The sequence below is a fragment of the Felis catus genome, chromosome A3 (genome assembly GCF_018350175.1).
Source record: "Felis catus isolate Fca126 chromosome A3, F.catus_Fca126_mat1.0, whole genome shotgun sequence".
NCBI lineage: Eukaryota > Metazoa > Chordata > Mammalia > Carnivora > Felidae > Felis > Felis catus.
In genome coordinates, this window is record NC_058370.1 from 109,272,046 (window position 1) to 109,344,134 (window position 72,089).

Here is a 72,089-nt window from a genome sequence, read left to right on the forward strand (position 1 = left end):
TACCTGATGGTTTAAATTCCCAGCTATCAGGTAGCTGTCAGCCTCTGAATCTTTCCAGCTGAAGTTCCAGCATTGTGCAGCAGAGATAAGGCACTGCTACTGTGTCCTGATTAAATATACATGACCCACAAGATATCTGAACATAATAACATGGATGATTGTCATCTTAAGCCATTATGTTGAGAGGGTAGTTTGTTTCATAGTAAGTGACCAGAACAAATAGTTATTAAATTCACCAGTATTGCTAAGTCAGACCTTGAGAGAAAGGAAAACAGGACAAGCATATTTTTTTAAAAGTTTATTTATTCTTGAGAGAGAGAGAGACAGAGTGTGAGCAGGGGAGGGGCAGAGAGAGAGGGAGACACAGAACTCGAAGGGGGCTCCAGGCTCCGCGCTGTCAGCACAGAGCCCAATGTGGGGCTCAAATTCACGATTCATGCGATCATGACCTGAGCCAAAGTTGGAGGCCTAACTGACTGAACCACCCAGGCACCCCAGGAAAAGCATATTTTGATTGAGGAGATAGTTTGGCATACTTCCTTCTTCAAAAGTCAAACAACTACTGGAACCATTCAAGTTGATGCAAGGTGGCTCTTTTCTCTGACTTCCAGCATCCATCAACATTTGTTTAATACATTTTTATTGCATACCTACTGCAGGACACTTTTAAGGGACAGGATTTAGAGTAATGACAAAATGAATAACAGTTTTATGGAAAAAGAATATTATAAACAAGTGAGCTAAAAAACAAAAAGACCTTGTCATGTTAAAACCATTGAAACTGGCAGAAGGGAATGTGGGCATGAGACAAGGCAAAAGATAAACAAAAGCAACATCTTGGAGTATTTAGGCCACAGGAAGGAAGTATTTAGACTCTCCTGAATTCAGTGGGAATATACTGAAAGAGAATGACACAATCCTCCATCTTTTGATGGATGAAGTAACTCTGGACGAATTTGAAGGAGCAAGAGTGGATATAAGGAGACTGGTTATTAATTTAGGCAAAAGATTATGGTGACTTGTACTAGGAAAGTGCCAGCGAGGATGGGATGAAATGGATAATTTTGAGACCTATTTTGGAAGTAGAATTGACTGAACTTGGGTTGAATGTGATCCCATTTCTGGGTTGAGAAATGGATGAGTGGGCATGCCATTTATTGAGCTGGGGCATATAGGAAGAGGACAAAGATATTTTAGAAGGAAGCAAGTGAAAGATTTGTGCATTTCATGTTAACAGTGTCCATGGGACATCCAAGTGGTGATGGATAGTGGATACTGGAAACAATGATTCTGGAGCTCAGACCTGAGGCTTGAGATTTGAGATGCTATTTAAAGCCATCAGAATGATCTAGGTAGGAAGGGTAGAAAGAGAAGAGATAAAAAGAGAAGCCAAACCCAAGAATTCTAACACTTAGGAGGAGTCTGCCAAGGGTACTATAAATGACAGCTTTACCAAACAAATCATGTCTATACAGCAGATTGTACAGAAGGAGGGCAGAGGGAACCAGCCCCCATACTTGGATCAGAATTATAACTTTGCTGTATCACTAGTTCAGACCTGCCTATCTATGTTAGGATGCCATTGATGTGTTTGGTCTGACAGTCACTGCCCACCATTCTTTCCTGATTTGTCTGGGTCTTATGATATCAACTCATCTTTTTGTTTAGAATTTTGTACCTGTCTGTTACCTTCAGTTTTGCTGGATTCTTTAGAATCCAATGGTTAAGAAGGCCTTTTTTCCGGCCAGGTCATACATTTGTCCCCAAAGCAGTAGTTTTTTAAAAAAGATTTTTAATGTTTATTTTATTTTTGAGAGAGAGAGAGAGAGAGAGAGAGAGAGAGAGAGAGAGAGAGAGAGATCAGGGGAGGGGCAGAGAGAGAGAGAGAGAGAGAGAGAGAGAGCAAGGGAGACACAGAATCCAAAACAGGCTCCAGGCTTCGAGCTGTCAATACAGGGCCTGACGTAAGACTCTAACTCATGAACTGCGAGATCATGACCTGAGCATGACCTGGTGCTTAACCAACGGAGCCACCCAGGCACCCCAGAAAGCAGTTGTTTTTTTTTAAACTACATCTTTTTGGGGCGCCTGGGTGGCGCAGTCAGTTAAGCGTCCGACTTCAGCCAGGTCACGATCTCGCGGTCCGTGAGTTCGAGCCCTGCATCGGGCTCTGGGCTGATGGCTCAGAGCCTGGAGCCTGTTTCTGATTCTGTGTCTCCCTCTCTCTCTCTGCCCCTCCCCCGTTCATGCTCTGTCTCTCTCTGTCCCAAAAATAAATAAACGTTGAAAAAAAAAAAAAACTACATCTTTTTGTCTGTAGTATGTCTTGAGAACTGCTGAACTTCCTGACTAGTTCAACTCCTGGGTCTCTCCTAGGTGGGCCATAGAAAAGGAAAGTGAAAAATTGAGGGCAGCCATTTGCTCACCTGAAGCCTTTCTTGGAAGTGAGACTGGGTGTCTAATCTATAACAAAGTAGACAATGTATTTAATAATCACCCAGGAAACTATGAAAATATGGCTTCTCTCAGTTGTTCAATCTGCTTATCCAGTTTTTAATAATTCGGAATTTGGGTAGTTTGTTTCCATTTGCTCTGCATGCTGTGGTTAGGAAACCACAGATCAGGAGCAAGAATGGGAGATGAAGCTCAAGCAACTATTTCAACAACTATTTATTGTTCAGTTTGTCTACTTTGCAACTTAAAAGCCAATTTTTGTTGTTGTCTTCTTGAACAAGAAGACCCAATTCAGGGACTTTTGGATGATTGGACCTTTCATTCATCAATTCCATTGCTAACAAGGATGACAAACTATCTGTGTTCCGTTTTATTTCCTGAATTTAAGTTTGCATGATTATAGTACTGTGTGGGCAGCCTTCAAGAAAAACAGCCTGGCTGCAGCTTGTGACATCACCCTTCATCCATCAACTTTCTCCCACAAATAGTCTCACTGCACTGAGAGATGGCTGTGGAAGGACAAGGACTTTCTGGGAAACTCCCAGGATAGTGAGTCTAGCTGAGAAAAACTCCAGGCCGAAGCCACCTGGCACTGGTTCTAGGTCAATGTTGGGGGTTTGTGTCAGGGACAAGGGCCTGCACAGATCAGGGAGGACTTGCTGGTCATGCAGGACCTCCAAAAAGCCAAGGCCAGGCATGGCTTACCTAGGGGAGCCCAGGTTTTTTTTGGCATCTCAGAGGGAATCACCATTTGCCGCCTCAGCTTAGACCTGTATACTGATCCACTGGGTCAACTCTGGATTTGACAGGCCCTTCTAATTAAAGGGCAGGAAGTAATTAGAACCCCATCCAGGCCCATATCTCCGCAGATGAGTCCACTTCAGGGAGGTAAGTTGGGAAATTTTTACTTTTTTGGTCATTTGCCTTGATGTGACATGTTATTAGGCCAAAGGCCTTCTGATATATACATATATATATATGTATATATGATACATATGTATATATCCACATATGCCATCTCACTTTTTAATTGTTTTCTTTTTAAATTCTCTTTTCTATAACTTTTAATGGTGTCTTGGGTACAGAGAAAGATGGTCTACTCTGCAGTACCAAAGGTGGGCAAGAGAAGAGGTTTGGAATCCAGCACAAGACTGAAAATCACTGTGGCAGCTGGGGTTGGCTCTGTGTAGCAGACAGGAGTCAGTGGGGTTCCCATCAACTGACATTGGGAAAGTGTTTCAGGTAGCACAGGCTGCTGCTAGGCTGGGATGGGGACAACGGAGGAGGGCAGACTTCTGTAAGGCAAGGCAGAAGGGTCTCCAGCCATCAGACTGAGGATCAGGGCAGGGCTACCTTTCTGAAAGGGCTTGGGACTAGTTAGGGTTAACATGGCAGAGCAAAAGAATAGGCACTAACACAGAGGCTAACATGGGTTTGGGGGATGGAAGACAATAATATGACCAATAGTTCATTTAACATGAAGTCAAGATATTTCTTTACCACTCAGAATGGATTATCCCAGGCACAGGGAATGGATGAAGTAGGAATGTTTCTTTGGGTGCCTCCCATGTCTACTTTCAGAGACCCCATTTAGCTCTCTGTTCACCGCTCATCTCATCCCCTTCTTCCTCCTCTCTCCCAACTCCCTCCATTCTTCTGTTTCCCCCTCCCATCCCTCCCTCCCTCCCTCCCTCCCTCCCTCCCTCCCTTCCTTATTTCCTTCCTTCCTTCCTTCCTTCCTTCCTTCCTTCCTTCCTTCCTTCCTTCCTTCCTTCCTCAAATATTTACTGAGTACCCAATGTGTGCTGTGGGTATAGCAGATAGGTCTCTTCTCTATGGATCTTAGTCAAGTGAGCTGTATTACAAACAAACATGACCATAAAATGCATCAAGTGGTAAAAAATAGTGCCATGAAAGAAAATAAAATAGAATAAGGGTATGAGCAGGATGGCCAGGAAAGATGTGTCTGCCAGAATGACATTTGAGCAGAGCCCTGGATGAAGTGAGAGAGCAGGCCATACAGATCTGTGGGAGCAAGACCAGGGTGGGCAGAGGCCGTGAGTGAGGAGCATGTTTAGCTGTTTGAGAATCAGCAAGGAGGCCTGAGTGGCTGCAGCCCAGTCCAGCACAGAGGGGAGTGGGAAGACACAAAGTCAGAGGTAACTAAATGCCAGATCATGTGGTAACAGTTATCTGTGCCTAACTCAGCTTCAGGAATTTTTCTTCCCAGGGTAAATTTTCTTAGTGGCTTCTTACATACTGAGAAAGATCAGAACTAAGATGAGTGACTCTGAAGTGTCCTTTCAAGTCTAGAGGAGAAATCCTTGAACAAGGGGCCTCTCTCTTCAGACTCCACCAGGGATATTTGCCTTTTTCAGCTTTGCTCCCCTTCTCCTCTCTAAAAGTTGTTTCCAGTCTGAGGATGTGGGGGTGGCAGGGGAAGGGGGACTTCCTGGATCAGGAACGGAAAACATCAGACTGTGTTCTCTGGCAACAGACTTCCCACCCAGTGGATATCTCTGGGGAGAGCTGCAAGGCAGGAGGGAGGTGGGATGCGGGTAACATGCCAACTGTGGCCTGGGCTCAGCTGACCCTGCCCTCCTCATGATGGGCCATATCTTCTAGTGGCCTGAAACTTCTCTGGTAGTTATTCTTCCTAAAACAAGGGCAAGCCTTGGGATTTTTCAAGCCTTAAAAAGAATGTGTTCACAGAGTTTTGGTAAACTCATGACTCCCACTTGCTCTCTGGAACCTTTTACCTACATCTGTGGGGTTGAATCACCAAAAGCTTTTCAGCTAAATGTGGATGTTGAAATGAGCTATTGACCATTTTGTTTTTCTATCAAGAACTCAGGAATCAAGGGGCCAAATGGCTTTTTTTTTAAGAAAAAATATGCATTTAACATGTATAAAGAGAGAAAGTTTCTACTTAGAAATAGACAAGTTGGTTCTCAGTATTTAATCAAAAAAGGGACGGAGTTCATGCTTTCTTTTCTTTCTTTTAAGGACCAACTACTTGACTGAAAGTTCTATTTTATTGAGGGATAAATGTCTTTGTGAAAGGAAGGATCAATTTGTCCCAGTACTAATAAGCCACCTAAGAGCTTCTGTCTTGCTCCTGGTGTGTTTCTGAGATAACAAAAGTGATGCCAGAATCAGGGGAAGAAAATATCACACGAAGAGCAAGAACAGATAAAAATGCCTCAAATCCATCTAGTTTACTAGTCAACAAAACCAACTTAACCAGTAATATTTTGTCTTGTGTTCCAGACCAGCACATCCATGGCCTTACTTGTCCCATGATACCTTTCTGCCCCTGACATGCACCCTATCTACTCTAATTTCTGGATCATTCCTTGTATTTTCTCTCATGTTTAGTTTGTTTCTTTTTTTATCCCCAGACAATGTATTACATTACCACTTCAGAAGCTATAACTCTCTCTGTAGAAATTTTTGATATGAACTCACTTTTGGCTACCAGGCATTGTTTCATACTTGGTCTTAATAATTGCCTTCACTTCCCCAGGATTACCCTTTTCAATACCATCCCAAACTATATCTTACCCTTAAAAACACTGTCCCTCTTACCTCAAGGCAACTATAGCCCAGCCTAGTCAGAGGCTTGACAATGTAGCAGGAGATCTCTTGAAAAGGTAGCTTCCCATGTTAGAAGTGAAGCATTAAAAAAGTGGGTAAAGACCTGGGCTTTGTGATCCCGTTGATGACACAATCATTTGGGTGGCTCCTTGAGGCTTACAGGTAAGAAGGACAAAGTGTACCACCAGTCTCAACAGTAGACATGTTTTAATTATGGTTTTTAAGTTTATCATTCTGGGACCAAAATATCAATTTTAATATTCCAGTTTCATCTTTAAGGAAGAAACAAAGAATTCTTCTGAGAAGCCTAATTGCAAGGGACCAACTTATTTTGTTTCCATGTTACTTGATTTTCCTGCTGTTTGACCAGTCCCTCAGCATCCTCCCCTGCTTAGAACATTTCTTAAAAAGGCAGAGACAGATCTAAGCATGATTCTAAAAAAAGAACAATGGAAGAGCATTTTGATTCATTTATTCGCTTGTCCCATAAATATTTATTTAACATCTATACTATGCTTGATGCTTAACATATAAGAGTGAGTAAACACCGACAACTTTCAATTTCATGGGGTCCAAAATTCAGTAGAGGTGTCACACATGAATGAAGTAGTCATGAACACCAGTATAAAATTACAACTGTTATAAGCAATACACAATGCATGAGCATACACAATATACGAGAAGTACATTGTGCCAATGTGAACCTAGAAGAGTGGGTTAGATTTCGTCAAGGGGGGTCAGGCAAGGTTTCCTCCAGAAAAGGACAGTTGAGTTCTAATCTGGTGTAGGAGAGGGTGTTAACCATATGATGAAGAGAGGAAAGCATTTCATACAGAAGGAAGAGTATAGACAAAGACCAGAGGCAGGATGAAAGCTAACAGGCAGACACAGGACTAGGATGACAGAGAGGCATAGGGAGAAGAAGCCGTATTAAGAGGAGTCAAACGGGAGCCAGTCCATCTTAATAATTTTTATTTTTATCCTAAAAAAGCAATGAAAAACAATCAAAGCCTTCTTTTATTTTTTTTTATTTTTTTATGAATATAATTTATCGTCAAATTGGCTTGCATACAACACCTGGTGCTCATCCCAGCAAGTGCCTTCCTCAATGCCCATCACCCATTTTCCCTCTCCCCCAGCCTCCCATCCACCCTTAGTTTGTTCTCTGTATTTCATAGTCTCTTGTGGTTTGCTTCCCTCTCTTTCTGTTTGTATCTATTTTTTCCCCCTCCTTCCCCCATGGTCTTCTGTTCAGTTTCTCAAGATCCACATATGAGTGAAAACATATGATATCTGCCCTTCTCTGACTGACTTGTCCCACTCAGCATAATACCTTCTAGTTCCATCCACGTTACTACAAATGGCATGATTTCATTCTTTCTCATTGCCAAGTAGTATTCCATTAAGTATATAAACTGCATCTTTATCCATTTATCAGTTGATGGACATTTAGGCCCTTTCCGTAACTTGGCTATTGTTGAGAGTGCTGCTGTAAACATTAGGGTACAGTGCCCCTACGCATCAGCACTCCTGTATCCCTTGGGTAAATTCCTATTACTGCTATTGCTGGGTCATAGGGTAGCTCTATTTTTAATTTTCTTGAGGAACCTCCACACTGTTTTCCAGAGTGGCTGCACCAGTTTGCACTCCCACCAACAGTGCAAGAGGGTTCCCATTTCTCAACATCCTCACCAGCATCTGTAGTTTCCTGATTTGTTCATTTTAGCCACTCTGACCAGTGTGAGGTGGTATCTCAGTCTGGCTTTGATTTGTATTTCCCTGATGATGAGTGACATTGAGCATATTTTCATGCGTCTGTTGGCCATCTGGATGTCTTCTTTGGAAAAGTGTCTATTCATGTCTTCTGCCCATTTCTTCACTGGATTATTGCTTTTTCAGGTATTGAGTTTGGTAAGTTCTTTATAGATTTTGGATACTAGCCTTTTATCCGATATGCCATTTGCAAATATCTTTTCCCATTCCATCCATTGCCTTTTAGTTTTGCTGAGTGTTTCCTTTGCAGTGCAGAAGTTCTTATCTTGATGAGGTCCCAGTAGTTCATTTTTGCTTTTGATTCCCTTGCCTTTGGAGATGTGTTGAGTAAGAAATTGCTGCAACTGAGGTCAAAGAGATTGTTGCCTGCTTTCTCCTCTAGAGTTTTCATGGTTTCCTTTCTCACATTTAGGTCTTTCATCCATTTTGAGTTTATTTTTGTGAATGGTGTAAGAAGGTGGTCTAGTTTCATTCTTCTGCATGTTGCTGTCCAGTTCTCCCAGCACCATTTTCTTTTTTTTTTTTTTTTTGACTTTTATTTTTTTTTATTTTATATGAATATTATTGACAAATTGGTTTCCATACAACACCCAGTGTTCATCCCAAAAGGTGCCCTCCTCAATACCCATCACCCACCCTCTCCTCCCTCCCACCCCCCCATCAACCCTCAGTTTGTTCTCAGTTTTTAAGAGTCTCTTATGCTTTGGCTCTCTCCCACTCTAACCTCTTTTTTTTTTCCCTTCCCCTCCCCCATGGGTTCCTGTTAAGTTTCTCAGGGTCCACATGAGTGAAACCATATGGTATCTGTCTTTCTCTGTATGGCTTATTTCACTTAGCATCACACTCTCCAGTTCCATCCACGTTGCTACAAAAGGCCATATTTCATTTTTTCTCATTGCCACGTAATATTCCATTGTGTATATAAACCACAGTTTCTTTATCCATTCATCAGTTGATGGACATTTAGGCTCTTTCCATAATTTGGCTATTGTTGAGAGTCCCAGCACCATTTTCTAAAGAGACTGTCTTTTTTTTCCATTGGATGCTCTTTCCTGCTTTGTCAAAGATTGGTTGGCCATACATTTGTGGGTCCAATTCTGGGTTCTCTATTCTATTCCATTGGTCTGTGTGTCTGTTTTTTGTGCTAATACTATACTGTCTTGATGATTACAGTGAAGTCTTCTTTTAAACTGTGTGTGTGTGTGTGTGTGTGTGTGTGTGTGTGTGTGTACAGGCAGGCTAGAGAGATCATGAGATTGGTTCTGGACATATTGAGGTTTTTTTTAAATGTCTATTTTTGAGAGGGAGGAAGACAGAGTGTTAGTGGGGAAGGGGCAGAGAGAGAGACACACACACAGAATCCAAAGCAGGCTCCAGAGTCTGAGCTGTCAGCACAGAGCTGGACACAGGGCTTGAACCCACAAACTGCAGGATCATGACCTAAGCCAAGGTTCAGTGCTTAACTGACTGAGCCACCTGGGCTCCCCTGCACATAATGAGTTTGATGTACCATTAAAACAAGTAGCAGTTAGCTTGGAGCTCAGAGGAGAGGTCTCAACTGAATTTATATGCTTTTGAATCATCAGTGTATAGGTGGTAATTACAGCAGAAGATGCAGATGAGATTGCCTAGGGAGAAAATGTAGTGTGATAAAAGACAATATATAAGATTCAGACATGAGGATTTCTAACATTAAAAGGTTAGGAAGAGGACAGACTTAAAGAAGATGGACAGAATACCAGAGAAGTGGGAGAAAAACCCTAAGATTAAATTTCAAGTATCTACAATGATTAGCACACAATAAAAAATTACTAGATACATAAAGCAGTAAGAAAATGTGGCCTATACATAGGAAAAAAAATAACAGAAAATAGGACAGATTCAGACATGTTGGAATTAACAAAGACTTTAAAACAGCCATTATATGTTTACAGGTTTAAAGGAAAAGATAGACATAATAAGTTGACAGATTGGAGACTGCTATAGAGAAATAGAAATTATTTTAAAAAGAACTTAATGAATTGAAAAATAAAGTATCTGAAATGAAAATTTTCACTGAATGGACTTAACAGAAGAATGAATACTGCAAAAGATAGGGCCAGTGAATTTAAAGACAGAGCAATAGAAAGCATCTGACCTGAAAAGAAGAGGATACAAAGGCTGGAGAAAATGAAAAGAACATAGACTCTATTCTTTGTAAAACACTATTAAATGCTCAGGCGTAAATGTAGTTGGAGTTCCAGAAAAAGAGAAGAGAGATTGAGATTTAAAAAAATCTTGGGGCGCCTAGGTGGCGCAGTCGGTTAAGCATCCGACTTCAGCCAGGTCACGATCTCGTGGTCCATGAGTTCGAGCCCCGCGTCAGGCTCTGGGCTGATGGCTCAGAGCCTGGAGCCTGCTTCACATTCTGTGTCTCCCTCTCTCTCTGCCCCTCCCCCGTTCATGCTCTGTCTCTCTCTCTCCCAAAAATAAATAAACGTTGAAAAAAAATAAATAAAATAAAAAAATCTTAAAGAAATAATAATCCGTTTTTTTCCAAATTTGATGAAAAATATCACCTCAGTGATTTAAGAAGTTCATTGAATGAACAACAGACTGGAAAAACAACAACAACAAAGAAAACCACATCTAGGAAATCATAATCGAATAGTTGTACAGCAAAGGTTTTTAAATATCTTAAAAGAAGCCAGAGAATAAAAGACATATGAAACATAGAGTGATATTTCTTCTCTAATTGCCTGGTTGACCCATTCATTCTTTAGTAGGGTGTTCTTTAACCTCCATGCTTTTGGAGGTTTTCCAGACTTTTTCCTGTGGTTGATTTCAAGTTTCAAAGCATTGTGGTCTGAAAGTGTGCATGGTATGATCTCAGTTCTTTTATTTTTATTTTTATTTATTTTTTTTAACGTTTATTTATTTTTGAGACAGAGACACAGCATGAATGGGGGAGGGTCAGAGAGAGAGGGAGACACAGAATCTGAAACAGGCTCCAGGGTCTGAGATGTCAGCACAGAGCCTGACGCGGGGCTCAAACTCACAGACTGTGAGATCATGACCTGAGCTGAAGTCGGATGCCCAACCAACTGAGCCACCCAGGGGCCCCTGATCTCAATTCTTTTATACTTATTAAGGGCTGTTTTGTGACCCAGTATGTGATCTATCTTGGAGAATGTTCCATGTGCACTCGAGAAGAAAGTATATTCTGTTGCTTTGGGATGCAGAGTTCTAAATTATCTGTCAAGTCCATCTGATCCAATGTATCATTCAGGGCCCTTGTTTCTTTATTGATCCTGTGTCTAGATGATCTATCCATTGTTGTAAGTGGGGTATTAAAGTCCCCTGCAATTACCACATTCTTATCAATAAGGATGCTTATGTTTGTGATTGTTTCATATATTTGGGGGCTCCCATATTTAGCACATAGACATTTATAATTGTTATCTCTTCCTGATGGATAGACCCTGTAATTATTATATAATGCCCTCTTCATCTCTTGTTACAGCCTTTAATGTAAAGTCTAGTTTGTCTGATATAAGTATGGCTATTCCAGCTTTCTTTTGACTTCCAGTAGCATGATAGATGGTTCTCCATCCCCTCACTTTCAGTTTGAAGGTGTCCTCAGGTCTAAAATGAGGCTCTGGTAGACAGCAAATAGATGGGTCTTGGTTTTTTTATCCATTCTGATACCCTATGGCTTTTGGTTGGAGCATTTAGTCCATTTACATTCAGTGTTATTATTGAAAGATACAGGTTTAGAGTTATTGTGATGTCTGTAGGTTTTGTGCTTGTAGTGATGTCTCTGGTACTTTGTAGTCCTTGCAACATTTCACTCACAGAATCCCCCTTAGGATCTCTTGTAGGGCTGGTTTAGTGGTGATGAATTCCTTCAGTTTTTGTTTGTTTGGGAAAACCTTTATCTCTCCTTCTATTCTGAATGACAGACTTGCTGGATAAAGGATTCTCGGCTGCATATTTTTTCTGCTCATCACATTGGAAATTTCCTGCCATTCCTTTCTGGCCTGCCAAGTTTCAGTAGATAGGTCTGCCACTAGTCTTATGGGTCTCCATTTGTAAGTTAGAGCCTGTTTATCCCTAGCTGCTTTCAGAATTTTCTCTTTTTCCTTGTATTTTGCCAGTTTCACTATGATATGTCATGCAGAAGATCGATTCAAGTTACGTCTGAAGGGAGTTCTCTGTGCCTCTTGGATTTCAGTGCCTTTTTCCTTCCCCAGATCAGGGAAATTCTCAGCTATGATTTGTTCAAGTACACCTTCAGCCCCTCTCTCTCTGTCTTCTTCTGCAATTCCTATGATATGGATATTGTTTCATTTGATTGCATCATTTAGTTCTCTAATTCTCCTCTCATACTCCTGGATTTTTTTATCTCTCTTTTTCTCAGCTTCCTCTTTTTCCATAATTTTACCTTCTAATTCACCTATTCTCTCCTCTGCCTCTTCAATCTGTGCTATGGCCGCCTCCACTTTATTTTGCACCTCATTTACAGCATTTTTTAGCTCCTCATGACTATTTCTTAGTCCCTTGATCTCTGTAGCAGTAGATTCTCTGCTGTCCTCTATGCTAGTTTCAAGCCCAGCGATTAATTTTATGACTATTATTCTAAATCCTTGTTCCTTTATGTTGCTTAAATCGTTTTTGATCAATTCATTAGCTGTTGCGACTTCCTGGAGTTTCTTTTGAGGAGAATTCTTCCGTTTCATCATTTTGGGTAGTCCCTGTGGTGGCTCCAAACTGCAGGGCACTTCCCTTGTGCTGTCCAGAGTAACTCGTGTTGGTGGGCGGGGCTGCAGTCAGACCGGTGTCTGCCCCCAGCCCACCGCTGGGGCCACAGTCAGACTAGTGTGTACCTTATCTTCGCCTCTCCCAGGGGCAGGACTCACTGTGGAGTGATGTGGCCCCTGTCTGGGATACTTGCACACTGCCAGGCTTGTGGTGCTCTTCAGTGGGGTCTGGCATATTAGCCAGGGTGGATCCACAAGGGAGGGGCAGGCTTAGCTCGCTTTGCCATTGGTGGTCCCCTCTGGGAGGGGCCCTGCAGCACTGGGAGGGAGGCAGACCCATTGGAGGGATGGATCCACAGAAGCACAGCGTTGGGTATTTGCGTGGTGCGAGCAAGTTTGGTGATGGGAATTGTTCCCTTTGAAATTTCGGCTGGGGGATGGGAGAGGGAGATGGTGCTTACCCTCACCTTTGATCCCCCGTGGAGCTGAGCTCTGCCTTCCCGGGCTCAACAACTCTCCTTCCTGGCGTCCTTTCACTCTCCCCGCTGAGAGCAGAGCTGTTGACTTTTAAAATTTGTATTATATCTTTAAAGTGCTAAAAGAAAAACTCTCAACTCTGCATTTTACACCCAGGAAAAAAATATTTTGGAGTGCCTGGGTGGCTCAGTCAGTTGAGTGTCTGATTCTTGATTTTGGCTCAGGTCATGATCCTAGGGTTGTGGATTGAGCCCCACCTTGGGCTCTGTGCTAAGCGTGCAACCTGTTAAGATTCTCCCTCTCTCTCTTTCCCCCCGCCCTCTCTCTCTCTCTCCCTCTCCCCCTGCTCTCTCTCTCCTTCCCCTGCTTTTCCCCTGTGCCTCTCTCCCCGCCTCTCTCTTTCTAAAATAAAAAAAAAAAATGTAGTCATTAAAAAAGAAGGGTGAAATAATGACTTTTCAGGCAAACCAAACCTGAGAGATTTCCTTACCCATAGATATCCACTAAAAGAAATGTTGACACAAAAAAGTTCTTGAAGCTGAAAAAAAATTATGTCAAATATAAACTCATGTTTACACAAATTTAAAAAACACTATAAAAGGAAATATACCTGTAAATACAGAAGTTTTTAATTTCTTGCTTCTTAACTTCAAACTTACAGACTTCCAGGTATGAAAAACAATGGTGGCTGCCTCACTTTGAATCTCCCCACACAACTTCAAAAACAAAAACAAAAAACAAAATCAAAACCCACGAAATAAATAAGGAGAGAAAATTAAAAATAGCACACGATGCCTTCAGCATTACTAAGGAATCCGAGAATAATTATAAGCTTCAAATCATCAGCAAGTACAAAAATGAGCCAGATGCCAACAGAGTTCTCTTGTGTCCATTGCTTCAAGCCTGTGGCCATGAGGAGTTGAGTAGTGGGGATTAAAGGGCTATCTGAAAAGAGCAGAGAGGCATCAAGGACTTTCCTGAAGCACAGACAATCTCAGGCCCAGAAAGAGAAAATCCAACTAAGTTAAAGAATACTGGACGTGATTTGGAAGTTGGTAGTTCACAACACCAGCTCCAGGGAAAGGAAATGACCATGAGTGAGACCAGAAGCATCAGCACTGGAGGGCATTGCTTCTTGGGGGGGATAAGAGATGAGAGGCTGTGGGTATCTTTGAGGGACAAGCAGTAAAAGGAAAGAAGGAAATAAGATAAAATGAATGATCCTGAAGGAAAAAGAGACACATTAAACCCTTTCCTTCTTCCCATCCTCACCATCAACACCGTGCATTAAAGAGCCTAAACAGAAAAGGGCAGAACCCATAAGAGACGCTGCCTTCACTCTAGAAACCCCCTCCACAAAATGACCAGAAACAGGAAAAAAGAGATGATATCCAAACTGTTGTTTTTTTAAAAAAATGCAAACCAAAGTAATTCAGCTGAAGAAAATATCACTCCAAAGCCTCCATGAAACCGAGGAAAACTTTAGCAGAACAGTCTAGTAAAAATTAATTATCTTCAAAGAGGAGTTATTAAATGTTTTTGAATAAAAAATATAAAACCTAACAACACAAATGGACCAAAAAAGAAAAGCAGAAGAAATGAAATTACAGTTGTTGAAATAGGAAAGATATAAAAGAAAAAGAAAAAACAAATCTTACCAGAATTGAAAACTAAACCATAAAGCCTAAGGAAGAGTACATTTAAAGAGATTTAATAAAAGACATTACTGAGAAGCACGAAAACAACCAAGAGAGTAAAAGTGAGATAAAGAAATAAGTAAAAAGGGTCAGAGGAAAACAAATGAAATGAAAGACTGGCAAGGCATGTCCTATTGGAGTTCCTGAACAAGAATATCAAAGCAATGGAACAGATCAGCCCAGAGAGGTATTCTAGCAAAGTTTCTTAGGTTTAAGGAGACAGAAAATAATCCATAGAGGGTCCTGACAAGCACAGAAATAGCTGCAAGGGGGAGAGAATTAGACTGGTCAAAAACAACATATCAAGCAAAACAAAAATGGCGTAGCATTTCCAAGAAACTTGATAACCAGCCACGCTGTTCTTCAAGTATCAAGGATGTAGACAAATGGGTCAAACATGCCAGAACTCAGGAAAACTGAATACAAATGCCCCTCCTGAGCAGTCCACAAGAGAGTGAGCTGCCTTTAGCCAAGAGATTACTGGGGACATTTCAGCAAAAGGACCGAGGGTGAGCTGTTCACATGTTGTAGAGTGAGGACCAATACAAGATTGAAGACATAGGTATAAAAATGTTATATAAACACTGTATCTTTGTTTAGAATAGAATGTATTTTTTTTAAAGATTCTATTTTTAAGTAATCTTCACACTCATGATGGTAGGCTCAAACTCACAACCCCAAGATCAAGAGTCTCAGGCTCTTCAGACTGAGCCAGCTGGTGCCCCAAGAATGTAATTTTAAAAAAAAAATTTTTAACGTTTATTCATTTTTTAGAGAGAGACAGAGTGCAAGTGGGGGAGGGGCAGAGAGAGAGGGAAACACAGAATCCAAAGCAGGCTCCAGGCTCTGAGCCATCAGCACAGAGCCCGACGTGGGGCTCGAACTCACAGACTGTGAGATCATGACCTGAGCCGAAATCGGACGCTCAACTGACTGAGCCACCCAGGTGCCCCGAGAATGTAATTTTTAAAAATGAGAGAAGGGAGTGAGAAAAGAAAGTAGAACAAGATTATTGACTTTACACCTAAAAGTAATAGGTGGGAGTCAGAAGACACCATTTAAAATTGACAGACTAGAGGGGCGCCTGGGTGGCGCAGTCAGTTAAGCGTCAGACTTCAGCCGGGTCACGATCTCGTGGTCTGTGAGTTCGAGCCCCACGTCAGGCTCTGCGCTGATGGCTCAGAGCCTGGAGCCTGTTTCCGATTCTGTGTCTCCCTCTCTCTCTGCCCCTCCCCCGTTCATGCTCTGTCTCTCTCTGTCCCAAAAATAAATAAAAAACGTTGAAAAAAAAATTTTTTTTAATTGACAGACTAGATAGTAAAAGTTTTTTAATTTTTAAAAATTGCTTTCATTTTTTAATAAAATAAAAATTTTTAATATTTAAAAATAGAATAAATTTAAAATAAAAGCAATTAACACTACAGAGGTAATCATTAGAGAAAAAATTAAAAATTTTTCTTAATCCCAAAAGAAATTTTCCAAAAAGTAAATAAGTACACCAAATAGAATAATGAACTCAGTAAATATGACACAATCTCATAGCAATGACGATGTAAGATGATATGACAAAATTGGGTCCAAAAATACCAGTCACATCAATAAATATGAAAATGCTTAATTTACCTGTTAAGGGAAAAACAGAGATGTTCACTCCCAGCCTTTAGTTATTAGAATATGGGAGGAGTATACAAAATACATGAAACAAAGTTCAAACATTGGACAGAAAGCACAATTTGCAGTGATTAATTTTTTTAATGTTTATTTATTTATTTATTTATTTTAATGTTTATTTATTTTTGAGACAGAGAGAGACAGAGCATGAACGGGGGAGGGGCAGAGAGAGAGGGAGACACAGAATCGGAAACAGGCTCCAGGCTCTGAGCCATCAGCCCAGAGCCCGACGCGGGGCTCGAACTCCCGGACCGCGAGATCGTGACCTGGCCGAAGTCGGATGCTTAACCGACTGCGCCACCCAGGCGCCCCATTAATGTTTATTTATTTTTGAGAGAGAGACAGAGCAAGGGAGGGGCAGAGAAGGAGGGAGACACAGAATCTGAAGCAGGCTCCAGGCTCTGAGCTGTCAGCACAGAGCCTGATGCAGGGCTTGAACCCACGAACCACGCTATCATGACCTGAGCTGAAGTCGGACGCTTAACCAAGTGAGCCACACATCAGGCGCCCCATGATTTGTAGTGATTAAGAGGAGGAGAACAAACAAAGTGAACCCTGATTGCCCCCGCTAATGTCTGGAGGCAGTCTGCAGTTTGCAGTAAAGGGAGGGACAGCTCAAACAGAGCTCTGCCATCTTACTGAGATGAGGTTTGGTAAAACCAAGGAGTATTATCAGATCGTGTTAAAGAGCATTTTATATTGATAAAAGAACCAATTAATCAAGAAGATATAACAGCTCTATAGGTACATGCTTCTGATAGCAGAGCTTCAAAATACATGAAGCTGATCTGTTAGAACTTAAATAAGAAATAGGCCAGATGCAAGGGTAGTGACCAAATAGCCAGGAAGATGGGAGATCCGGGGAGGACAAAAGAATCGTGCAGGCTCCAGGGCCCAGGAGGGCCTGCAATGAGGCAGTTGCAGACGTCCTAGTCTTTTGTCTCTGATTGCTCTCTCTGCTGTGTAGATGGTGAATTGGCCACTGCCTAGAGCCAAGTGGCAGTAAATTTGGAGAACTGAAAATGCATATCATCACCTTCCATAAGAGTAAACTGAGGGAGTCTAAAGGCTTGTCACCCAGATGAGCATGCCCTGTGACATAGGGGTCCCCATGTCCAAGGACCTCATGCTTCTTTTGGCCGAAAGCACCATAAACATAGATAGGTCTTGTGGGAAAAGACCACACTTTCCCCACAGTCCTCAAAGCCCCGTATAGAAGAAGAGGAATTAAAGATTATAGACAATTATAGACAATAGGAGTGTTATGGGCTGAATGTCTGTTTCCCCCTGAAATGCATATGTGGAAACCCTTTCCCCCACCCATGTGATGGTATTAGGAAGTGGGGCCCTAAGGAGGTTAGGATTAGATGAGGCCAATGAGGGTTAAGCCTTGATGAATAGGACCAGAGCCCTTAGGAGTCGGGACAGAGCTTGCTTCTTCTCCCTGCTCTCTGCCATGCGAGGTCAGAAGTCAACAGTTAGTTACAGCCTACCTGAGAGAGCGCCCTCACCAGAACCTGACGGGGCTGGCATCCTGGCTTCAGACTTTCAGCCTACAGAATTGTGAGAAATAAATGTCCGTTGTCGATAAGCCACGCAGTTTATGGAATTTTTTATTACAGCCCAAGCTAAGACAGAGAGTTTTGCTGCAAAGAGGGGTAGAGATAGGGGACAAAACCCAAACACTTTCTCTCATAATGTGTGTTTAGTGTGCAAGAAAAGGGCAGATAGGCTGGTATCTATGGCCATAATTTTGTAAAAAGAAAGCAAGAAAGGAAAGAGGAAGGGGAGAGGAGGGGGGTGAGGAGAAGGGAGGGGAGAGGATGGAAAAGGAAGGGAAGGGAAGGAAGGAAAGAAAGAAGAAGGAAGGGAGGGAGGGAAAGAAGGAAGGAAGGGAGGGAGGGAGGAAGGGAGTCCAGAATCCTAGTAAAGAATAATTTAGGATGACTCCCTCCTGTGAATCACAAAAGCTAAGAAGAGATAAGTCAGTGAGTTACTGAGCCACCAACATGCCGGGAACCACCAGGGGACAAATAGATTTTCACTGAGCCCTTTTTTTCCCTTCCTTTCTCCCACCCTAAAGCCACATTTCTGAAAAAACAACTTACATTCCCCAAAGTTCCAGTGTGATTCGTCTCAAACCCAAAAGGGGGTTTTTATTTTTTATTCATTTTTAAGAAAAAAAAAAACAAGGAAAACTATTTAGCCATCTCCATGTTACAAAGAGCATTTTAAAAACAAATTTGGAAATGAAATTCTGCCACAAACAAAGGGAGCTGATTTTTTAGTTTTTAGCTTCGTCCCAAACAAGAAAATTAAACCCAAGTGGTAGGCTCCCACACACCAAGTGTTTCATTTAGAAAATTAAACGATCCTGAAAAACAACTTATCTTTTGCTCACGGAACAGCTGAATAGACCCGCTAATGTGCTTAAATCGAATGAAAACTTAAGAAAATGGACAGCAGCTGCCTTGCACTGATCACCTCCTATGTCAGTGCCTGCTGGGCCACATTATAGTAAGACGTCATGCTTCACTTCAGAAAGAGGCGTTATTTGTATCCATGAGCAAACTGAGAAGCAGAGATGTCCATTAGTACTAGTTGACTTCCAAAGAAACGGTACCAAGCTTGAAGTATAAATGTGTTTGACCCCAAGGCAGAGTCTCTTTGCTACTTTATGGTAGGTAGTCCATTGTTTGTCTTCATCACCTCTGTCCTTCAACAGCCTATAGCCCAGAGGAGTGGCTACTTTTGCGCTACTTGCCTGTACAGGCATTCACAACAGTGAGTGCAATGGTGAATTTGCCTGTAACTAACTCTGAAGAAATGAAGATTCCCGAAAGAAGACACCTGCTTCTCAGACCCACCAAGTAAGGGATCTCGTTGGAGAATCGGAAAGGCCAGCAGAGGAGCTCTCTGGAATCCCTGCCAGTAACAACAGTCTGCAAAAGTCTGCAGCATGATGAGAGAGAAGCATATCCTGGGCTTCTGATAGCCCCACTGCATGTCATCGCACTGTGGCTAATCGCAAATTACATTAGGACCGGGGCAATGCAGGGGGGACTCTTGTACCACAACTTGGGGAGTAGAAGGAGGAAAGGATATAGGACTTCTAGTAAGAAGACCGCATAGCCTGAGCTATGGAATCTAGATCCCTTCTGCCTCCCAAATGTTTCTTGGGTGTGAGATCTGTGGCAGCTTTAAGGGCATATTCTGAACCACCACCACCACCCTCATCCCCGTCCCCATCCAGTAATCTCTGATTTCTACTAGCTTCTTGATGATATTACACTAAGAGAATATGAACATTCCCTTGCATAAATGCTGTGCTTCTATACAAGTTCACCTATAAACCTATGCTGCCTTGAAAACAAAGAGAGTAGGGCACTTGGGTGGCTCAGTAGGTTAAGTGTCTGACTTCGGCTCAGGTCATGATCTCGCAGTTCATGGGTTCGAGACCTGCGTGGGGCTCTGTGCTGACACCTGAGAGCCTGGAGCCTGCTTCGGATTCTGTGTCTCCCTCTCTCCCTGCCCCTCCCCTGCTTGTGCTCTCTGTCTCTCAAAAATAAATAAATGTTAAAAAAAAATTAAAAAAAAAAAACGAAGAGAATGGAACGGAGAATGCATGAAAAGGCAGATCTTTGGGACACTTGGGTGGCTCAGTCAGTTAAGCGTCAGACTTCAGCTCAGGTCATAATGTCACAGTTTGCGAGTTTAAGCCCCGCATCGTGCTCTGTGCTGACAGTGTGGAGCCTGTTTGGGATTCTCTCTCTCTGTCTCTCTCTGCCCCTCCTCTACTTCTGTTTTCTCTCTCTCTCAAAAATAAAAAGGTAACTTAAAAAAAAAAAAAGGCAGGTCTTCACAAGAGGCCTGTCAACTGCACTCTTTTGAAGGACCTCAGGGAAATCCCACGTTGGTCCTGGAACAAGGCACCTGAACTCAGTGCTGTCTTGAACTGCATTTCCTTTAGCCCCACTGCCTGAAACCTTGAGATCTTTGGCCTATGAGAACCTGTTAAGTTTTGTAGGCAGGTTGGCCTTCCTGGCCCCTCTTTGCTGACATCATCCTGCTTCTTTGGGGACCCTAGGACCTCAGCTGGAGAGGACTCTGGGCAGACACATTTCTCAAACACACGACTCTGCATCCTGAACTCTGAGGCATCCATTCAGTTTTGTCTTGTTCTCCCCAACCCCAGCCACTGAGTTCTCCCTGGCCTCTGCCCAGCCCTAATGGAGACCCCAACATGTGTGCCACAAACGAGACAGGGCCCCAGAGTTTGGCAAAGAGTCCCACACACCCTGACTTTTGCGTCAGTGGCGCTCGCCCACGCCCAGCATCTGCGATGTCTTGGAGTCTGCTAATGAACCATTGCGTCTTACATATTCATGATCCTGGCGAAGTCAGAGGCTTGAAGAAGCTCGTTTTTTGTACTTTCCAATTTGTGCTTCCACTGGGCGGTTTAGCACTACCCTGCTGCTGGGGTTTATATTTACGGTCATCAGGAAGGCAGCCAGCCAGAGGAAGGATGGCTCAGTGCGTTCCTGTCCTTGGGTTCTGCGCAAACAGTACTTGCAAAGTAAATAATGAGCTTTTAAAACATGAACTTAGAGGGTAATTCCCAACCTCTTTAATCTCTCCACTAATACTATAGATATTCACTCTTTTTATTGCATCTCCGGGCATCATTCATGTGATGCCTTCCTGGATTCTGTTCCTTCAGCCTGTTGAGAAAAGGAAACACATTGAGAGAAGCCTCTAAGTTCCGTGTAACCCTAGGCTTAGTTTTAGGGGCTTCCCTGTGGCAATAATGTAAAAGATTCAGTGAAACGTTTCTGAAAGTGTTTTGAAAAGTGGAAGCTCCCAGGACATTCTTTGAAAGGATATATGTGAAGCCGGCCCATACACTTGCTGCTTTGTTGCTTTTCTGAACTGAGTGGGAATGTGAGCCCCAGGAGAGAGGTCCCAAATAGGGGGTGCTCCCCCAACCCATGTAGGAACAAAGACAGGCAGCCTGGATCCTTGGTGGGGCCAGGCGGGCAGATGATATGCTTCCATACAAGTGGTCAGGAGAGCATAGGTCCCTGCAGGACAGAGCCGGAGGCAGGCAGTTTGAAGGAGAGACACAAAAGCGGAAAGCTGCTGGCCTGTGGTCATGTCAAGATCCTACTCTGAAGACTGCTGTCTGATACAGTCTGAGCTGGCAGGAAGAGGCTCTTATTGTTTCTCTTTTTTAAAAAGGATGATGATACACATCCGGTAACACAATTAAGAGACGTGATACTTGAGAGTTGTTGACTGAGTGCCGCTCAGCACTCTTTCCCCTGTACTAGACCCAAGCTGAGCATCCACAGTGCGTGCCCAACTCTCACTGCTGCTGTCAGCCCCACCCCAGAGCCGGGGGCCCCCGCCTGGCAGGGGCTTCCTATACTTCTGTGTTTTCTACACTTCAAGTCAGAGAACTTAGGAGACTGTGGTCTATTGTGCCAGTGTGGAGAGTGAGGCTCTGGGCGGGGTGGGGAGACCAGGTACTCATCCTCTGACTCCTACTCCAATAGCCCTTTCTTCCCAAGGCCAACACGTGGCTGGTGCCCAAGACCTTCCTGGGGACCAACAGTGACACAGGTTATTTAGGAGGCACATGACATCAGCTGTGTGAAGTTTGCCTTCCCTTATTTTCCACACCCAATTTTTCACATGTAGAATGCTCTAGTTCCTAAAGGGTTCGTCTCTTGTAGGGGCTGGCAAACTACAGGCTGTGGGTCACAGGCCAGCTCTGATCATGCTCATTCATATAAATATTTTGTCTAATAACTGCTTGCAAATGGCAAGGTTGAGTAACAGAGACTGGAAGGCTCACACAGGCAAAACTGTTTAGTGTCTGGCCCTTTACAGAGACCGTTTGGTGGCCCCTGCTTCAGAGAAAGACCAGTTTTTTTCTGGGGGTCTGGGGTTCTCTTTGCTTTCAGCCAATGCTCCTGGTAGGGGTGGGAAAGGTAGGCCATCTCTCCAGTGGATTCTGATGAGCACAACCAGGGTGGTCGACTGAGATGTCACAAGCCTTTACTGATTTGGGCTCTTCATCTTGCTCATTCCATGCAGTTAGAACAGAAGGTTCTCACTGAAAACTATAGAAAGCTGATGAAAGAAATTGAATAAGACACAGAGAGATGGAAAAAGGTTCCATGCTCCTGGATAGGAAGAACAAATATTGTTAAAATGTCGATACTACCCAAAGCAATCTACATATTCAACGCGATCCCTATCAAAGTAACACCAGCATTCTTCACAGAGCTAGAACAAATAATCCTAACATTTGTATGGAACCAGAAAAGACCCCAAATAGCCAAAGCGATCTTGAAAAAGAAAACCAAAGCAGGAGGCATCACAATCCCAGACTTCAAGCTATACTACAAAGCTGTAATCATCAAGACAGTATGGTACTGGCACAAGAACAGACACTCAGATCAATGGAATAGAATAGAGAACCCAGAAATGGACCCACAAATGTATGGCCAACTAATCTTTGACAAAGCAGGAAAGAATATCCAATGGAATAAAGACAGTCTCTTCAGCAAGTGGTGCTGGGAAAACCGGACAGCGACATGCAGAAGAATGAACCTGGACCACTTTCTTACACTATACACAAAAATAAACTCAAAGTGGATGAAATACCTCAATGTAATACAGGAAGCCATCAAAATCCTCGAGGAGAAAGCAGGCAAAAACCTCTTTAATCTTGGCTGTAGCAACTTCTTACTCAACACGTCTCCAGAGGCAAGGGAAACAAAAGCAAAAATGAACTACTGGGACCTCATCAAAATAAAATGCTTCTGCACAGCGAAGGAAACAATCAGCAAAACTAAAAGGCAACCGACAGAATGGGAGAAGATATTTGCAAATGACATATTAGATAAAGGGTTAGTATCCAAAATCTATAAAGAACTTATCAAACTCAACACCCAAAAAACAAATAATCCAGTGAAGAAATGGGCAAAGACATGAATAGACACTTCTCCAAAGAAGACATCCAGGTGGCCAACCAACACATAAAAAAATGCTCAACATCACTCATCATCTGGGAAATACAAATCAAAACACAATGAGATACCACCTTACACCTGTCAGAATGGCTAACATTAACAACTCAGGCAACAACAGATGTTGGCAAGGATGCGGAGAAAGAGGATCTCTTTTGCATTGCTGGTGGCAATGCAAGCTAGGGCAGGCACTCTGGTAAACAGTATGGAGGTTCCTCAAAAAACTAAAAATAGAACTACCGTATGACCCAGCAATTGCACTACTAGGCATTTATCCAAGGGATACAGGTGTGCTGTTTCAAAGGGACACATGCACCGCCATGTTTATAGCAGCACTATCAACAATAGCCAAAGTACGGAAAGAGCCCAGATGTCCATCGATGGATGAATGGATAAAGAAGATGTGGTATATATGTTGAATGGAGTATTACTCGGCAATCAAAAAGAATGAAATCTTGCCATTTGCAACTACATGGATGGAACTGGAGGGTATTATGCTAAGTGAAAGTCAGAGAAAGACAAATATTGTATGACTTCACTGATATGAGGACTTTAAGAGACAAAACAGATGAACCTAAGGGAAGGGAAGCAAAACTAATATAAAAACAGGGAGGGGGACAAAACAAACAGACTCATAAATATGGAGAACAAACTGAAGGTTACTGGAGGGGTTGTGGGAAGGGGGATGGGTTAAATGGTAAGGGGCATTAAGGAATCTACTGAAATCATTGCTTCACTATATACTAACTAATTTGGATGTAAATTTTAAAAAATAAAAAATAAAGTCAAATTTTAAAAAAAAGAACAAAAGGTTCTCACAGTAGGGAATCTTGACTCTTTGGGGCCCACTCACATAAAAAGAAAAAGAATAAGCATTTCATGATTGTGTTTCACGTGCCATGAATCCACTTAAGCCTATTACAATCACTTTGACGTGGAGGCGTCTGGGATTACGTTTGGGCATATGTGATTCAGAACTTCCACAAACCAGGCCTGTGCCTTCAGTCAGAGGTAGCCCAAACGACAGAACTGCAAACCCTTTCCACCTACCTTGGCTCAGAAGATACCAGACAACCTTACACCCTGCTGAGCTCCTGAATATTCACCACACTCACACCTTGAGGTTCTAAATCCAAATCCAAATGCAGGTAACTGCCATTGTCGTATCAGAGTTTCCCAAAAGAATCATGTGTTAACAGAGGATGATTGATTTTTCCAAAGTCATCTGCCAATTCCTGTGTAAGCAACAGAATCTGGGTCAATGCTTAAAACTGGTGTGCGAAGAGGTTTTCAAACCCAACTGTGCCTTTGTGGTGATTATGTAACAGCCTCCATATGGAGAATCACTACAAACGTTTGCTTTTCTCTCATGCTGATGAAGCATTTTATACTCTGGAGGAATGTTCTGGAGGAAGGTGGTTGGTTAAAAACAGGCAAACTGGAGACACACATTTTAACAAAGTTTCCATATGTATTTTGTCTTAACATGTAGCCCTCAGATTTTTTTCCAAAGAGCATCTCAGCAGTGAATATTTTTTGGTGCGCTAAAAAGTGGCATATTAATTCAATCATTTTTATGTTATAAATAATACTAATACAACAATGTTACTTTGAAGTTAGTGGTATCTCAAAAGAGCCTCTATCACCAGGCTTTTATAGATAAGGAAACAGAGCATTATGGAAGCTGTGTGCCTGATTAAGGGTCCACCATATCCTCTCTTTCCTTTTGGATTTGCAACCAAATCCTTAGTCTGGTTGCAAAAAATGGAAAAGGTTTTTCAGAGGAAAATTTATTTAGGCTATATTGACTCTATGAAGAGAATTCTGGAAGCAACTCTTAGTTCATCTTTTTCTGCTCATTGCCACCACCATACTCCACCAGCCATGTGACAAGAGTAGCATGCAGAAGAAAGAAAAAACAGAAATGGACTAAACAGCCGTTCTTCCCACACCCACCCCCATTGGTGGCCGGCATGGTGGTGAGACAGTCACCAGAGGTGCCCATGGCCAGAACCGCTGGAATTACTCATCTTCCTCCATCTATATCCCAGGAGTTTCCCCCCTCTCCCTAACTTTCAGGAGGATGTAATGGTAGGTCAGAGTGTCCCGGGTCAATGGGACTAAAATCTGTCCTGAAAAGGTCCTGGATCTAGTATAAATCCTATCATGGGTGGAAAGGAAATCCAATCAGAGACAACATCAAGGGCAAACTTGAAGGGAACAGAAGTCACAGAGTAATATGGATGTGGGATCTGGACTAGTTACACCAGTCATTTCCTCGCTGCCATATTCCCTTCTTCTAGAAGCTTACCTAGCTTACCTAGACTTACCTAAGGGACAACCACATGGCTGATGCCCCTGGCCATCAGTGATTGAACCAGACGTGGACATCTGACCCACCTTGAGCCTATCAGATCTCTTGATGTAGAACTTGGAGTTGGGACACCAAGAGCCTTGAAACTGTTAGTTGTTTGTAGGTGCTGAATCCATGAGACACTGTGGCTCCCCGTGTGAGGCAGGCAGCCATCTTCACTCATGCATAAATGAAGGAAGCTGGACTCGAGGGAAGAAGAGAACAGATGTTCAGAGACAAAGAAAATTGAGAGGAAGGGAGAAGGAAGAGTAGCTACCTGGGGATGCTATCTCTTCAGTGCCACAGGAAGAATTCTCAAAATCAGGTTGCATAATATTCCCTTACAAATGTATAAGAAATTCCCATTTACTTATGTTAGTCTCAGTGGGTTTCTGGTCACAGCAACTGAATGCTCCCCTACCCTAAGATGAGATGGTTGGGATGGGGGTTCAGGGCAGGGAGTGAGTGAAGGAGCCACGAGGAAAGACAACTCGGGCCACATTTTGGAGAGACTAAATCTTAGAGTGCAAGTACGTGCACAATATCCACACAAGCAAATGTTATGAGATAACCCTGTTTCCAGTGTGTCAGTTTGCCCAAATTTCTGTTGGGAGAAATATGATATATCTATTTAAATACATAATCTTAGTATTGACAAGGTCTTCCTAAGAAAGACACAGACCTGGAAACAATAAAGAAAAGACTGACTGATGAGACTTTTCCACCCTTAAATTTTAAATGTTCTTTGGCAAAAGACATTGTGAGCCAAATTAAAATGAAGGATCTACATGACAGCTGGGGGCCCTCCCCCCCACCTCCTCCCCCACACTCTTCCAGACAGACACTCCTTCAAGGCTGCTAGGCAGGGTCCAACCCGGGCTTCGTGGCTGCCATGACTCCTGAGAGTGTCGCAACTGTTGGCAGCAAGACTGTGACTTTTCACTGTCCCCAAATGAGGAAATGAAAGGGAAGAAAGAGGAAATGGGATGGAGTGAAAAATGAATGAGAACAGCATAGAGGGAGGAAAAAACACTGAGAAAGATGGAAGAAATGAGCTATTTTTCTGTCCTCTGCCTCTGGACCTCTCCTTTGTGACACCCTAGTCACGCGTTAACTCACTGAGCTGTTACTGTGGAGAGGAGGTTGTAAGAAGTAACATTAACTGAGGGTCATAATGGTGACTTGGGAATTCAACCAGCTCCACCTGACCCCACACCCATGCTTGGCTAAATTAAATCTGTGGACCATCCGGTAGGATTCTAAACAAAACTTTCAGGTCTAACATTTCCTCCCAATGCTTAGCATTTCTCTTCCCTAAATTCCCTTTATTGCTACCACCCACCAGAATGGAGAATCGAAATTAGGTTCTTTTACTTAGTAGCTTGCCAAACTATAAACAACTCTCTCCAACTAATCCGTATCTCATCTAGGGAGAGGGCAATAAAAGTCATGATCTATGTGGTCATGAGTCTGGTGAGACATTTTTACAGCATTGCAGACGGTTTTCCAAATGTGGCCGCTTTATTCCTTTCTGTAGATCTCAGTTTCTCAGTCCATAATGTGAAAATAATACTACCTGTCTGTTGCCTATTTCTCAGGCGATTTGGTCAGATCGTGAAGGCTTATATGTAAAAACATTCTGAATCTTAGAGAAACGGTGGAGAAATCATATGGGAACCTCATATGATGAGAAGGCTAGGCATATTGCAATGTTTGGGGGGAAGTGATTTGGCCCAGAGAACACTTGACTCCATGCAGTATCAAGCTGCTTAAGAAGACTCGAGTCTAAACAGTGCACCATTATTTCAGATACGTCTTGGATAGCACGCTGTTTGGTATAATAAATGGCGACTCTAATTTTTAAGTTTTTTTAATGATTGATTTTTTAAGTTTATTTATTCTGGGGGAGAAAGAGAGAGCACAAGTGAGGGAGGGGCAGAGTGAGAGAGAGGGGGAGCGAGAATCCCAAGCAGGCTCTGCACTGTCAGTGCAGAGCCCAACACGGGGCTCCCTCTCACCAACCCTGAGATCATGACCTGAGCTGAAATCAAGAGTCAGGTGCTTAACCAACTGAGCCACCCAGGCATCCCTCTAATTTTTCATGAGCGTGTTGTGAAAACATGGTGAAAATGGACAGGGTAATAGTAATTGGATTGGCTGCTGTAGAAAACATTATGGTGGCTCCTCAAAAAGTTAAAAATAGAATTACCATGCGATCCAGCAATTTCCCCTTCTGGGTACATACTCAAAAGAATTGGAAGTAGAGTCTTGAAGAGATATTTGTACACCCATGTTCATAGCTGCATGGGAAGCAACCCAAGTGTCCACCGATGGACGAGTGAGTAAGCAAAATGTAGTATATACACATAATGGAATACCACTCAGCCTTACAAAGGAAAGAAATTCTGATGCATGCTACAACATGGCTGAAACTTTAGGGCATTGAATGAAATAAGCCAATCACAAGAACACAAATAGTGTCTAATTCCACATATATGAGGTACTAAAATTAGTCAAAATCACGGAGACAGAACGTAGAATGGTGGTTGCCAGGGGCTGGTGGGGGAAGGGTTATAGGGGGTTATTATTTAATGGGCATAGAGTTTCAGTTTTGTAAGATGAAGAGTTCTGGAGATGGATGGTGATGATGGTTGTGTGACAATAGGGATGTACTTAATCCCACTGAACTGTATGCTTAAACGGTTAAGATGGTAACTTTTACATTATTATATATTTTACCCCAATGAAAAAGTTTTGAAAGAAATTGGATTAGTGGTTCTTCCATAGATGTCATTCAATGTTGGGTTGGTTTTTTTGTTTTTTGTTTTGTTTGCTTTTATTTACTTCCTCTTACAGGAAATTTCCTCTCTTAAATTGTGGCCAAATAAAATTATTACTTGTGATTTTACAATGTGCCTGACTAAATGAATATACTTTTGATAGTTCTATCATGTTCCTGATTGTTACAAAAAAAATTTTTTTTTGGCTTCTAGGATTCCAGTGGAAAGTAGGTATTAAATGGATATAAAGTAAGGGTCATGGCATATATCCTTTAAAACCCATCTCCTCCACAATCTTACATTTACATTTACCCATATCCTTGAACTTGGGACCGATCATAAAAGCCTATATCTCAGGGTTCCGAGAAAAAAAAAAAACCTAGTAATTAACTATGTATTGAACATTATTGGTGTGTATTGGGCTAATGCTTTTCATGTACCATCTCATTCAATCTTCAGCCCTTTAAGACAAGTATTATTATTAGCCTCACTTTACAGATGTAGAAACGGAGTCTTAAAAAAGTAAGTCATTGCCGTAGTCACACGTCTAGGAAATGATGGAGTAAAACTCTGAGCCAAGGCCATCTGGATCCAGAGCTCATGTTTTAGCCCCTTGTTGTAGTTTTAATGCATCACAGTGTGGCAGCTGCAGGCCTGCCTGGACTAGTCTTAGACTCTGAGTTGCTAGGCTATTCCACAACGGTTGACAAACTACCAGGTGTCAAACTACCAGGTGTAGTATCTGCTCTGAGTCCGAAGCTGGCAGGAAAAGCAATGGTACGTGGAAGAGAAGAAGAAAGATGATGTCAGATGGATTGTGTGTGTCCAGAATATATCCATATATTTTAAAACGTGCAATGCCTAATTTTTAAACAAATTCCACATGCAGAGAAAATACACATGCATTTCTAAGTGGAACATAAGTTAGCTAATTCATTCCTTCTTCTTGATAAAAATGGTTAGAAGTCGCTTAGAAATGCCTTTTATCATAAAACAGAAATTATCAGCATCAACCTCATTCACCACTTATTGTTTCTTGTTCCTTCGATTCTTACCCACCCCCTCGCTTTCTTTGCCTTTCTCTTGCACCACTCCTTCATAAGAATTAAAGTAACTCATTCAAATGTCAAGTCAAACGTTCTTCCTTTTGGATGGAGATCACTTCCCTCCCCTCCACGACTGGCTGGGCCTGTTACCTTTGGGTGACAACTTTGCCAGAGATGTTGGAGAAAAGAGGGATGGCATTTCCTCTTAGAAATCCGGCCTGTGTGACCTTTCCCATCTCGCTTTGGTTTTTTGCGGTTGTTCTGTCCCTCTGTAACAGAGGCCTACACAGCTTACCTTCACGCAGTGCTCAGTAGATACCAGGGGAGGAACTTGCTTGCCAGGGTCACTAGTATGTGGCAGATTCAGGATTCAACCCAGGTCTGTCTGACTCCAGAGCCTATGCACTATACTGGCTTTCTAGCCAAGGTCCACCTCAATGTGTTGCTCCAAGGTAACTTGCCTTAGCAGTGCAGACAGTCATGGGAGAGACACTGGGTGTCACCTGCTATAGCTGTTTCTTAGAAGTGGCACCAGTCGGTGCTGGCCTTTCTCCTCCCAGAGCGAAGAGGAATAAGGGTGATACGTACAGGCTGGAGGAGACTGATCCCCAAGATTTAGGAGGAAGGATGTGGTCAAGGTACCAGATATATGGTATCTGATCATAGCATTCTAGAGCTGAACTGGGCTTAAAAGATAATCTCCTCAAATTCCTTTATTTGCAGGTGAGGAAACTGCAGATCTGAGAGACCAAGTGAATTGTCTAAGGACACAGCCAGTTAGCTGGATGCCAGCCCATGACCTAATTTTTTTGATTCAGAATAAACTGCTTTTTGCATTCCACTTTCCCTATGCTTGGGTTTTACTTGTGATTAAGAAGTCACAAAGATCAGAAAATTAAACTGCTTTTAGCAATAGAATTTCATATTATACAGTTCTACTGAAAGTAATTATAATAATAATAATGCAAGCAGACCTCCCAAAGGCAGGGGTTCCAAAATGTTTCTGTCTCTTGCTAAGCACATATATAGAATTCCAAGGCCATCTTTATACCACACAAAATTTCCAAAGAACTGAGCAATTTCCTATAAAAACTCAGTTGTGTACTGATTGCCAAGTTGGAAAACTCAGGGTTTCCCGGCAACTCTCACTTTCCTGGTGCTCTTGGGGATGAAATTCCTCAGCCAACAACCTCTCCTGACTTACCTCCTCCACAGTGGCCATGACCCAGGTCCCACTGGCCCTTCCAGATGTTTCTGCCTCCCCTGATTTCTCTCTCCCGAGCCTATGATCTTGTCTCCAACCCTCACCAGCTGAATAACCTTAGATGGAAAATTCTTGGGATGGAGGGCCCACATTTCTCTTGCACTGGAAGAAATATTGGACTAGAACTCAGGTGAACTCACTTCAGGTCCTGATTCCAACACTAATCAGTCCTGGTCCTTAGTTTTTTAAATGGACAAAAAACCTTTGCTTACTTACCTTTCAGGGTTGTTCTGAAGATTTTGCAAGTTGGAGAGACACAGGATCCTGGGGCCAAACTGGGCCTACTGAGTCTAACCCCTCATGTCAGAGCTGAGGAAAAAGAGACCCAGAGGGTCTGTGACACCTGGCCCCCCGCCAGGTCTTGGTGAATGGCGAAGTCAGCACGAAGCTTCAGATCCTCCCCAGGTGATCTTCTACAATTCAGTGCCGCCCATGATGACAAATACGAAAGCTTGTTTAAAAGGGTAAGTCACGAATCTGACAACATATAATTATTTAGTTATTAATTAATACACTGTGTATAGAGTCAGCACTAATCCATTTTTTTTTCATGCCTTAAAAGGGCTATAGGTTGTCAGGAATTTCTAAAGGTGGCAAAAATACATCTAAAGACAAATACTTCCCCTTCCAGTAAATACAAGTTTAATTAGAGGTTAAGCTCAGTCTCCTACAGTGGCCATCTCTTGTTGCTTTTTAAAAAATCGTTATCATTGAGATACAATTCACATGCCATAAAATTCACCAATTTAAGGTGTACGCTTCCGTGATTTTTAGTACATTCCCAAGACTGTGTAACCATCACCAGGATCTCATTCCAGAACATTTTCATTGCTCTGCTGCTTTTCAGATGTCAGTCTGGTCGGGTTGAGTGTAGCTTCCCTTGAAGCTTGGCTCTTGGTTTCAGCATATTACATCCAGCCCTGGTGTAGTGATCATCTTGGCTGAGATCAGATATCCCAAGTTCCCTCTCAACTTGGAGAGCTGTGTATCTGCCCGAGGCCTGATTGATTCCCTCTGAGATAGACCAGGAATGAGATAGACACTGAGTCTCAAAAAAAGCCTTAGGAATGAGAATCAGAACCTGAAAAGAAAAACTCAGCCATCAGGGCTGAGCTGCGGGATTAACATAGGAGAAGGTTGAAAAGGTTCCCAGAGGCCAAGAGTGAACAGAACTGGAAGGTGGCGAATGTGGTTGGTTTCAAGACTGAGGGTTTAAGTGGTGGAGAGCTCTCCGTGGTGTCCTTTTTCTGGGACCTGCGGCATTTATACATGCTGAATCATCGCCCCTCTGCCCTCCACTCCACTGCGTTATCACCTGATCTAAGCCTGCAGGGTTTCCTGAGCACCCAAGGGCCATCATAGGTGCCTGGACTTCTCCTTCACAGCCCTCCCTCCCCCCCCCCCCCCACCGGAGGGTACTATGGTTACCTGTTTATTCATCTGCATTCCTGAATAGACAGCAGGCTTTGAAACGGAAGAAGCCCTGCCTCTTTTTGTTAGCTACATACCTTGCTCTCAGGATCATCTGGCACCAAGCACCCTAAAGGTCTCTTGAATAAATTATTAATTTGTCCACAAGCCCAAATGTCTTCTTCCAAATCTCTGTGATACTCACACTAAACTCGAGTACCTGGAACATACCCGAGTACCCCACAGTTGTCCAAGGTAGATACACAAAACACTGACGACTTGGATCAATGCTGCCTACCTGTGGTTTGCATTAAGTAGCCCTTGTTCTGGTCCAAAGAACAAAGGAGAGGAAGTCCCTCCTCTGTACTCTACAAGAACCCTTCAAGTATTTGAAATGAGCTGTCACATCCTCTGTATCTTTTATTTTCCAGCTTAAATATATGTGCTTCTTGACGGTTATGCTTAAAATATGGATTCATTACTTACACATCACTCAACAAATATTTATTTATTTATTTATTTATTTATTTATTTATTTATTTATTTATTTATAAGTAAGCTCTACGCCCAACGTGGGGCTTGAACTCACAACCCTGAGATCGAGAGTCGCATGCTCCACCAGCTGAGCCAGCCAGGTGTCCCTCAACAAACATTTTTGATCATGTTCTATGTATAAGGCACTGTGCCAGTGGCCCTGGGTACCAGACGGGACATGACACAGACCCTGCCCTAAAGAAGTCTGAAGTCCGTGCTGGTTGTGCTGTTTATTCCAATTTCTGGGGTTTCTTGAATGGGCCAAGTGTGGTTTCTAGAACTTGACAGTATATTCCCAAGTGGTTTGAGTAGGGCAGAGTTCAGAAGAACTATCACTTCGTGATATGGACCCTGTGCTTCCAAGAGCTTTTGATTGTTCATTTTATTTTTAGGAAGTGCTCAGGGTATACTCAGGTGTGTGTGTGTGTGTGTGTGTGTGTCTGTGTGATAGAAGACATTTGGTTAAAATTTTTGTAAGACTGTTCTTTGTGACTGAACCAAATATGTGATAGTATTTCTGGTGACAAAAGTTCAAGTCAAACACATGCTCATCATAAAACTCAAAAAACAAAACCCAACTCACAGGAATAAGCAGGTTGCAATTTTCCTATTGGACTTAACTCACAAGGATGAACAGATTTTTTTTTTTTAAGGGCATGTCACACTGTCATTAATGGATCTTTATGATGTTTCTGAAAATAATTGGAAGGGACGCATGGACATCTGGCATGTAATTAAGGCTGTTTCTAATTATGGGGGGCTGTTTGTCTTCAAAGCAGAGCGGACACTGGGGTACCCTTGGATGGGCTCTTTTTTAAAGATACTTGCTCAGGATTTGGCAGACTCTAGTCTTTACCTATTTGAAGAATGTGGGGTGGGCCAGTTCATTTTAGCTTCTGACCTGAGTAACTTTGGACCTGAAATTCCTTCAGGCTTTTGTTGTTGGTGTTGGTGTTGGTGTTGTTTTTCCTATGGGGTTCTGCTTTCAGGCTGAAAATGTGAATTTTTTGGTGACGCTGTTTCCTGGGTACTTTCCATAATCAGGAGACAGAATCACCAGGGGCTAGAAGGTCAACAGAAAAGAAAGTGCTTCTCATCTGTGACAACTGGGATAGATGTGGGAGAACTCTGCATACTTGGGTGGTCAGGAGGCCCAGGAATGAGGCCAGAAAAAGCAGAGTGCATGAGACTCATTCTGTCCTCTACTAAATATAATTGGAAGAAGGGATTGTGCTGAGTATTTAGAAATTAGTGATTTCACTGCTTAATATTTTCAAATAATTTTTCCTGGCCTAGCGTCTCTTCATTTACGCAATATTTATTAGGCATTCAACGTGTGCCAAGAACTGCAGAAATAATTATTATCATAAGTGTTGTCTTAAGGAGAATCTGTACCTTTTTGTTCTCCTTATGGTCCCCAAAGCACATATTATGCTTCGCTCATCAGCCATGGATACAGTGATTTTGAAGGCAGTTGAGGGCAAGAGATTTTAGAATCCTCCCGAATGATGTTTCTTAGCCCAAGATTTCATTGGCACTGAGGAGAGGTCTGTGGAAATTGTTGCATGGGCCACTGTGAGGGCTCTTGTCATTAGTCCCCAACTTAATTTCCAGAAATCCCTTGTGGAACCCTCTGATACCTGGCAGCAATGAGTGAAAATCAGTGTTCTAGTGAAAAGAAAATTATTTCACTTAAAAAAATTTTAAACAGACATTTTTTTCTAATTATAATATTCCCACAGAAGAAATCCTTTGTTATAGATCCTTACCAAAGAAATTTGGAAAACAGAGGTAAGCACAAAGCAGGAAATTAATGATCTATTATTATTCACTGTACAAAGATAAGTATGGATAAAATGTTGGCAATTACAGAGGTGCCGGGGTGGCTCAGCTGGTTAAGGCTTGGGTCATGACCCCCTGGTTCATGGGTTTGAGCCCCACATTGGGCTCCATGCTGATGGTGCAGAGCCTGCTTGGGATTCTCGCTTGCTCCCCCTCTCTCTGCCCCTCCTCTGCTCCTTCTCTTTCTCAAAATAAATAAATAATCTTTAAAAAATGTTGGCGATTACATCTCTTCACTTTTCTAGACACGATTTTCTTTTACAACAGTTCTGTAGCCTGCTTTTTAAGTAACAATATATTGTGAATGTTTCCCCAGGTCATTGCGACTGCTTTTTCTCCTACAATTTAATTGTAACAGCCAGCATGATATTCTTTTGTTATGTATGCACTGTCATTGATTTATCTAATTGCATATTATTGTTTCCACTTTTTCACAAATATAGATAGATAGATATTCTTTATCTCTTAACTCTTTATTCCCATTCATCATATGGTGAATTATAATAATTTCCTTATAATAATCTCCAGAAGTACAGTTTCTGGGTGAAAGGATACACCAAAAATTTAAACCTTTTTGGAATGTACATAAAGGAGCTCTGGTTTCTGAGTAGGGATGTTTTTGTCCCGAGCTCTAACCAACTGCGTGACCTTGAGTTTAATTGCTCCATCTGTAAAATGGGGAACATGGTCACACCCCCACTGTATTTCAAAAAGTGATTCTGCAGAGGAGAATACAGTAAGACTTTTGAAATACAGCATGTGGCAGGCACAACCTGATGTTTGCCTGCTCAGCGTTGTTCTGTGTCATTCCAACAAATCTTGTTTTTTTTTGTCAGGTATTCACCCCTCACCCACTGTAGTCCTTGTTCCTTTAGGGGACGCCTAAATTGTCTGAGTGTAATCTCCTCAACCCTGCCAGCGATAGGTTCAGGAATGGCATGTGAACCAGTGTGGTTTCATGAGATTCAAGGAGAAGTTGGCTGGGGCTTCTGGCAAATTCCCCACTCTTGAGAGAATCATAGGAAGGAAGAGTCTCTCTCTCTGGACACTGAAATATGCAAACATCAAGCTTGGCCATACTGCTGCAACAGCCATATGACCCCATCCACAGAGCTGTGCATCATGTGGAAGAGGGACTGGAGCCACTGGATCAGTCACCCTGGAAGCTTGTCCCACCTCTGTTATCCAGTGAGACCCACGCCTGGTGGCGTATTCTCTTGGAATCCACCAACGTGATATAACTCCAGTTCTGACCATCATCAGTTTTACTTTCTCTCTTAGTTACAGGAAATGTTTTTTAGTCTCTTATAGGTTTCCTTCCAGCCTCTTATATCCTCCCTTTCCCAAATATCCAAGAAATTATGCCTCAAGGGAATATTTGAGCGAAGAGGCTAGTGCTCACGTAAACAATTCAGAAATGACTCACTTAGATCTGCTGAACTGAAACAGCCCAACCCTGGCCTTCCAATTCTGATTCCAATAGAATCAGAAGATTTTCCACATTGGAAGGAAACTTGGTGTTCACCAAGTCCCGATCCTGCTTTGTAGAGGAGGAAACTGAGCTTCAGAAAGATTTATGGTAATATGCTACAAAGTCCCTGCCAGCTGAGCGCTCACCTGGGAGCCATTGTGACTCCTGCCACATTTCAGCAGGGAACTTAAGCCAAAATGGATCATCATTGGCTCTTTCCCCACCATGTATTTCCTGGTAAATCAAAGCATCCCATTTGTAGCAAGAACCCAAGATGTAACATTCCTACCCACCTCATTGGAAGTCCAGTCTTCTTCCAGTTCTTCCTAGTGATTTTTTTTTTTTGTAGAAGTCCCTGGGGAGAGGTCTGGCAAGTAATCCAGACTTCTTCCTGCAGTTCTGTGGAGCACCTGCTCTGCTCTTGGTCTGCACCTCTTGGTACCCTTCTGCCACTTTAACTATTATTTGTCCCCTATTCCTGTATTTTGATTGTCTTCACAGTCCATGCTGCTGCCAAATTCCCCCACATGTCATCTCTGTTCAACCCATGGGTCATTCATTGTTCATGCTCCGTGTAACAGTCCTGGATGGCCACCTACTCCTGTCCCTCTTCCTCTTCAGTCAATAAGACAACGTTTGTTTTTCCTGGCTGTGGAATCTGAATGGGCTCCCCCATTTGGACTTCACCCTCTTAGCCTGCTATTCTACAGAAGACATGTGCCCTCCTGGAATGGAATGGGTTTTACCAGGACTGGCTCTGACACAGCCCCACTCTGTGTGGGGCCACATCTCCATTGCAGAATGCCGCTCTGCTAGGCTGCTTCTTCACATGTAGTATTTCTCAGAAAACCCACTTCCAAATGATGGGGTAGCACTACAGCAGGAATTCTCAATCTGTCATGAACTTTGGGGTGGAGGTTGGGCATCCACAAACACTTTAAAGTTATAGTCAAAGTTCTGTGTAAAATAGCCTCTCATGGGACAAAAGCCTCTCATTTTGTATCAGAGTGTCAAAGGGGTCTGTGACACTAAAATGGTTAAGAATCACTGGTCTCTAGAGGGTCTCTAACCTAGCTGGTCTCTAAAGCTGTTTAAGGTCTAAAAGTCTGTGACCCTGGGATTCCATAATACAATACTGGCTTGTAGCAAATTTACCAAACACAAAATCATTTGGCCATTCTCCCAAACTACTTTGTTTCATTCCTAAGTAGGTACAAGAATTTATGCGGGAACTTTTAGCTTTATTTGCACTGGAGATGTTGTATTGCTTTAAGAGAATAACAAAGGATTAGGAGCTGAAGTTTTATTAGCAAGATATTAGTACTCTATCCATAAAAGATTATTTATTCTAACCTCAAGTACTGTAAATATTGGGAGATCTTCTTTTTCATAGCAGCAAGATCTTGGAAACTATACTGACTGGATGGAGGATGGGGAAAGGGTGGCACTTAGGTCTGGCTCCTTTTCCAGGTACTTCCAGGAGTGGAGTCTGGCGGGGTGGGGAGATGTAGGCAGGCCTTACTCCTCTTCTGCCTGGTTGCCTGTAGTTCCACAACTGACCCCTAGATGGTGTCCTGTTAGCAAGGGGCATGGTAACCGTTTACCTGGGAGGTGGTGACTGATCACTGAAACTGTCAGGGGGTCAAATGATAAGTATGTCACTTCAATTAGAAGACAGTATTGGGAAAATGACCCGAAACTTTTCTTATACTACTTATAGGAAAATCTGGAAACATTTAGCATTGGCCCAGTCATTGAAAGTATGATTTAAGTGTGATATTCTGAGGATGCGGTCAAATTTTTCTTTTAATGGTGAAATGCACGTGACATAACATTTACCATCTTGACCGTGTCTAAGCATACAGTTCAGTAGTTTGAAGTACATTCACATTGTTGTGCAACCAGTCTCCAGAGCTCTTTTCATCTTGCAGAACCAAAACTCTATACCCGTTGAACAGGTCCCCATTCTCCCCTCCCCCAGCACCCCTCCACAACCACCTTCTGCTTTCTGTATCTATGAATTTAACTACTCTATGTACTTCATATAAGTGGAACCTTACAGTATTAGTCTTTTGTGACTGGCTTCTTTCATTTAGTGTAATGTCCTGAAGAGGAATGTATCAATGTTTACAAAAGTATTATATTTTTTCCCCAATATTTACTTATTTATTTTGAGAGATGGGGCTTGGGGAAGAAGCAGAGAGAGAGAGGGAGAGCTGTCAGCGCAGAGCCCATCACAGGGCTCGAACTCACAAACCATGAGATCGTGCCCTGAGCCCAAACCAAGAGTCGGATACTTAGCCAACTGAGCCACTCAGGTGTCCCATCAATATTATCTTTTAATTTGTAAAGAAAAATTGGCAATTGTTAAAAAAAAAAAAACAGATGACTTGGCTATTGATTCGTGCAGACAGCTTCACAAGCAAATAAATGCTCTCGTTCAAACCCGTGAAGGTCAAGACCTCACCTGTAATGCCCACCAGGAGGTCTTCTAAGTCTCCACTAAACACGCAGACTTACGAAACTGCGTTGCCACGCAGACACCAGTAGACTCAGAAGGAGGCACAGGCCAGAATGCAGGGCACCGACTCTGCTCTTCTGCGGGACCACAAAGCCATCCCCACCAAGGTCTTTGGCCCCCAGGCGATGACTCAGGTGTGAAGAAATGAGACTTATGTCAGAAAGGTGTGGAAGTCACCCTGGATTAGAAGCCCCATACTCCATGGGCATAGCTTCTGTAGTCCCTGTGAGATCTTGCCAGTTACACGAGTCACCCCACTAAGGGACACCCAAAGGTATGGCTTCCAATCTGTATTTACAATTGTCCCAGTCTGGATACAGTTTACCGATCAGGGCCATTTTTACTTTCTTTTATCAGGTTTTCAGGTAAGTAGAGTGAGAAAGTTAATCAAAAGGCAAATGTTCATGCCAAAGGGTTTTGCTAATCCTTTATTCTTAGCCCTTCAAATGGTTAAGTTGCAGTTTCTGACAAAGCATCTGGTTAAATAGGAAGGAGTCAGAATGACGAAGTGATATGAAGAACTAAATTACACAGCGAAAGTTGTCATCTCTTACTGACTAGAGTTCTGTTCCCCAACACGCACAGACTGATGGAGCTATAATTAGAACTCCCATGCCTGATAACGTGCCATCACATATCACATTCTTTCCTAAGAGAAGGAAGGGAGAGCATGTGGGAAGGGAAGACGGGGGCTGATCTATGAAGAAAGCAGTGGAGTGAGAAAAGGGAAGGCGTTTTTTCCTGGCAGTGGCTGCCCCACTGGCAGCAGATTAGCCGCCCTTAGAGATGCTGAGATGGGTCCAGATGGGGAAAAGGGGGAATTGGGGCAGGAATTTGTGAACACTCTGATCTTGCTAAAGAGGAGTCTCTTTCTGTCTTCAAAAGAGGAGAGTAATTCACTGTCATCATTTTGCAGGAGCTTTGAATTGCAAACAGAAAAACTATGGACCCCCTAAGAGGTAGTGGGTGTGGGCTGGGATCTTCCCCCCCGCCCCATCCCTACTCCCCAGTAAGGTCAGCATTTGTAGTCAAAATGGACTAGATACATCGTCCCTATAGCTTTTCATTTTTGTTGAGAAGAAAGGAGTCCCTCTCTATATGTTACATATTTAATACACATGAAGACATTTCTGGATCTTCATTTATGATAAGGAGGGGTATGATGGGAGAAACTTGAAAGATGGATGCAAAGCCAATATCACACCAGGACAAGTAGAAGATGAGTTTCTCAAGAAGCAGCCAGTCCATGAGTGTGTGAAGAGCCAGGTTGAGGGATGGAAAAGGAAAATTTGGCCTGACCCAAAGAAGTTCCTATGTAAACAGTGAGGACAGGAGAGATATCCTGTTGGACTGAACTCAAGACTACGGTCTGGAAAAAGCCAACAAAAGGACCTCCTTTCTCTGACTGAAGCAAGAACTCTAGTCCCTACTGGGTAAGAGTTAGGAAAAAGATATTTTTCTTTGTGCCAGGAAGGGCTTGAACAGGGGAGCCATCTGCCACAGCTGAGCAAGGTCAAACATCTTGTACGGACCAGAATGGAGTTCCTGTTCAGGGCACCCTCACACACAAGCAAAGCCCTAGGAAGACAGGAGTTTTCTTGTAACCCCAGTCCCTGGAAATACTTAGCATTGAGTAAGCTCTTCAATATGGCTGAACAAATATGGCCTGTTGGGAATGCTTCACTATTGAACAACCAATTCTCCCCAACTTTCCTAGGGCATTCTTAATTTCTGACTCATGGCCGACCAGTGAACCCTGACAGGAGAATGTACTTGCTCTAGGGATGTGAAGAGCTGCGGAGAGTCATTATCAATGAGATGGACCCACAGGTCTCAGGAAATGACAACAGGGGTGGCATTTGGGAAGAGCAGGAATCTCTTGTGCACGTATGCACACACACACGCAACCTCCAAGGTCCTCTCTTAGGACCCAGTTGTATCTGTGTGTGTGTGTGTGTGTGTGTGTGTGTGTGTGTGTGTGTTGTTTTGGTTTTTAGCTTGGTGACATCTGGCAGTGTTTAGTCCCTCCTCCAAGCTAATGGATAAAAAACTAAGGTGACTCGGTGTCACTAAATCATCACCAGCTGTGTCTAGCTTTTCAAATCTGCTATTAATATCAGAGCCAAATGTTACTTATTAACCAAACACTGCTTATTAATCATTTACAGGTATGTGATGGTGGTAGAGTTAAACCCCCAAAGACAATGCCCTGGCTGCTAAGGATTTATGGGCTTTGACAAGAGAACAATAGGATGGGAGAAGGGCCAACGGGGCACAAAAGGAAAAGGGCACAGGAGAATATGAACCTTCACCTAATACCTTGTTCGGTTTAAACTGCCTTTTAAGATGCTTAGAAGAGGCGGCACTAGACTGTGAGGACGGGAAGCAGTCACTGTCAGAAGAAATCCAGAACATGTGAAAGTGAGGATGGGAACATAAGGCTGGAGCATCAGGCAGTTCGTCTCTTTCCTCCTTCAGCTGAGCCAACAGCCTGTGGGTGCTCGTCTGGCAGAGTCTCCCTCAGATCCCTGGAGCTCGGCTATTTGAGGGTTCTGCTCCCTGGAGGTGTTTTCTCTAATCCTACAGAATGCAGCACCACCTGTGAGCCCTCCTGCTAAAGGGCATAGGAGCAAACTTGCGGGCCAGCGAAACGTGGTCCTCTCCTCTTCCTCCTTCCCCCATCCCAGAGTGTGACGGTGGAGACCAAAGGCAGGGTCCCTGGTGGCCCCACGACTGTTCAACTAGGAATGGCCACCTGCCAGGAACCCTTGGTAGAAGGCTGGGGGTTCAGTTCTAGGAGATCATCTTTCCAGAAGTGTGGTCTGAGGTTACGTGGGGTTTGAGAGTTCACCAGAGACAAAAAGGATTGTGGTTGAGATGGAAGGGAGTAGCCCAGAGCTTTGGGGCACCCTTGTGCGTGCCTTGCACACATGTGCATGCCCACACCCCACATATTATACTGTGTGTGCATGTGAATGTATGTTTGGGAAGTGTTCACAATCACGGAATCTCCCCAAACTATACTCGTGCTCTCTTTCTCGGGTGACAGTAAAAACATGATCATTGGAGGAAAAAAAATCCAAAAACCCAGAAAAGCACAGAGAAGAAAACAATCCCATCACCAAGAGAAACATTTAAACATTTGTATCTGGCACTCTCGTCTTTTCACGTGGCAGATGGAGAGTTCTTCATTTAGTTTTCCGAAATTGGGATCTTACTCAACGTACTGGTTTGTTTATGTTAACGATGTACTATTAAACCATTTTAAGTTAAGGGTGTATTGTGAATGTTCCCCCATGTTCCCATAATTTATTTTTTTAAGTGTTTATTTATTTATTTTGAGAGAGAGAGAGAGAGAGAGAGAGAGAGAGAGAGAGAGAGAGCACGCGAGTAGGGAAGAGACAGAGAGAGAGAGGGAGAGAGAAAATCCCAAGTGGGCTCCATGCTCAGTGCAGAGCCCAAGATCAGGTTCAGTCTCATAGCTGTGAGATCACGACCTGAGCGGAAAACAAGAATTAGACATTTAACCAACTGAGTCCCCCAGGTGCCCCATCCCATGATATGTTCAATGCTCATCTAGTAGTCCACGCCTGGATGCACCCAGCCAGATACTTTAACTACAATCGGGATAAGCACATTTACTCATAACCTTGGCTCAAGGCATAAGTGAATATGATTAGTTCTGCGCTTGGCTCTATGACCCCCAAAGTCCCATGACACCAGCATTTCACTGGCAGCTGTGTTCTCTTTCGTGTGTGTGTATCTGAGGAGAGAGACCTTTTTCTTCCCTCCTGTGACCGGATGGGATTTTTCTCTCTCTCTGCTCACTTGTTGTCTGTTGTTTTCCATGAATCCCCATGTCTGTGTGTTAGCATTTCTGACTGGCTGGGGGTAGCGGGGTGGGGAGCACTTTGGGAAACACAAACCTCTGATTCTTGAATGCCTGCAGGCTGACCAACAGGGTCTAACAAGCAGCACTCACCCTCCTAGAGCTGGACCAGGACAGTAGGCCTGTGGTGTGGGTGGGGAGCCTTAACCGCTCCTCCTCCTCCTCTCTGCTACCATTTAAAACCATCTGGAGGCAGGGAGGAAATTCGTTCAGCCCTTCAACTTGTGTGACCACACACATTCTTTTAAGAGATATTTACTAGCTTCGCAGGAAAACAAAATTCGCCATAAAAAAAATTTGAAGAAAATATTCTCCATTTTCTCCGCTTTCCCCTTGTATGACTCTCCACACGAGAGGTATTTGTAGCCTCTCTTCAAGCGTGCTTCAGATTTTCACTTCGGCTTTGGTTTTCCCTCACAACTTCCTCTTGCTACTGTGAAATGTGGTTGGCTCAAGTGACTTTTCCTTTCTTTCCCATCTTTGCAAGATAATCCACGGGCCGTGTCTCCAGAGGCGAAGTAAGAAGACCTTCACAGGGTTATTCTCCTGACCCTACTCAGTCCCGCCCTGGAAGAGGGGGCCTGCCTCTGGACAAGTGGGAAGGCCCAGGCTCCTGACAGGACCACTAAGGACTGTACATAAACTGGGCAGAAAAGCACAGGACCTTTTCTTTTTCAGAATTATACCCTGTTTCTTCTTCTTATTTTTTCTCTGTGTCAGTGACCCAAGAATAAAACTAAGGAGAAAGGGAAAATATGATTGGTCAGGCCTAGGGAAGGTGAGGAAAGGCAGGCTAGAGCCACAGATAATAATGAATAACTAAACATCACGGGGGCAGCTGGGTGGCTCAGTCGGTTAAGCATCTGACTTCGGCTCAGGTCATGATCTCATAGTTCGTGAGTTCGAGCCTTGCATCAGGCTTGTTGTGTCAGCACAGAGCCCGCTTTGGATCCTCTGTCACCCTCTCTCTCTGCCCCTCTCCCACTCACGCTCTCTCTCTCTCAAAATAAATAAACTTAAAAAAAAACAGTTGATAGTTTCACAGTTTAAAGATCAATTCCATATCCGTTATCTCATTAGCTCCTCACAATAGTCCGAAGAGGAATACACCACAGACATTACCATTATCTCCACAACTATAGACTTAGAATTGCAGGTCTCTAATGGATGCTATGGTGTCCTACCCAGATGTTACCTCAGGACAGAGAAACTCATCCCCCTAGCTGTAGGAGTGTCCACTGCTGAGCCCCCCTCCCCCCAAACTGGGAACTGCTCTCCATTGAAGGGCTCTGCCTCAACCAACGTTTCACTCCTTCTCTGGGCCCTTGCTTTGATTCCAGACATGTGGAAAGGGCCATCCCAGCTCCTGTACACCCTGTAGGATCAGCTGAAACACTGTAGCAACTGCATCAGAGTTCAACAAATAGGGTTTTTACTCTATGTGCCTCTTTGAAAACCACAATTTTTTTCTCAGTATCTCATATCTTGGCTCTCCATCCATATCATCCCTATGAGTGTAGACATATAGTCTTCAACAGCTGCAAAACATCCCATGGATATCTCATAATTCACTTATCCCATTCCTTATTGTTGAATATTTAGGTACTTTCCAACTATTTTCTATCAATTATACTTTGTTGAACATCTTTGTATATACATCTTCATAAATTTGTCCAACTGTCTTTAGGATGAATTCCTAGAGGCTGATTGATGGGTCAAAAGATACTGCTCTCCATAAGAGTGCTAACAATTTCTATTCCCACCACAAGTACTGGGAAAATCCCCAAATCTGTCTGTCTCCATTCAGATTCGTGACGATAAAACTCAAATGGACCCTCAGCACTGCAATCCTACCACACATTCCTCCATAGTTTGCTTTCCTACTTTTCAAGATAATCCTTTAAATTGGTTTCATTTCTTCTTAACCCTACTGCATCCCTTCCCCTCCCACATGCCCAGCTGATATCCTGGTTTCATACCTGTCCCCCCCCCCCCCGCAAAAAAATTGAAGGCATAGAGGGCAACACTCTTACCTGTCCACCCTCAAATCAATACACCCCCAACCCTGCCACATGCACTGCGTACCAGAACCCCATTGTCTCTGCCTTCCTCTTTCACTGTAGCAGTGTCCACGTGGCTAGCCATGGTTAACTCCTCACTTGAACCACATTTGTCCAACTGCTCAAGGACTTCTGTCCTGCGATATCCCCTTTCCTTCTTACATCATCATCACCATCCATCATCATCATCATCATCATCATCATCATCATCTCTGTCTTCTCTCTCCTGGATGATTGCCAATGGCATAAAATGAACTCTCTCATCCCCCATCTCAAAATACAGACAAATCAAAAATCAAAAATAACAAAATAAGACAAAACCCCTTTCATGGTCCCTCTAGCCTTCACCCCATTTCTCTTCGGTTCCCTTCCCAGCAAAACCTCTAGAACAAGTTGTCTACACTCTTTGCCACAAATTCCTCACTGTCCATCCACTCTCCACACTCTCCCAGTGAGCCCTGCCACTCACCCCACCTGTTCTTATCCAACTGATTCCTTTTATGTTGCCACATCTAAGGGACACATTTTGGTCCTTGTCTTGACTGATTCCCAGTGGCAGAGGCAGTGTCTAGAGCGAACCACTCTCCTGAAAAACCCAACCACCCAACTTCTAGGATAATACACTCCGCTGGTTCCTCTTCTAACTTACACATTTCTCCTGCTTAGATTGTTTTGCTGGCATCTTCCCCTCCACATGAACTCTGAAGATTGGAGCACCTCAGGGCTCAGTCCTTGGCCCTGGAGACCCTTCCTCTTGTATCCCCACCCCCTTCTCTGTCTCAATAATCATCACATAAAATCAATACCAAAAATTGACAAAGGCAGCTCAAAAAGAAATAAATACAGATCAATGGCATATCATATATTCACTCATTCAATACATATTTATTGAACACCTACTTTGTGCTGAGCATTGAGGGAAGACTATGGTGAAAGAGATAGGAAGTCTCTGTTCCAAAGTTACATACCATAATGTGCAAAATCTCACACTCAAAGCAGAAGTGATCCTTAAATGGTATAATTGCATGTGAAGGCTTTTTTTTTTTTTAATATTTGGCTTTATTAAAGGTTTTGGGTTTTTTTTTTTGTCCTTGTTTTTTTTTTTTTTTTCTTTTAAGGAAAAGGGAAAGCCAGGTTTGTACCTCTGAAAAAAATGTTGGCATAGTTTTTAAACAAACACTCTAAAGATTCTCTAATCTTCTTAGAGTCAGAAGTGAACTATTTCCTTACTTAACTACAATTAGAAATGGCTTATTTTCTCAATTTTAAATGAGTTTCTGAAACATATCACATGACACCAAGGATGAGTGGAAATTAGAAGCTGTTGCTGCTCTTTCTAGGTCATGAATCGTAGCTTTTTCTCTACAATTTGCTGCAATTAATGTCTGAAATCTAAGGCCCCCATCCTGAATTAAATTATAATTCAGAGTTAAGAGGACATTACCCAAATCAGCACTGTAGGGGTTTATTTACATCACGCATGTAGTGATAAATTGGGAAATCCTCGTGTATTTAAGATCTTCCTCTCTGAACATTCAGATATCCCATAACACTGCCTTTAGGATAAAAATAAGGTGGGGCAGGGGTTGGCCTGGATTTGTTTTCAGACATCTTAACCAACATTTGGACCAAATACATAGAAAGCATAATACATTTATATATGTATCAATTATTATATTCCCTAAATAGCCATAGTGATGAAAGTCTCTGCAGTACACACACTTAGTCTACTAGCTTTCTGGCTTTATCTTTCCGTTCTCTTCAGACTTTGTGGGGTCCACTGTGTGGCTATCTTGACTCTTGAATTTTTCAGACTAATTATCCCAGCAGATTTAAGCCTGTTGGACACTGGGGCACTGGTGGGTGCTGTTGTGACTGTTAATGGGCATATACTGGGTAAGATTTTTCCTTTCGTCTTGTTTTATGTCCCAAGAGTTTGGCTAGGGGGTCAAAGAGAGGGTACCCCAAGATGGGGCACTTTGGCATTAAGACTATTTTGAGCTGAAAGTAATCAAGATCCTGTGAACTCCAAAGAAACGTTTTGCCCTTCCCTTAACTACATGGAAGAATCTAAATTAGAGGAGGTCTTTCCCAGAATAATGGTTATTACCAGAGTTAAAGTTTATTTGAGTGACCCATCTGTATACCAGGGCAAAAATCTAACTACCAAACATCTGCTTTTTTTCTTACTGCCCTGTCAATGGCATTTTTTCCCTTTGAAGTCCCAGATCCCTATTCCATTCCCCCGAGTTCAGGATGACATATATACCTCCTTTTGCCTGACTGTTTTTGGAATTTCTGTGACTAAGTGGATTCCCCATTTGTACACTATTAAATTTGATTTTCTCCCTTTAATCTGTCTCATGTCGATTTGAATCTTAGTCCAGCTAGAAGGGCCTTTGAGGGGACAGGAATTCTGGCTCCTTGACAGTTGGCACAGTCAAAAGGGTGTTTTAAGTCACTGGACACCAGTCACTCTGACGCTGCTGGAGCTGAAATCTCCTGGGACATCTGACACACAGCTGGCAGAAGGTAAGATTTCTTACCACGTCAGCCTGCCGGAATCTCTATCTGCGGAGTCTGATGAAGTGAGAATGACAAGATGAGAGTCCTTTTTCTCTCTTTGTAAATTTAGATTAACAGGAGAAAATGTTTGCAAAACTAGCTCCTTGGGCTAAGTGACTCTTTGGTTAAAGTTGATAGAATACTCTTTGGTTGCTGATCCATTCCCTCCCAGACATGGTCTTTGTTTTCCTGTCCCTGTGTCTTTTACATTATTTGTCATACAAACTTTGCTGTGAGACATCTCAGCCAAAGCCACAAAGCCACAAAATAGCGGGCAGGGGTCGAGCATGGAAACACTGTTAGAGCAATCACCACCTGAAGAAGACTCCTGTGTTAGGATAAGTTGACCCTGGAACAGGTTAGATTAACAAACATTTGGACTAAATACATAGAAAAAATAACACACTTATATATGTATAAATTATTTTATTCCCTAAATAGCCACAGTGCTGAACCTCAAGGAAACTTCCATGCAGTGAGGTACACTGTGAAATGTCAAAAACCCCCAACCCTGTGGCACATCCCTCCTTAAGTAAGTATTAGTTTGGCTCCAGGGCTCAGAAGAAGCTGTTAATGGGCACATACTGGATAAGACTTTTCCTTTCATCTTGTTTTATGTCCCAAGAGTTTGGCTTTGTGGCCAGTGAGAACATTCTCTTTGGTCTTCGCCATCCAGAGAATGGTGGAGGGGCACCTTGGCGGCCTGTCAAATAGACTAGGGATCTAAGTCTCTCTCTCTCTCTTTGTCCAGCCATTCCAGCTCTCAGGGGACTTTGTCATGAGCAGCCCCAGCCTGTAGGAACCTTTGTCACCTCAACCTTCATTGCTTGTTCTTGCTGGAAAGCCCAATTCCAGTAGCGCCTGGAATCATCAGTGTCACAGATGAGCAGGTCGATGGCTGGAGGCATCCCACGACTTTGTGGGAGACTGGAGACACTGTTATTACTACACCATCCTTCCCACCTACTCAACGAAAGCTTTTGCTTTCCTAGACTAATTGCAGGAGTAAACTTTTTGAATCATGGGGGCTGCACCATCTATGCCCTCTACGGACACTTCCTGCATCTTCGGTGAAGCCATTAGAAGGCTTATTGGTTTGAGTAACTTTTAATAGATCCTACTCATCAATGGCCAGACAATGGATCCTTTAAATTGGCTAGATTTAAATTATACATATACCTATATGTGTGTGTGTGTGTGTGTGTGTGTGTGTGTGTGTGTGTATATATATATATATATATAAAATGAAGGTCTCTCAATTGTCTTATTAGTACAATAACTAGTCTGAAGGACTCCTTTGACAAAATAAAAAAGTAGAAATTAGAATAAGACTTAAAAATAAATGTCCATATCCAACATATATTTCTCTTCTTAAAATCCAGGTTCATCTGCCTATTTTAATTTCCCTTTCCCTATAAGATCTACAGAGAACACTCCACCCTCACCTCTAGGTTCTAAAAACACAGGTTGCTCATGTAAATGTTGAAAGCTAGAAAAACAAATTTAGCAAAAGCCCGTGAGACTGGCAGTGAGGCTCCCTACCTTCCAGGACTCTGGAGTCAGGCTCTACCTGCTTTGGGCATTCCTATACAATGTCCTTTGCTGTTGTATCTGAGAGGGCCTACTGCAAAAGAATTCATGTCCCCTGAACAGCGGGGGATTTTTTAAACTGTAAAGCCCTTTCCCTCTACTTTCCAAAGACACAACCAAATTTAGAAGGAAATCACAAAGACTATTTGACTATGTTCACAACCTTCTCTTCACAGAGGAAACAGAGGACCAAAATTTCTCACAAGCCCTTCTAGAAATAATCTGCAAAAAGTCACTAATCAAGGGCTAATAGAAGCCAGAAAAAAGGCTTACCCAGAAAAAAGGCCTTTGTTAAAATGCTTTATACAGACTTTACAAAGGCATAAATCTTTTGGTTCCCATTTTGGTTAAAAATCTCACTGATAGAAACAAATTTAGTTTAAAAGGTGGGTCAGTCCTTTGATATTCAGGCTGTGATCTAGGTCTTTGGGGAATTAGGGACAACTGTTTTTATTTTACAAATCTCTACGAAACCAGAAATGAAATTTAGAAGCAAGTCAAAGTCCACCCATCTTTACCCATCTCCAAAACTCACCTATTCCTCTCAGAGTGTTTGTGAATATTATAAAAGACCAAGATACTGAAACAAAATGGTCCTGTATTTTAAGGGGAAAAAATGTAATTTTTAAATAGAAATCACCCTGAAACTCAAGGGAAAAACATTTTTTTTACATTCTTTCTCTATCCCTTGAAATGATAAATCTTATCATACTTTTGAAATATAAATACAGCCCACAGTCTCCTGAGATTGAAGGAAAAAAGGCAGGGTGGTGGCAGGGAAGGGGCCCTTTTAAAATCCAAACTGCTAAAAGGATCCTAATGTCCCAACTATCACATCTGAGAACAGGCAGACAGGTTCTAAATAACCACCTTGGAAAAAAATTTGGGTGTTTTCTCTGTGTCTTTGTGATGTAAACTCCCTCCCTTCTACCCCTTCTTCTCTAGAACCTAAGAGCCATTCCTTGAAATGCAAACTTCAAGAAGTTTCTCGTGGGAGGGAGGGGAGAAGTATTTAGAAATTGAGTCTATAATGTCGGCTACACAAATATTAGTGAAAAAAAAGCAAAAGCTGGGAAAGATTTTGTTTGTACCTTGTCTTTGTATTTTTGCATCCACATATGTTGTAAAGGTGAAATATTTTCTCTATCTCCGGGTGGTATTGCTAAAATTAATTTGTAAAAGAGGTGTACTTTAGCTGGTTTGAAGGCACGTACTTGTAAGGATTGGGCATTCTAAAACTCAGAAAGTTAGAAACTAACCTAAATGTTTTTCAGGTTCATATGATTTGGGAAAATATCTGAAAAGAAAGCAGGTTGAAGGTTGTTGGTTTAATTAAAATAGATCTTTAGAGTTATCAGCATTAAATAGAAAACTTGTATTCTGCGTGTGTTGACTAAAAGTCAGAGACGTTCAGGTTATCTCTCTCTTGCCAAATTTGTCAGGGGAAAAAAACAAAACAAAACAAAACCTTAGAATAATGGCTGACTTTGTCTAATGCTTCATGAAGTTTTGTGGGTAGTCTAAGCATAATCCTTAGGAGCAAGTAAATTAAATAGATGTCAGTAAGATAAACAAAAAAGTTTGTAGATAAACTTTTAAATAGCTTCCAAAATCTTTGGTAACCTAAAACTTTAAAATTTTGCTAGGTTGAACCGTAAGTTTAAATTCATCGATTATCTAGATCATCTCCAAATAAGATAACATAATGAACATTTTATACTGAATATAACTTATCTGCTTTTGTGTTATTACAGAAAAACTAATAATATATTTGGATCTGTTAATAAACATGCTTTATGCTTTATTGAAAGATAATACTATGGAAAAACACATGTTTTTTTAGAAATTATGAAATATATTCATACATTTGCCAATCTAAAGAATTATGGTACAGCAGACAATTTGCAACTTATTATTTAGTTTTCACTAAAAATTAAGGTTTGTAAGCATGAAGAATTCTAATGAATGTAATTAAGATGACTGGAATTAAGGGAAACAACCCTGTATGCAAGGAAAGTAAGATATGTGTTTTTGGTAAGAAAAAGTCTGAGGAAAAAGAACACATCTTTGTTGAGGGAAAACAAAATAATTTTGTCCTAAAGTGAGACTTAGTTATTTAAAGCTGAAAAGCTTGGGGCAACAGCTGAATGCAAAAAAGAAAGTTGCAGAAGGTTTTTGGACAAAGAATCTTTGGAAAGAAATTTTACGTGTGGTCAGTCCTGGCTAAGATCAAGATAAATTAAGTAAGTAAATTTATTTTAATATCAAAAACACACTGAGGCAAAATTAAAATTTTGTTTTCTCTTTGTGCAAAAGGACTAAATTTCCTTAAACTATTGGTCTGCTCTTAATGAGAAACTGTAAACAAAAGTTTTTCTTTAGCTTTTAAGTTATCTGCGTAAAAAACAATAATTCTCTTTTGCCAAAATAATTTCCTATGTTTATCAGGCCTTTGATTAGTTAAGAAAACTGAGTCTTTATTAAAAGAGCTATGTTTTGCTTACCACTGTGTAACCTTGCCTGTGAAATCTTATATTGTCATTTTGGCTATTTGTATCATTAGGTATTCTTTCGTAATGATTTGTGATCCTATTTAATCAATTTTTATATACTTCCCAAAATCAAATTCTAAAATCAAGTTTTTGACCACAGTCTAACTGAACAGGGGGCTCTTAGAACATTTCCAAAAAAGGTTTGCAAGAAATTAAACTAATTAGGCTTATATGGTGTGCTAAATTACATGGGTAGCATTGTCCAATCAGTGATATTAAAGCCTCTTAGATGATATTTATGCGGGTAAACTATGAAAATCAGTGTTCTTTTTATCATTATTATTAAATCTGTGTTCTAAAAAGTTTAAGACTTTTATGAAAGTCCTAAAAATCTGACATCCTGGCATGTTATTATCTTGACGTGTTGTGGGTCCCAAAGCTAACCAAATTTCCATGTCAACTGCATTGTAATGAGTCTAATCAGATCGTTAACTGTGCCATTTTTAAGTCTTCTATTATTTACTGGCAATTATACTTTTACTCAGGTGATTTTATAAAAGCTTCCTGCAAACATGCTTCATCTTCAGGGAGATTCATGGAAAGAACTCTGAGTACAGGTTCCTGATATGCTCAAGATCATCAAACTGAACTAAGTAAAAAAAAAAAAAAAAAATCCAGAACTAGTGAAAAAACTGGATTCAAGCAGAATAAGAATTAATAATAACATGGGAACTGCATAAACTAAGGAGGTTAATTATAATTTTTATGACTTTTTGTTTGAAACCTTGCTGAGTTTTTAAAAATACATTTTTTTCGGGGCGCCTGGGTGGCGCAGTCGGTTAAGCGTCCGACTTCAGCCAGGTCACGATCTCGCGGTCCGTGAGTTCAAGCCCCGCGTCAGGCTCTGGGCTGATGGCTCGGAGCCTGGAGCCTGTTTCTGATTCTGTGTCTCCCTCTCTCTCTCCCCCTCCCCCGTTCATGCTCTGTCTCTCTCTGTCCCAAAAATAAATAAACGTTGAAAAAAAAATACATTTTTTTCTAGATTAAAGAAAACTTCTCTTAGGCTAACTAGTTGATAGCAATGTGATAAAATATACCTTTGTGAATAAATTGTAACATTTATCTTTTCTCCCTACCCGAACGCCCCAGAATTCAGAAATTCTCAGTGAGTATTCTTATATTTTTATGGCAATATATTTATTTGCCTAAGTTTAACAAGAACCTGTTCTCTTTATGACAGGACATGATTGGAAGCCTTAGTTATATTACAAAGGCTTTGGCTGGAATGTCGTATTTGAGAGAGGCGTGCATAGACTCAGATATGAACAGACAGCCTTAAGGAACTAAGCCTGACTTTATGGAGCCAATAAAACCCCTTGGAAAATATCAGCCTGGTGCATTGCTTACAAAGGTCCCAGCAGCCTCACCAGGTGAATAAAGAAGGTCACTCCCTGGCAGGTGCAGGAAGCTCAGGATGTTCTGGGGACCTCGAGAAGAGAGGAATTCACCCAAGTCTGTAAGTATTGCAGATTAAGTCAGATGGCAAGTATTTGGCTTCACTTCTGGCCTTAAGAGGCTATTAAAAGTTCATTCTAGAGATTCCTTATGAAAAGTTCCAACAAAGCAGAGTTTTAAAAGCCTATATGTGTAAATAATCAGGCCACTTTTTTTTTTTTTTGGAAACTAGACTTATTTTGCAAACAAACTAGTGTTAATCTGGCTACCGTTGGTAAAAATGAGGGTGATTATAGAGAAAATATGTTTCGATAACACACCTTTGTAAATAGTAAATTTTAACACTATTTATTATAAGCTGGCCTAAATCCTGATTTCTTCTAGTGTTCTCCAGTGCCAGGCTACAACTCTCCAAACTAATGTTTTTGAATGTTCTCCCACCTTTCTGACTTGGAATCATTTGAGAACTAAAACTTCCCTCTTCCTCGAAGCCCTGCAAACTCAATACAAATGGCTTGGTGTAAACTTCAGAGAAGTTGCCACAATGGCTCATGTCTAGACAATCTTTGTACCTACCGCACTGCGGGCCACTCAACAGATTGCTAGAGACATGTGAGCTACAAACCAGGAGAATCTGTCGCATTGCCACGGCCTGCCGTCACTCTGTCTGAAGATGCTCGGAGCCTGACATCCAGAAGTCTTGTCAGCTGGCTGGCTCAGAACTCAGAGACAGGCTTATAATCTGATCTAATCATTAACCACTGCTTTTCTTTTATTTCCGCAGAAAGGCCTCTTATCTAATACCTGATTACTTGAACCATAGGCCTAGCTTGGAGAAACGCCACCTTCTGAAATGAGTTCAACCAAGCTGACCTATTATCAAGACTCAGGGGAGTGGTTCGGTGAGACGAAACAATCTACCAGCTCAACTTTTAATGTGTGAACCAGCAGGAAGTTTCAGGGGACGGAACTGTGAGGGCCAAAGACAGGCTGTCCCAAGATGGGCCACTTTGTTATGAAGACTATTTTGAGCTGCAAGCAGTCGAGACCCTCTAGGTCAAGAGGAAGTCCTTGCTCCTCCCTGAGCTGCATAGGAGAATCTAAATTGGAAATCTTTCCCAGAATAACGGTTATTACCACAGATACATTTATCTGCATGACCCATCTGTAGGGCAGGGCAGACATCTAAGTACCAAACACCTGCTCCTTTTCTTACTGCCCTGTCAACTGCATTTTTTCCCTTCAAAGTCCCAGACTCCTACCCCTTCTCCTCACCTCAGGATGGCATACAGACCTCATTTGGCCTGACTGTCTTTGGAATTTCCATGTCTGTGTGGATTCCCTGTATGTATGCTATTAAATTTGATTTTCTCCTATTGATCCATCCATGTCAGTTTGATTCTTAGTCCAGCGGGAAGGACCTTTGCGAGGACAGGTATTCTTGCTCCCCGACATTACTCTAAGGTAAACATTCTCTCCCATTTCACCCTTCACAAAATCTCCAAGGAAATGTTCCAAACCCCAGGGCCCTGGGGCCTCAGAGAAGGGCCTGCTTCTCCTTGGGTCACATAGACGTTCCCATGACTGCAAGTTGTCTTTCAGAATTCCACAAACAAAGCCAATCTCACATAGTGCTGATAAAACAGGCATTTATCTAATGGCATTTTTAGAGCAGAGGTGAAGGGACACATGCTCACGGTGTCACAATCTTTGCAGAAATTGTTGCTGGAAGTCAGGTGGATACCACACGCGTTTCCTGGCATTGCTGGTGGTCATCCTGGCCCTCCTGCTCAGCTGTCCTCAGGGTGAAATGCCCTCCTCAGATTCAGAAGGGAGAACCCCTCCCCACTCTGCTGCCTTTCCCCCAAAGTTGTGTTTGTTGCCCTTCCAGATCTCTGCTTGGTCTGTGGACCTCAACGCTTAGAGTCCTTCCACCCAAGCTGCCAGATGCTGGTTCAGAAGTCCATTTCCCTCCCCCCCCCCAACACTCCCCACAGGCCACTGTTACCTTTCTCACTCCCCTCCTCATCTTCAAAAGCCAGCTGGGCCGACTTCACTATCATTGCTGAGACATCAGCTTAAGAAATGAAACCCCCAGCCCTTCCTTTTCTTCTGAGCCAGCATTCCAGGCCAGCTGGGAGGGGAAAGGTCAGCCTTTAGTTGCCTTTCTCCTCTGGGACCTGAGATTTCATTCATTTCCCCTTCATTTCTGGAATGTTGCTTCCCCATCTGCTCTTGTGGTAGCACACAGGTTTTATCTGCTCTGCTTCCCAAGCTTTTATGGAAGTTGTCTCAGCCTTCTCTGGCTCTCCCACTCTCTGGGAATGTTTTATAAAGTTGCGGCTGTCACGTTTCTCCCAATTATTAAAGCACAAGGACACTAACCTGACATCCATTGAAGCCCCAACCCAGTGCTCTCCCGGTCACCACAAATGACCTCTGTTCCTCCTCTGGCTTTTCTTGAGCCTGGGAGAAATGAAATTCCAACTTTCTTTGCTGTTAGCTACTTACATGCAACAGCCACACGGATTCTGCTTCATGAGATAATCCATATATTTTAAGAAAAAGGTAACTCCAAGGACACAGTTATCTTAGCTCTTAATTATTTCACTACTTACAATATTTTTTACCAAGATATTCAGCTTTTCAAGTAGAGTGCTCCTTCTCTGAAGAAACTGTTCAAAGTTTGCAGCACCCATGACTCCTTCCACAAGAGGGCAACAATTAAGGGTGGACGGCAGAACCTTTTTGGGGGGTGGTTGCTACTCTTCGTTACAAAATTTTTGTTTGTTCATTTTCATTGGAAAAAGGCTTTGCTGAATGTAATTCGCCTTTCCAATAACACAGCTCTTCCTTATCTCTCTACACTGTGTTTAAAAGCACCTTGTCTAAACTCATCTTAACTAGGCTGACCTCAAATTCTTGTTCATTTTATTTTTTTATTTTTATTTTTTGTAATGTTTATTTTTATTTTTAAAAGAGAGAGAGAGACAGAGCACCAGGCAGGGGCAGAGAGAGAGAGAGAGAGACACAGAATCTGAAGCAGGCTCCAGGCTCTGAGTGGTCAGCACAGAGCCCCATGTGGGGCTCGAACCCACAAACCACAAGATCATGACCTGAGCCAAAGTCGGACGCTTAATCGACTGAGCCACCCAGGTGCCACCCTTGTTCATTTTAAAATGAGAATCAGATTTCCTGCAAAATCTCTGCCTAGTCAAAATAAAAAAAAAAAATTGTTTTAAATTAGAATTTACATTCAGCAAGAAAAAGAGAAGCCCACACAGGGCTTTATGCCTCCAAACATGTCTTTACACCAAAGGCAAGGAAGGCATCAATACATTCAAGGGTCCACCTTGGACAAAGGGTAGGGCAAATGGAAATGTGCATAAGAGAGTTACCATATACTACAAGAAGGAAGGGCCTGGGGCAAGTAAAACTGAATAGCAATTGTTCTTTAAATTTCAGAAAAGCTCCCCTGTAATCTGAGTTGGGTGCTATTTACAAAGCATTCTGAACAGGAGGGCCGACCAGCTGGTTCTAAACCTGGCTATGGCGAAGGGAATATGTAGCCCCTCTTATCACGTGAGGCTAAGCCAACCTTTGCTCACCCTCAGAAAGCCAGTTTTCTCCTGCACCCCACAACACATGCTCCTCGGATCCCAACCACCCACTCACTCCCAAGCCCACAGCCTCCTTCTGATCACCAGCCTAATCAGTGATCCTTGAGGGGGTGGGGATCAGTGCGGCTCAGCCCAGGCTGTGAACTTCTAACCCTGGGAGCATTCTTATCCCATTGTGATAAAATCCACGGGGGCTCAACAGTTTAATTCTTCCACGAACACTGAATGTATACCAGGTCCTGGGGGAGGGAGGGAGAGGGAAGGAAGGCAGCGAGGCTGGGTTGTACAGAGGACGAAGTCCCTGCTCCCCAGGTCTAGTTGAGCAGCGATCTATTGGATATGAAACCAAAAATAACACCAGATCGAATGAAGTCAATGAAATAATAGTGCAAAGTGCTCAAGGGATCAGGAGGAGAAAACAATTCGTTCCATAATGGGGAAAGGAGCCAAAGGGAATGAGGCTTTCCACAGCAGAGAAAGGGAGGGGGCAATTTTGGCTGAGGGAACAGCCTTGAAATGTAGGCTGTATTTACAGACCCTTTTTAGCCTCCTGGCGAGGCTACAGGGGAAATTCAATAATTTGATGGGAATGAGTTGGACACTGAACTTTCACATCAAATCCCACCATGGAGGGCTTGGGGGGCTAGTATCCTCCTTGTTTCATGGAAGTTAAGCATATAAAAGTATTTTTCGAAAAGAACTTCAAAAGAAGATTTGTCTGGCTAGTGACTTCTTTGGAATTATAGAAGGGAATCACGGATAATAATAATATAGTAATAATAGCTACTGATATTTTATCAAACTGGAAGTGATTTAGGGCATATATAGTCTTTTAGAGCTGAAGGAACTTTGAAGACCAACTCATCCAACTCACTTATTTTACAGAGCAGGAAATTGACGCCCAGAGAAAATTTCTTGTCTCTGATCCACAGCTAGTAAGGGGTAAAGCAGGGTTGGGGCACAGATCTCTTCCTTCTTAAACCAGCTTACTCGCCACCAAAATGTGTCAATCTGCACCGCTCCCGGCTGTATTTCAGAGAAGAAAAATCAGTGATGGGAGTTTAAGAGGTTTGCCTGAAGTCCCACAGCCCCCGGTGGCTCAGATGGAACCCAAACCTAGGACGTTGAGGACAATGAGTCAACGTGCTCCTATAAACATTCTTACTGAAATTAAACCCATTCACGAGGGACGAAGCACCAGAACGAAGAGTGAGCGTGGCGATTAGAGCCCAAGAACGCATGCTTCTCCAATCATGACCCGGGTAAGAAATGCAGGGGCTGTAAGGGGTTTGCTTTGCCTCAGCCGCCGTGCGGCTTCTCCCCACACACGCCAAGCTGCAGGGAGCTCTCTTTCTTCACCGAAGGCTTAGCTGCAATATGGTTTAAATTAGACATTTCTTGCCTGAGTAAAACAAATCACTTAGGTTATATGCTGACAAAAAAGGAACAGTCTGCATGCCTGGAAAGCTTAGGGGGAATTAAATTATGTGCTGTCACTTCAGAGTTGTTCCTGTCCTCTCCACCACCACCTCTCAATTGCCTGCAGGAGTCCTGGAACCTTGCGTGCAAGCTAAGCCATAACCCAAGGCTTAATATAAACTTGGGCTCTCAGGTCATTGGGAAATAACAGGTATATCCGGTTGGGTCTTTTGTGCTTGTCTGCACGCAAATTAAAAGTATTAAAAGTTCGTGCAAAGCAGAACTCCTCGGAGCCTCTGGTTAGGGAGAAGGGAGGATGCCTTGGAAGAGAATTCTCATACAATCTTCCTGTTTATTTTTGCAGGGAATAGGAGATAGAGCTTGTTTATGAGAAGTTCACACCTCTGGGAGGCTGAGCTCAGAAGGGGCGGGCTGTGGAGGTGGCCTTGTGCCAGATGTCTGCTGGGGAGCAGGGCTCTGAAGGACTGCAAGGCAGAGCTTTGAAGGGGTTTAGTTTTCATAGACCTTCCGGAGGAGGGTTCGGGTGGGAGTGCCAATTCCCACACTTGTCCCGCTGGTGGCAACAATGGCAAGATGGTTTATGGGGGCGGGGGGCAGAGTTGGGTTGGAGGAGGGTCATTGGAGGGCCCTGAAAGCAAGGGGCCATACGCCCAGAGCTGTCACCTTGGCTCATCACCTTCCTCAGTCTTTGATGACCCCAATACAGTTCCGCTCTGGGGCCTCCGAGAGGGTGGTTAGAGCTGGAAAGGGTGTCTATCCTGTCCCCATGCATCATCCACTGAAAAGCAGTAACGTTCATGTTTCCTGCCCTCAAACTTTGATTGTTCTCCATCAAGAGGTTGCCCACTTGGTGTGGCTGGGAGCTGGGAGAGAGTTTCTGGTCTGGTAGACCTGAATTCAAATTTTGGCTCAGCTACCGCAGGAGCTGTGTGACCTTTGGCTGATAACTCTAATTCCTCCGGCCTTGCTTCCTCTGTCTGTCGAAAAGGGATTATGGTTAATAGTTACCTGAAAGGGTTGGTTGTGAGGGATTAATGAAATGATTTCTGTCAAGTCCTTGGCATACTGCCTGGCTCAAAGTGCTCAATAAATGGTAGCTCTACATTATTAGTAGTATATTATTATTGTTGCCATTGTTATGATTGGCAGATCCACTATCCAAATAGCTGCTGCATTTCAGGTTGTGGCTCTGAGGCCCTCGCGGTCCCACAACTGAACAGGATCCGCCCCTCGCCCCCCCCACTTCTGCCATGATCTCCTAGTGCCTCATTCAGACATCACCTGGGCTCTGGCAGCAGAGATTGGGGGATCACTCTATCTCTTCTTCCTGGCCCCACTCGGTGGTTAACGTGCATCGTCCCAGCCAGACCCCTGGGGATGGATGGTACTTCCAGCCAGGTACAGCCTGGCTGAACACGGTTGTTGTCCCCAAGATTTTCCTCCTCAAACCAGTAGCTGGGTCATTGCTGCCTCTGAAATTGACCCCTATTCCCACCAACTTCCTCTATCAAGGCCATAGTCGCTTCGATATTGCTTGGGTGGGGAGACACTCAAAAGAAGAATCACACTTTTGGGGCACCTGGGTGGCTCAGTCAGTTAAGCATCCGACTTCAGCTCAGGTCATGATCTCGCAGTCCGTGAGTTCGAGCCCCGCGTCGGGCTCTGTGCTCATGGCTCAGAGCCTGGAGCCTGCTTTGGATTCTGTTCTCCCTCTCTCTCTGTCCCTCCCCCACTCATGCTCTGTCTCTCTCTCTCTCAAAAATAAATAAACATTAAAAAATTTAAAGAACAAAGAAAAATCACACTTTTAAGCTTAGACAGTGGTTCTCAGAGTGTGGTCCTGGGACTCCTTGGGAGGGTGGGTGGTCCCTGAGACCCCGTCTGAGGATCCACAAGTTTACAACTATGGTCATAGGATACTCTTTGCCTTTTTTTCCCTCTCCTCTGTCACGGTCCTTTCAGGGGCTGCATCACATTTGGGATCACAACAGACTGAAGGCAGGATCAGATATGAGTATTCGTCTATCTTCTGTTAAGTCAGAAATAAAGGAAATTTTTAAAAATGTAAAACAATGCCACCCTTGCTAATCTTTTTGGTTTTGGAAAATAAAGTTATTTTCCCTAAAAATGTTATTTATGTTAACATAAATGTATTGGGTTTATTCTTTTCCAGTGAATAAATATTTTAGGTTTTGTTGCATTTTCATTTCTAAAATTGTAAATATTGGTAGATGTAACTTAGATCGAACAATAGCTCTTTGGTTTCTACAGCAATTTTTTAGACTATGAAGAGGTCCTGAAAGCAAAACATTTGAGAAGCACTGAGCTCAGATTTTGGCACTGGGATCTATGAAATCATCCCTTTGCTGACTGACTTCTAAATAAAACCATCATTTCTGGGGATTTGGAATAGTGTGAATTTTATAGTAATTTCAATATAATGGATTCGAGTGTAGTAGATCTAGTCATGAAACCCATGTGGAATCTTCATTCCGGCTCTCTGCATGTTCCAGCCACTGTTTTAAAGGAAAAGTTTCTAAGCTCTCCCAAGACCAGACTGTAAATTACAGAGGTTAAATTGTGCAGGGCAGCCACCAGGGGTAGTCTCCACTGGGAGGGGAGGGACAGGGTTTGAATCGCATCCCTCACTGGAACCAAGATAGTTTGCCTGCTGGGGATCTGCCCTCCCCCCTCCCCCCTTCCCCCCCCCCCAAGGGAGTCAGCTCTCCTGGCAGGATGGGGGTGGGTGGAGAGGCTTGGCGTCACCCAGGCCCTCAGCAGCCATAATAGGGCAGAAAAGTCTGTACTCAGCATACAGTTAGGAGGGAGGGGCTTCTATAAGATTCCGGACGATAGGCGAAAGTTAGTGCATCTTTACTGCTGGGGTATGGATGAGCTTTGCAGCCTGCGGCCCTGAGTTCAAATCTCTGCCCCCTCTCTTGCAATCTGTGTGACGGTGGGCAAACAGTTCACTGCCTCTGAACCTTAATCACCTGATATGTAATGTAAGCTAAAAGCAGCAATACTTTCAGGAGGATGAGGAGAAGTAAATGAAACAGTAGATGTAAAGCATAGAAAAAAGTTCCTGGCACCGGCGGGGGGGGAAGATTAGCTCCCTTTCTTTCTCTGTCCCAACTCGCTCTGTGGTGTTAGGCACCCTGAGAGAATAGAGGCTCTCACTTTATGAAACAGAGAGGAGGATCATCCTCCTGAGCCGGACACAGTGGCACTCCCAGTTGGTGTGTTTATTCCTTGTTCGACTAAATGATATGTGTAATTGGGTTTCTACCTCTCTGCTCTGCCTCGGGTATGGTGCTCAGGGCCCAGCAGTGAAAGAGAACAGAAATGAGGGCTCCTGGTAGTCTGGATGCCTCATGTGTCCTGGCTGGGGAGGTAGATTTCTATCTTACTCCACAGCCCCAGGTATTCCTTTGGAGTGGGGGGAGCCTGGAAACTCAGGGCTCGGTCACATTCTTACAGCGTCAAGTCCCTGAAATAATGAACAGACAGCAAGGACCCAGACAGCACAGTGATGAGAAGCCCCAGCCACACCTGAACAAACTAGAATGCCATGCTTTCAAAGCCCAGAAACGGATGGGCCCCTCCTTCCTTCTGCATCCAAACTCTTAAAGTGAACAGGTCGCCAGGGACTGACTCAGCGCAATGGGAAGAGGAAAATTGGAGGTTAGTCACCACTAAAGTACACACTATTGACTTTAACTTTGCAATCTGGATGGGGGAGCATTCTGGACAATTTCCCACCCCGTGGCCTTTAAAAAGGGGGATGCTGAGAGCCTCCCCGCCCTGCCTTCTGGTTCTGGCTCCTGGGGTGGCCTCAGCCTCTTCACTGTAGTTGTTAGCTGTGCCCGGGGCTGCAGGTCTGGGGCCACGGCCCGCTTTGAGCCACACCTGTAACGTCGGAACAGAGGGCCGGAGCTTCTGGGAAGCTAGATGGCATGGTCTCATTTGCACAAATCGCTGGGAGGTCCCTGGAGTTCTCTCCCACTTGTACGACGTGGACTGGTGCTTTCTCAACTTCCCTTGGCAGGGAATTGCGTGAGTGTCGTCCCGGAGCCTCATCACCGCAGGGCTGCAAAATATTCACAGAAGCCATGGTGGGACTGGCCCAAAGCCGAGCTTAGAGGAAAAAAAAAACCAGAAAACAAAAAAACCTAGCATGGCCTTGCCCAGAATCTTTTGGGAATGTGGCCTCTGCCTGCGTAAAGACCTGCCTCTGCACTGGGGTCCTGAAGTGGAGCACGTCCAAGGCGGGGTGACGTGAGGTGAGGGAGAGACTACTGCTCAGCTACCACCCGCGAGCTGGAGGAAAATGCCAACTGGCTATTGGTGCTGAGCCTTTCTGCCAAAAGCAGATGGCTCTGAGGTCAGCCTTCTAAAGGCCTTCTAGAGGCCGCAGCGAATGGCCTCCGACAGAAAAAGGACACTTGAGCCCCTGCAGGGGCTCGGACAGTGTCAGCTCCTTGAGTCCTCGCCACAACTCTGTGCACGAGGTACTGGCATCATTTCCAGTTTTCCCGAGCGTCACCTGGGCCCAGAGCAGTGATCTGCAGCAACTGGAGCCAGATTCTGACCCCGGCCGGCTCTGGGAAGGTGCTGGTAGCCACTCAACGAGCTGCCTCAGAAACACAAGGAGCAGGTGACTCACGTCACCGTAGGCTTTCAGAGGCTTGCAGGTAGGTAAGGGCGTGTCACCCTGGGAGCCATCACACTGAACCAAGAAGACCACGTCTTGGGGCGCCTGGGTGGCTCAGTCGGTTGAGCATCCGACTTTGGCTCAGGTCGTTTCGTGGGTTCGAGCCCCGTGCCGGGCTCTGTTCTGACAGCTCAGAGCTTGGAGCCTGCTTTGGATTCTGTGTCTCCTTCTTTCTCTGCCCCTCCCCCACTTGTGCTCTGTCTCTCTCTGTCTCTCAAAAATAAATCAAATGTAAAAAAAAAAAAGTTAAAAAAAAAAAAAGAAGACCGCATCTTTATCCCTGCGAGCTCCAAGTCCTTGCGTGACTCAGATTTTACTGGAAAGGAGTAACGGCTTGCTAGGACTAGGAGTAAACGACAACAGCAGCAGTAATAGTAATGGCTCTTGACAGTTCACTGTACCATCAGCCACGCTGACTGGTGTCCTCACAATATCTCCTTGACTCTGCACAAGTACCCTCTGTGGCTGGGATAGTGTTCTCTCTCTTGCGCAAACGTGGAGATATAGGCTCCAAAGAGTTAAATAACCTGGCCGAGGTCACTGCTTATAGATAAGAAAGCCTAGCCTCACACCCAAGAGTGCCTGGCCCCAGGAGCCGAACTCCTAATAGTGGTGGCATGCAGGCTTTACTGCTTTTATATATAAATATATGTATAAATATATATATATAAATATATAATATATAAATAATATATAATATATAAAATATAATATAATAATATATGTAAATAAATATATATAATATATATATTTTTAAATGTTTATTAATTTCTGAGAGAGAGAGAGACAGAGCATGAGCAGGGAAGGGGCAGAGAGAGGGGGAGACACAGACTCCAAAGCAGGCTCCAGGCACTGAGTTGTCAGCACAGGGCCCCATGCGGGGTTGGAACCCATGAATCATGAGATCATGACCTGAGCCAAAGTCGGACACCCAACCGACTGAGCCACCCAGGCGCCCCAGGCTTTACTGCTTTTAATCTCCTTGGGAGGATTAGACAAACCCGGAAGGCATTTGGGCCTGTGCCCAGGGGCCTGTGAAGAATTGTCATCATCTCAGAGGGGACATCAAGGCACACCGAGGTCACTCTCCCACCCTGGCTTCTGTGATGTCTTCCGTAGGGATGTGGAGATCCAGAATGTTCCCCACCTCTGACGTTTCACGGACTTTAATCTGGGGATTTCCCTCATCGGTCAAGAAGAGGTGACATCTGCATGCAAGCATGCGTATGCTTTAAAATCAGGAATAGGGCTGAAAGACAAGTATAGTAGTTTTGTTTTGTTTGTTCTCTTCCTACATTTGCAAAGCTAAATTAAAACAATAGCTCTTTATATTTTTATTTTATTTAACATTGATTTATTTTTGAGAGAGAGAGAGAGACAGAGACACAGTGTGAGTGGGGGAGGGGCAGAGAGAGAGGGAGACACAGAATCCGAAGCAGGCTCCGGGCTCCGAGCTGTCAGCACAGAGCCCGACACGGGGCTCGAACCCACGAACTGGTGCTCAAACCCACGAACCGTGAGATCATGACCTGAGCCGAAGTCAGATGCTTAACCGACTGAGCCACCCGGGGGCTCCAATACTATACAATAGTTTAAAAGCATCAGGTAGATCTAGACTGTCTGTTGTGGCCACCAAGACAATATTAGGTGGGGGAAAAAAGCCACAGAACAGTAATCCTATGATCTCCTTTGTATTCAAATTCACACATAGGTACGAACACATGCACATACAGAAACAGAAGGCACACGGTTCCCGTGGTTCCATCTGAGAAGGGGTGGGAGTGTGGGCTTTCCCATCTTCCTGCACGTTCTTATATTCTGATTAAATCATTTGCACCAAGAATGTATTTATGTACTACGTGTGTGTGTTTTAAGAACTTCTATCTGACCAAAACAGAAAATATACTTTACATATATATACATATCAAATAAAAATATAGCATATAGATCCCTATATCTGCTCCTAGTCTCTGGCCCCCAGGGTCAGTGAGAGTTCAGCATGGCCTCCATGAACTGGAACACTGTCTGAAAGCCCTAAGATGCATTTAATAGGAATGAATGCAAATCTCACTTTTAGTTTTTTTAAAAAAAAATCAATTGCATAAATGCAATTAAAGACTCAGAATAGAATCAAATCTTAAAATAAAAGATGAAGACTTTGCTTGATCATAAGTCTTAGTATGGGCATAACAGTGGGATGCAGATTTTTAAAATAGTCCCCAAACCTTAGTTTGTATTGAAAGAAACACTGTGTGTCTGGTGGGAAGTAACTGTGTCCCCTTGTGCTAGACAGGCTGTCACCTTTGGCAGTATCGTGTTCAGCTGCAGGGACATACCTAGGCATATTGAAAAACTGCATTGTCTAGAAGGCAGAGATAAGCTGGATAAAGTTCTAGAAACCGAGTTATTCCAAGGATGATGGAGGCAACTGGGGTGTTTCATAGTTGGTGGAGGGATGTTTCAGTGGCAGCACAATAGCCATCTTCAAACATGTGAAGGGCTGTCGTGTGAAAGGGAAATTAGTTTTGGTTTATGTCTCTCCAAAGGGTAGCTCTAAGTTCAGCAGAAGACAACAACGTTCACTCCACATTCTTTCGTAACACTGGGAAGAAACTTTCAACATCGAGAGCTTTCTAACCAGAGCAGTCCAACCACAGAAACAGGCGACAGCTGAGAAATGACCACTTCCTTGGTAGAATGGGAAAATCCTGTCGGGGGTCAATGGTCAACAAGCCAACGTACAATTATCCAACCCTCGTGTTCCCTTTTGGCAATGTGTAGGGGAGGAATAACCACTTGAGTTATTTATCTACCAATTATTTTCTTCAGCCTGGATGTGACTACAGTTCTTGACCTGAATGTTTGTTCCTTTGTGGAAAGAGAAGAGAACATGTGAGGGAATACAGATCTAACCCTAAAAACTAAGAGGTGAATGGAGTAAAAGAAGACTGGGATCTGGATCCTCAACCAAGAATCTATTCCAGATTGGGAAGCTGTACCAGTCAGCATGCCTATGGCTAGATGTTGTCAGTTAGCTGAACCCCACTGCACATTTCCGTTTGCCTGTTTGTTTGTTGTACTTTACTTGCTGCTGCCTTATGCATTTTCTTGGTAACCTGGTAAATATTCATTTTTTAGGAAACAAAGATGAAAAACCATATCCTTCATCTGCCTAATGATTTTCTCTGCCCGATCAAAGGGTTAGGAAATTTTAAGTTGTTTTCTGTTGACCAAGGAAGGTAGTGGACAGCAGGCTTAGTTCTACTGTCAAAAGGGTGAGTTTCAGGAACTGGATGGGGTGATAGTCAAAACTCAGGGTACAAATGTACAGAAGCAACCCCAGACCTTGGCGTCCCTTCCCTTCCTCTGAAGTCATCACTGTCCTGAGTTAGAGGCTGCTTCACCCCACAAACACTGAGCAGGAAAGTCCCGTTGGGTGGGAGCCCATACTAACTGATCGCCGAGGTTATCTGTTAGCCCCGGCATTGGATATTTTGCTCCTTTGTCTTTTCTAAGTTGTTCTATCTCTCTGACCCCTTTTCTTGCTCTCTTCGCTCCTCTTCTCTCCTCTGCTTCTCACTCTTTATTGTCCTGTGAGAGAGAAAAGAGCAGTAGGAGGTGGGGAGAGAGGGGGACGAAGGAGATGGTGGTAGCTTGAGGGAAGAATGGAGGTCTCAGAGGGAATGCAGGAGAAGTGGGATAAGAGTGGAGCCAAGGAAAGGGGGAAGGAAGGAGAACGGAAGAGAATAAAGAAGGAAAAATGAAGAGCAAGGGGAACAAAGATGGCGGAGAAGGAAGGAAACCATAGGAAGCATGAAGAAGCAATCTGAGAACTGCACCCCTGGCTACTTTTATGCAGTGCAGGAAATTTTAAGTGGATCGTCTCCTGAAAACAAGAACACAGTGAAACCAAGGGCAGGAGCTGTTTACATATTATGTTCCTTTTATCTCCAAAAAGAATTGGAGGAGATCATAGCCCAGATACACTTAGAGCATTCAAAGAGTGAGGGCAGCAAAGAAGGGAAGGGTCAAATCAGATAGCGCTGAGGAAAACCATTCCCGTGGAGCACAGATTTTTTCTTAGCCCCTGGACTCCAAGAAAACCGTATCAGATGAAGGACTCTGCAGGACTCATCAGTCCCGGGTTATTTTCACTGTCCTTTCTTATAAGAGACTCTCAATAAAAACTGAGAAGACATGTAAGAGGGTAAGGTTACAAAGATATTTCTTTCCCATGCTCCTAGTTTTTATTCTTAGTAACTTTTAACTTTTTCTTGAGTGTCTTTTAATTTTGATACTATTTCAAATTTACAGACATGTGGCAAGAACATCACAAGGAACTCTCATTTGCCCAAATTCTCCAATTAGGGACATTTTACCATGTTTGCTTTATCATTTTCCATTCTCTCTCTCTCTCTCTCTCTCTCTCTCTTCCCCCCCACACCATCCCCCGCCCATCGTTTTGCCTTGAATTGTTTGAGACTAAGTTGCAAACACTGATGCCCATTTACTTCTAAACACACATGAAAGTATTTGGGTGGGAACCCGGAACAATACAGGGTAGCTTTGTGGCTGTCACTGATACCAGACTATAGGGAGAGAGCTTAGTGGGGCACTCCATTTGGAAGGGGAGGAGGGCTAAGAAACTTGCCTTAAGCTGCACTGTTTTCTTCGGTTTGTTTAGGCCAATAAAATCAGCAAAATCTTCCAGAGCAGTTTCTTCCCACGCTTGACATGGAATTGAGAAAACATTAGTTGTTCACATCAAATTTTTAAAAAATGAAAGGGGAGATGGTTTTGGTAGGTAACACTCCTGGCCCCACCCGTCTCATTCTAAGAGCTCCGAGGACCATTACTACTTAATACAAAGGCAGAGGATCCAATCATTGCCAGCATGCACAGGGCTTTGTTGATCCTAAAACACACTTAATTTTTTTTAACGTCTGTGAAATTAGAATATGTCTTATTAATCAGTGGCATCATTACAAATGGCAGCCCCCACCCCCGCCTTTATATTAATGCATAAAATAACAGTGCATCCCACCAATGATAGCTTCTGAGGTTCGATGAAATGAGATAGATTTTTTTTCTTTTTTTAGCTCTATGCTTCTTAGCCTGTGTATTACCAGGAAGAAGGGAATAGAAGGAAGTCAGGTGGGGCACAGGATTTGGGTGTGAACTCCTAAGAATGCTCTCAATTCCCAGCACGTGATGTCAGCTTCCTACTGCTGCTCCCTCTGCCGTATTCTCAGTTGCCTCGGACACCTGGCACATCTCCCGATCTCTGTTTCTCTGCCTACTAGCACAGGTCTGACTACTGATTCTTGCGCCTCCCCCATGTCAAAGGCTTGCCAGAGACCGTTTCTTCTACTCCACTCTCCTCTCAGGGCCTGTGTATATGTGTGCTTGGAGGGGCTTGGAAGAGCACAGGCTTCAGCCACGAAATTGACACGGGGATTCTGCTAAAGGGAAAAAAGCCCATCAAGAAAACCAACCTCTGGGGCGCCTGGGTGGCTCAGTCGGTTGAGCGTCCGACTTCGGCTCAGGTCGTGATCTCGGGGTTTGTGAGTTCAAGCCCCGCGCTGGGCTCTGTGCTGACAGCTCAGAGCCTGGAGCCTGCTTTGGGTTCTGTGTCTCCCTCTCTCTCTCTCTGCCCCTTCCCCCCCCCCCCCCCACTACCAATAAACATTTAAAGAAAATAAAAAAAAATAGAAAACCAACTTCTAGCCTGATGACATAAGGGTCATCATTTCCTGGCTATTGCATCTATCTGATTTGCTGATTTAAAATGATGATGATGATGATGATTATGGTAGTGGTGGTAATAGGTTTGGGGTATCCCTCAACCCATAAGGGAGTAATGGATGGAAGCGAGACACATGAAGACTGAGGGGGGCTTTTATCTCTGGCTTCCTAGCATGTTCCCTCTTCCCCCATCCCTCTTCTCCTGATACCAGACCCAGACAATTGACCACAAGGGTGGGCATGTTGGAGTCCTTCCAGGACTGCTCATGGCCAGCTTTCCTAGCACATAAAGAGTCTCCAGAACAAAAGCCAACTGGACACCAGCAAATAGAGATTGGGGAGAGCAGCCCCACATCCTTCCATCCTGTAAGGTACCACGGTTACCCTTCCCTGCGCATGAGACAGTACATTCCTGTTCTGTTTAAACAAGCTTAAGCGGGATTTCTGTTCTTTGGAATCAATACAATACAATCTGCTTTAAACTCTCTCTCTAGCTGAGCTGTTCTTTTTGAAAGTTATTTGCACCAAAACAATTCAAGTTTGAGATTTGGGCAGGGGCTATTCCCATACCCTGGTTGTTGACTGAAAGGAGATACCAGGCCTTAAATCCTACCGGCTTTGGTTGAGAAGTTGTGTGGATAACTAAAGAGCCTGCTGGGGATTCTCACTAGAGGGTGGGCCCTACCTTGGGCTGGCCACTTTGGATTTACCCTAGGTCTCTGTCAGGTACCAGCTGGGTCCTCTAACAGAGGTCTCTATACCACAAAGCCAGAGAGAAACTGAGGCCTGCAAATTCTGAAGGTGTTAGTATAGCCAGTCATTCTGGTTTGTCATGATCGATAAGGACCTGTCTTTTTGACAGCATTGGCTCAGCTGGTTCCTCTGTTATTTATTTATTTATTTATTTATTTATTTAGTAAGTAAGTAAGTACTTCCCACCCAGTGCAGAGCCCAGTGTGGTGCTTGAACTCACAACACTGAGATCAAGATCTGAGCTGAGATCAAGAGTGGGACGCTTAACTCGCTGAGCCACCCAGGCACCCTGGTTCTTCTGCTTTTTTAAAGCATGTCCTAGAACAAGAGCTGAGCCCAAGGCACCACAGCTTGGAGGCTCTGCTTAAACTATTTGCTATGGCAAGAAGGCATGCATCTAGGGGCACCTGGGTGGCTCAGTTGGTTAAGTGTCCAACTTCCGCCCAGGGCATGATCTCACGGTCTGTGGGATCAAGCCCCCGCATTGGGCTCGGTGCTGACAGCTCAGAGCCTGGAGCCTGCTTCAGATTCTGTGTCTCCCTCTCTCTCTGCCCCCTCCCTGCTTGCACTCTGTCTCTCTCTTAAAAATAAATAAACATTTAAAAAATTAAAAAAGAAGGCACGCATCCAGTTTATCTAAAAACTACACAGCATTATTCAGGAATTATTAACCGGTCTTCAGAACAGCCTTGCGTTCTACTTTTGCAAACAGTAATTTACTTGGTTTAAAGGCAACCTGCATTTGCTCTGCTTCCAGTAGAGATGCTGTGCTAGAGGCTTTCGGGAATGTTGATAGCTCAGAATTGGCATTAGCCCATAGACAATTCCCGTCTACTAAATTAAAGCCTACTGAGAGATTGATGTGTTCAGCAGTCTAGAACTGAATTATTAGGCAAGGGTCTTGCTAAAGCTGAACATCATAAGGTTATGAAACTTATTTCCAAGGATGTGTAGGCCAACACAGCTCTGAGAAACCAATGCTTACTTACCCAGTTGCTCAAAAACAACCTCATCAGGGATCTGAGTACTCCAGTATAGTGCATGAAGTCCTTTTCAGAGGTCCTCTCAAAAACTACTGAATGGAGACTTTTACAAAAAAGTGTTTTCTTATCAGGTCAGACAGTTTATTGTTGGGTTTCAGTCTCTCACAAAGTCTGATTTTCAGACGCCTCTTTATGCTTCTTTAAAATTTAACCACTTATTTCAAGGGCAGCTATGAGGCATAGTCCATAGGCCTCCCTCATTCAAAATCCATTTAATTGCAAAAGGTGACCACACTATTTCTTCATTGTGGTCCTCAGAATCCTCACTTTGTAAACAAAAACAACCATTTAAAACAACTCTTCTAGCTGATTTTTTTTTTTTTTTAGTGTTTATTTTTGAGAGAGAGAGAGAGAGAGAGAGAGAGAGAGCAAGCAGGGAAGGGGAAGAGAGAGAGGGAGACACAGTCTGAAGCAGGCTCCAGGCTCTGAGCTGCCAGCACAGAGCCCCATGCCCGGCTGGAACCCACAAGGGTGAGATCATGACCTGAGCCAAAGTCGGAGGCCCAACCGACTGAGCCATCCAGGTTGATTTTTTGTTTTAAAGGCAGGCAGGAAAGAAGGCATTTGTGCCTTTTTTTTTTTTTTTTTTTTTTTTTTATCTAAGGATTTCCTTCCACATAAACTTGTATTGATGGATCAGGAAAAGGACTGGGTGGCTTCACCTCTTGATAGCCGGTAAGAGGTGGGGAGGGGAGAAAACCATCCCACGGGTCATGCAAGCATTTCAATCACTTTCTTGAAAACAGGAATCATTTAAGATTATATTGTATGGCTGTAATCGTATTTTTACAGCGTGTGAGATCTTGGTTAAGTCACATAACCTCTCTGAACCCCACATGTGTAAACGGAGACACAATAGAACGATAGAGATTCCCAGCACCCGTAAAACTCAAAGCTCTGGGGGTGTCACGTGGTAAGCACTCAACTTTGACACGGCCACTTGAAGATCCCGGAGGCCCGGAGATACAATTCCTACCTGGTTAACCACCAGCCGTCCCACCCTTCCCCAGCCTGGCAGAGAAGACCTTTTCTCTCCAGGGTCTTGAAAATGCTCGGTACCAGCCAGTAAGCAAGGACGCCTCGGGCCGGGGAAGCTACCGCGGCCCCAACGCCTGCGGCTTCCCCTTTGAAGCAAGCGTCCCCATCTCGCGCTCACACGCGCTCGGGGCACTGGTCCGCCTGCCTGACCCGCCGGGGTGCGTGCGCCGCGCTGGGTGGTGGCGGCCTCCACCCATCCCTGGGCCGCCGCCCCCGCCGCCTCCTCGGCGGGGCAGGTGCCGTGAGAAGCGCCGAGGGATATGACCGGAGACGACTTTCCAGGAGCCGCGCACGCGAGGCAAAGCTCCGCACGCAAGGGGGAGGCGACTGCAGAGGAAACTTTTCAACCCCATAAAGTTCGCAGGCGCGCGATCTGCCTCCCGCTCCTCCTCCCCCTTCTTCCTCCTCCCTCTCTCTGCTCCTCGCCCCCCTGTTCGCCCCGGCTTGGCTCAGCGGCGGCGTTCGGACTCAGCCAGCGGGGCCCCGAGCCTGGCAGTGGGCGGCGCCACCTGGGGTGGGGGTGGTGGCTTGCTGCGCGGGAAACCTCGCGGCCAGCTGCGTCCCGCCAGCGCTGGCCTTTGTGTGCTAAGGACGGTCGGGGCCCCGGGGCCGCAGCCCCGCGTCTTTCAGGGATTCTTGATCTCGCCGCCCGAGGTGGAAGGAGAACTTTGCGTGCCAAAGGGCCTCATCCGAGGGGCCGATTTGTTTGCAAGAACGTTAAAATAAAATAACTAGGGAGGCTGTAAGGCAAGCCGCCACCACAACCCGGCTTTCCATGTTCCCAAGCTGACAGGTTCCCTCTCCCGGCCCGGGAGCCCGAGGATTCCGAGCGGGTTTGTCTCGAGAACCAAGCTCAGTCAGCCAGAGGGGGGTGGGGGTGGGGGTGAAGGTCGTGCGCTCCGGGAGGGAGGCCTGCTCCCATGGAAAATGCCGCGCGACCGGCAGGTTCTGTCCCCAGCGCGCTTCCGGGAAACTGCACCTTCGATCGGGAGGGACTGATTAAGACTGGTTTTCTGGCG

The 72,089-nt window shown here is 43.5% G+C and overlaps 1 long non-coding RNA gene across 1 annotated transcript; it reads left to right on the forward strand.

Annotated features, from left to right (window-relative positions):
• The first annotated feature begins 2,724 nt into the window (after positions 1–2,724).
• LOC109498295 lies at positions 2,725–54,097 on the forward strand. The gene is made up of 4 exons (XR_006595808.1): positions 2,725–3,342; positions 31,112–31,352; positions 46,998–47,147; positions 52,503–54,097. It is a non-coding gene; the product is annotated as an uncharacterized LOC109498295 (long non-coding RNA).
• The last annotated feature ends 17,992 nt before the right edge of the window (positions 54,098–72,089 follow it).